This window comes from Cricetulus griseus, chromosome 2, assembly GCF_003668045.3.
Source record: "Cricetulus griseus strain 17A/GY chromosome 2, alternate assembly CriGri-PICRH-1.0, whole genome shotgun sequence".
NCBI classification, from domain to species: domain Eukaryota; kingdom Metazoa; phylum Chordata; class Mammalia; order Rodentia; family Cricetidae; genus Cricetulus; species Cricetulus griseus.
In genome coordinates this window covers 361,716,746-361,788,593 of record NC_048595.1, presented here as the reverse complement: position 1 = coordinate 361,788,593, position 71,848 = coordinate 361,716,746, and the positions used below count along the sequence as shown (strand labels likewise).

At 44.4% G+C, this 71,848-nt stretch overlaps 2 protein-coding genes and 1 pseudogene across 3 annotated transcripts; 2 read left to right on the top strand and 1 right to left on the bottom strand.

Moving 5' to 3' along the window:
* Window positions 1–18,702: 18,702 nt before the first annotated feature.
* On the top strand, window positions 18,703–19,896 carry LOC100759032 (annotated as a pseudogene).
* A 10,329-nt stretch (window positions 19,897–30,225) lies between these two features.
* Atpsckmt (ATP synthase c subunit lysine N-methyltransferase) lies at window positions 30,226–60,772 on the bottom strand. Of its 2 annotated transcripts, XM_035440628.1 has the most exons (6): window positions 60,331–60,772; window positions 54,894–55,171; window positions 52,350–52,487; window positions 49,305–49,355; window positions 41,015–41,206; window positions 30,226–30,379 (listed from the first exon to the last, which is right to left on the bottom strand). In XM_035440628.1, exons 1-5 carry the CDS (start codon window positions 60,380–60,382, stop codon window positions 41,036–41,038), a joined length of 690 nt encoding a protein of 229 aa, XP_035296519.1. In that variant the 5' UTR covers window positions 60,383–60,772; the 3' UTR covers window positions 30,226–30,379; window positions 41,015–41,035. The 2 variants fall into 2 exon arrangements, with proteins under 2 accessions (XP_035296519.1, XP_027255881.1); XM_027400080.2 differs by lacking the exon at window positions 30,226–30,379 and having other exon boundaries at window positions 40,541–41,206.
* On the top strand, window positions 60,768–71,391 carry Cct5 (chaperonin containing TCP1 subunit 5). Its single transcript, XM_027400076.2, has 11 exons — window positions 60,768–60,872; window positions 64,091–64,151; window positions 64,600–64,764; window positions 66,108–66,306; window positions 67,279–67,471; window positions 67,551–67,700; window positions 68,145–68,264; window positions 68,794–68,979; window positions 69,071–69,208; window positions 69,399–69,579; window positions 71,133–71,391. The coding sequence occupies exons 1-11, from the start codon at window positions 60,768–60,770 to the stop codon at window positions 71,258–71,260; spliced, it is 1,626 nt and encodes a 541-aa protein (XP_027255877.1). The 3' UTR covers window positions 71,261–71,391.
* Window positions 71,392–71,848: the final 457 nt, after the last annotated feature.

Sequence of the window (71,848 nt, the reverse complement as noted above, 5' to 3'; positions counted from 1 at the left end):
GAGGTCAGCTGACCACTACCATATAAGAAAATGACAGCCATTGTTACTGCCCCATGTACCATATTCTACAAAGTGGAATCTCAGTAGGCCTGGCCATAGACAGCCATAGTACATTCCTTTGAGGGGATGAAGATGGACAACTCTAGTGACCTACCATGACTAGTCACACCCAGTGACATGAATTGATACCGAGGGGACAAGGTGTAGAATTGCATGCACAAAAAAGTAATGACCCCAAAATCAATTTGTTCTTGATGTTATTATACTGTATACCCGTGGGAACAAGTAAATTATGTAGACTTACTGTCGAGTTTCTTGTACCCTGGCCTGTGAGAGTATGTGAGCCTCATCTGTGAGGTTGTAGTTATCTGTTATTACATACAAGATGGTTTCTTCCAGTTTTCTAGTAAGATTTCTCTTCATAGAATTCACTTTCAAAAGGGCATTATTGGGACCTTCCATCAAATAAAATTTTGTGGTGACATGTCTTGGGAGCCACACTATTTTTCAGGACCCATGAGATCAAGTTTCTTGTATCCCAATGATATCTGCCATATGAGAGGGGCAATGGCCAAGATGACATCAATTGCAATGCCTAATATGAAAACACTGTCATATCACGCCTGTCCTCTCTCTACTGGCCACTCCACAGTGGATCAAATAGTAAATCCAACAAACTCGTGTCCACTTGACAATATATAGTTCGGTTTTATTTAGAAATAAGGTCTTTGTATATGTAAATAATTAGGGCTCTGTAGTAGCTGACTTTAATAGTCAACAGCCTAAAATCACCTGGGAAAAGTCTCAATAAGGGGTTGTCACTGGGTTGGCCAATGGACGTTGACTATAGGGACTGTCCTAAGTCAACTGATATGGAAAGACCTAGCCCAGCGTGGGCAGCAACATTCCTTAGGCAAGGATGAACTGCATGAGAGGGGAGACATTATAAGCAAGCCAGTGAAGGTGTCTGCATTTGTTTCTTTCTGTTCTTGACTGAGAATGTGATGGCCAGCTGTTTGAAGCCCCTGTCTTGACTTCCCCACAATGATGGAAAGTAACCTGAAATTGTTAGCTGAAATAAACTCCTAAGTTACTCTGCATTGGGGTATTGTATCATAGCAACAGAAATGAAACTGGAACAGACTCTGAGTATGAAATCATCCTGGATTTAGCATGATCTACCCAAGAAGTGACACATATATATCTGATCCTCACAAGAAGGGGGAGCAGCATAGTCTCCATTCACCTCCATCTACATCTTCTTTTGGGGGATACTGTTGGCCCAAGATATACTTGGTGGGTAAAGGACTTGCTACAAGTGTGAGGGAGAACTTTGGTTAAAATCCCGAGACCCATGCAATGTCAGGTGTCTGTCATGTCTGTCACCCCAGTGCTGTACAGCTTGTACAGAGGTTGGCAGACAGGGTGGCATGTAAGGACCAACACAGATTTCCCAACATGTACACGAATACACACCACATCAACACATACTCAAAATACGACAGACTTGAGGTATGCATGTGATGGTACTAGGACCATCTGGAAAGTCCCTCTAGATTCTGGGGTAGCTTTGGAAGACAGCACAAGGCCAACTCACCGTATAGCAACCCTGCTGCTACCTTGATTTTGGTGGAGGGTTCGACATCCAGAACCCTGAGAAATGAATACCTGAAGCTTACAGACTACTCAATCCATCATAGGACACCCCCCTGTAAACAAAATTTCTATGAGCCTCTGGGGCCCCTTGAGTCCCAGGAAGGAAGTCTCTGTTCTTCAATGCAGAGGTCTGTGTCTTCCTCCCATTGCCTCCCTCAGGGAAAGTACATAACTGGAAATCACTAAAGAATAAGGACCAAAGTAAAGACATGGCCACACTAAAACACCAAGCGAAGGCACACAGCAAGACAGTTCACTGTATGGCTGGCATTCCTCTTCCTGTCACAGGTAATTCACCTGAACATCATTTCCCTTTCACTCCCGTAAGCATATAAAGGAGGCTTTAGTTTCATAATGTTAGGTGTTATAAAATTGTGGTAGACATTATTCTTGGGTGGAATCTTCTCCACAGACGTAAATCTCAGGGGGAATAAAAGCAAGATGATGGAGTCTATGGTCCCGGTTTAACGTATGACTTTTATGTCTTTGTTAGCATTTTTATCTAGATTCCTGAAAATAGATGGGGAAACATCTAATGCCATATAAAAAATATATCTATATAAAACTGTAAAATAAAAGCTCAAAGCAAAGTCATAAGTGGAAATAATTAGGTACAAAAACACCTCTCAAGTTGAATAAAATAGTTAAAAAGTTTTAGCTAAATATCAATCTTGGATACAATTACAGCCCAATAGTTAGCAGATCACTCACAATGGATGTTTTAGTGTCCTACTTTTCAAATTACAGTGTGGCACTCTCAGCCATAAAGGGCAGTTTGAAGAAGGGAAAAGTCATAAAATGGGAGCTGTAGCACATCCAGCAAGAGCGGGGAGGGAGAGGGAGGATGTGGAGCATGAGATGGCACTGGCGTTGCTGCAGCCATGGCACAGCCTCTGAAGAGAGAGTCGCAAGAGGGAGAGCCGAGCCAGTTAAATTTAGAAAAACAAGAAATATGGTGGAGACTCTGAAGTAAACACCAAGGAGAAAAAAATGTTTGCTAAAATTAAAATTAGCCTCAGTAGAACATGAGTGAGGTTCCCAGGTACACACGCACAGCCTTGACATTGGTGGCAAAGCTCGGAACCCATGAGAGGGCATGGACAAGGACCAGAGTTTGAGCCTAGTACCACACCCCAAAAAGAAAAAAGAAAGAAAGAAAGAAAGAAAGAAAGAAAGAAAGAAAGAAAGAAAGAAAGGCAGGCAGGCAGGCAGGCAGGCAGGAAGGAAGGAAGGAAGGAAGGAAGGAAGGAAGGAAGGAAGGAAAAAAGAAAAGAAAAGAAAAATCAATCTTTGGTAAGCAAGAATTACCAATATGGGGGAAAGTTCATTAAACTGATTATTTTAATTTTTTAAGCTTCTTACGCAGAAAATAGTCCCCTCACTACAGGACAAAAGCACAAAACAAAACAGAATACAAAGCTGGGCTCAGATACACCGGAGACACCACCTCTGAATTCTGAGGTTCTAAATAAACCTCCACCTATTCTGGGGGAGATATGGTCATTCTTCCAAGGCTGCTTGCTATACAGACAGCCTGAAATGACATCCCTAAACCAAGGACACCTGCCCGGTCCCTTCTGTAAGATGGTCATGAATAGAAATGGTCAGGACACAGGCACAATTTCTCTTCAACATCCATAGATGTCATTAAGACAATGGATCGGTAGCATTCAAGTGATGGACAGTGGCCTAGAATTGTATGTCCTGGGCATCAGCACAAGGTTCTGCTCTGCAGTTATAGTTGCTGCAGCAGCATCAGTGACGGATGCATAGACTCCCCCAGGACATGGTGATGGCAGCTGCTTCAGAGACACACAACAGCAGCAGTAGCAGCAGGCACAGGAACAACTACTGCTCAGAGAACACGAATGCCACCTTGGGCCACCAGATCACCTAAATGTTGGTGCTATCAATGTTTGTGGTCCACATTCCAAGACCTGGTATAAGAATGATTTAAGTCCTGGGCTGGAGAAATGGCTCAGTAGTTAAGAACACTAGGTGGTCTTCCAGAGGTCCTGAGTTCAATTCCCAGCAACCACATGGTGGCTCACAACCATCTATAATGAGATCTGGTGCCCTCTTCTGGCCTGCAAGCATACATGTAGACAGAGCACTATATACATAATAAATAAATAAATAAATCTTCAAAAACATACAGAATTATTTAAGTCAGCCGGGCAGTGATGGTTCATGCCTTTAATCCTAGCACTTGGGAGGCAGAGGCAGGTGGATCTCTGTGAGTTTGAGGACAGTCTACAGATCGAGTTCCAGGACAGCCCAGACTACACAAAGAAACCCTATCTTGAAAAAAAAATTCAAAAAAAGAATGATACGTCTTTGAACTATATGATGCTGTCTTGAAAACAGAACCTTAAACAAAAAGAGCCAAACCCCCCCTGTCAGCTTGCCACAACCTAGAATCTCAACTGAGGAAATAATCTGCATAAGGCTGGCTTGTGTATGTCTACGGTGGGGGTGGGGGAGTGTCTTGATTGTTAATGGAGGTGGGGAGATCCAACCTGAACTGGGTGGCATCATGACTTGGGCTGGGCCCTGCAGCCTAGCAAGCTCAGGTTAGCAATGATGCATTTATTCTCTCTCTGCTCTTGACTGTGGATGTGATGTGACCAGATGAGCCAAATAAACCCTTCCTCCCTTATGTTGCTTTTTGTCAAGGTGCTTTATTAAAACCACAGAAATGAAACCAGAACATCACCTCCAGAGCGAAAGGTGAGATTCTGTTACATTTTTATACCCCGAATAGCATCTCTTCATACCAGGGAGGTCCTCCCAGGGATGCATCATGCTACACAAAGGAAACCTGCTGACTGTCAAACGAATGAGGAGGAACTGGAGGAAGTTGGTTACTGTTATAATGAATGATACAATCAATGGTATAAACAGTCATGAATGGTATAATCAATGCATCCAAGAATGTGCTGAAAATGACAGCCCAGCCATGCTCGCTTTGCTTGGACTCATTGAAGACTCCTGGGTGTCACAGGAACCTGACGGCCTGTGCCAAGGATGTGCATTTATGACCTTCACACCAAGAGCCATGCTATAGACAGCTATCAAGGCAAAGCACTATGCCACAGAGGGTTGCTTATCCCCATAGTAGTAAATTGTGGTGGTTCACAGAGGGGGTAAGAACAGATGAGAACAGCCGAGCAGCTCCAGCAGCAGATGAGACAAATCAGCGTGGCATGGTGCCGAAGCACTGCAGTTCTGAGTATCCTTGGACTCCATCATTTATCACCCCAGCATACCGCCTCCCCTAGGAACCTCGTAACCCTGAGTAGCCTCCAGTCACTGAGAGGGTAAAAAGCAATGCAGTTGCAGAACTTGGCTACACAGCCTTCTGCAGCTGACTCAGCTCGGAATGGTCCCAGTGCTCTCATGGCATCCAGCAGTCCCTTCCACGCACAAACCAGCTCAGTCTTCACTGAGCTCCGGCAGCTCAGAGTCTTACACCTGGCTTCGACGCTATCTGTTTGGAAGGGATGGGCTGCTTTAATGGCTGCCCGGACAATGATGGCCTTTCCAGCAATGCCAAGGGCACCATGGCAGGAGGCCTTTGCCTGGGCATCCTGCGGATCCCAGAAACATGCCTCCACAGCACTCTCCACTCTGCAGCTTGTTGACACTGCAGAGTGCTGATGATGCTAGAAGCCAGAAGAAGGGTCCTGAGGGAGCCGACCTGCTCATCTATCACCTGTCCCAGGGACTCTGAAGCTCAAGACCCGCTGCAGATGTTTGCACCCTCTGGGGATATCCGGCCTGCCAAAGTTTTTGTAGACAATCAGACAATGCAAGCACTCGAGTGTTTGGTTTTGTAAGTTACAGCAATTCTGTTTTAGCTCAAGCTGCCAAGCAGCGACGATGAAGGAAGGGCTTTCCGCATGAAAAGGCTTAACCTGAAGCTCGGATGTTGCAAGGGCAACAGCAAAGCGAGCCCTACTGAGCGTGCGCCCCTGCGAGACTCTCCATTTCCCCCCTTTAAAGCAGACAGACCACTCCTACCGCAGGATAAAAACCCAGCATGATGAATTTTCTGGCGACTGTCAATTTTTAAAATGTAAATACATAAATCCCACAATAATTTCACACTTTAAAACATGCGATGAGCATCAAATTGTAAGCTGTTAACTCAAGATGAGCCTTTATTCCTGCTCTAATCAGGCTGTTGCGAGCAGGAATCCCCGCAGGTGGGAGGAGATGCCTAGGCCGCTTTTCTCACTAGTCTGTGTTATTTCTCTTCCTCACTAAAACAAGGCTTCCAATCCCTCTCGGTCCACCGGAAGGGAAAGGAAGCCTTACTGAAGGGCCGGGCGGGCTGGAGACGGACAGCACCAGTGCTCTTGGTTCACCCACATCTGTCCCCATGTGACAGATTCCTGTGGGTCACTAGGTAAATGAGAAAGGCTATCCCAGTCACTCACTCCTTGCTTTGTCTCCAGGGTTGAAGTAAGGTGTTCATCTTCTCTCTTCTTAGGGACAATTTTCCCTCAACTTGACCTCTTAGCCAGTATCTAAAACATCCCACACAGCTCTCTTGGGTGTACAGTCCACATCTGGTTCACAAACAGCACTTGAAATATCCTTTTATCCCCCAAAACTCAGAGTGGACAATCTGTGATTTGCAATGTTTGGAATTAAAGACGTTTTTAGTTTTATGACGGTACAAAATTTATATGCATGTACCAAAAACAGATGATGAACTGAGTCCAGTGGGGCTGCCTGGTAATCCAACCGAGAAGCTGAAGCTGGAAGATTTCACGTTCAAGTCCTGCTTGGGCTACAGAGTAGGTTTAAGCCTGAGCCATTTAGTGAGACCCTGTTTCAAAGTAAAAAGCACAAAAAGGACTCCATTCAGTTCTTGCCCGCATGACGCCCCAGGTGCAATCCTCAGTGCTGCACAAAAATAAGCAAAGATAAAGTAAAAGAAAGAAGTAGTGAAGACAAGGCATTGTAGTGCACAGCTGCAATCCCCACACTTGGGAGTCTGAAGCAGGAGGATTAGGCGTTCCAGGCCTGCCTGCGCTGCTGACTCTGAGAAGGTGAGAGAGAGTGCAAAAACAGTAAAAACTTTGCTTCAGATTTTTTGGATCCTTTCCTGAGCTGGCAAAATCTAGTGTGACGGTCTCTTGTGGTGGGCTCATTAGCTCCCAACCTAGAGCAGCCACTGCATACAACAAAACTAAATCCTCACATTTCATTGTGTAGTGTCAGTAGCAGCAAGACTTTTCTCTGAAGTGAAGACGTCAAGGATTGCAGCATGACTCATATTTCAAAAGGTTTAACTTACCTGCTAGAAAAAAAAAAAAAATGATAGGAAAGAGAGTCGAACAAAGCCAAGTGTGGTGGCACACGCCTTTTAATCCCAGCACTCAGAGGCAAAGGCAGGTGGAACTCTGGGAGGTACAGGCCAGCCTGGTCTACATAGTAAGTTCCAGGACAGCCAGGACTAAGAGTATTGAGCATTCTTTTTTGTTTGTTTTTTTTTTTTTTTTTAATTAGCACAAGCTTCTTTTACATGTCAATCTCAGTTCCCTGCCCTCCCCCGACTCAGTATTCTTTTAAGTACTTATTAACCAGTTGTGTTCCTTCATTTGGGAGTTGACTGTTCATTCCTGTAGACCATTTTTAATCCAATATTTTGTTTTCTTACTATTTAGTTTTTTATGCTCTTGGCATATTCTAGACCCTAATCCTCTGTCAGGTGTATAACTGAACAAGATTTTTCTCCCATTCTGCAAGCTGCATTTTCACATGGTTCATAGTTTCCTTTTCAGCACCTAAGCTTTTTAAATCCACGATGTCGGACTTGCTGACTGTTGGACTTATATATGAGGAGGGGAACAAGAGAGAGGACTAGGAATCCAAAAACAGCTAAACCTAATTAAATGTACAAAACTGTCAAACAATAAAAATTTAAATCACAACGGAATACCATTTTGTATTCAACAGACTGACAAAAATAAACATTTGGCTGTCAGTACAGACAGACTCATCTCATCTGCTGCTCATGGAGAGCAGTTTCCAAATAAGAACTAAAGAAACTACAGGTTATACTCCATGGTCTGGCAGCAGCACCTCTAAGACACACCTAGAAAACACTTGCCTGTGTGGAGCAGAATTACAAACAAGGGTGTTCTTGGCAGCTTTGTCAGAAACAGAGAAAGGGGAGAGCAACATAAATTTTTCACACACAGAAGACTAGATTTCCTTAAATTCAGTTTGCCTATAATAAAATACTACAGGATAGATAAAAGAAATGAACCTGCCATTTAAGTGTCAACATATAAATCTCAAATGTGGCGCTGAATTAGGAAAGCAAGTTGGAGGTGATGCTGTATGATGTCACTCGTTTGAATTTTTAAATGTGATGAGAATTTCAGCGGTGCCATGTATTATTTACAGGCCTTTCAACAGACTATGAAAGTATTAACACGTGTGGGAAGGAAACAGCCTCTCTAGCAAAGAAGACAGAGTACAGAATGGAGTTTGGACTGGGGCAGAGCTAGAGAGCCTGCCTGCAACTGTAATGCTGTAGGTCCTTCGTACCCAAGTAAAGGACTGAAAGGGACGGGAAGGAAATATGGGAAGCAGTGTATAAGTCCACTCAGTGAGGTGTTTAAGTCATTGCATCCCTGGGAGGATGGTGGCTGCCAGGAGTTGTGGGCAGATGGGTGGGCATTATCTTTTAATGACACAGAGTTTCAGCTTCATAGGAAGAAACTGGTCCTGGAGATGAGGGTTGGTGATGGCTTACAATACAACGTAATTGATGACATCTATTGTACACTTAAAAATAGTGGGAATGGTACATTTTGTTTTCCTAAAGAGATATGAACAAATGTCTGCCCACACCAGATAGGCACTGTTTCATCCAAGTCTCACTGGGTGAACAAATTACTTGATTGGGGTTACTGGCAGGAGCGTGGGTAAAGGGCTGTTTATAGGGTGGTTCTCAGTCTTCTCCATCACTAAGAAGCCCACCTGGCACCCACGCAAATGATGATGATCTAAGAAAGCTGACCCCAGAGCTTCCCTGCCACGAATTTGTAGGCAACTGCACAGAAGAGTCCTCCCTGAAGCAGCAGGTCACTGGTTAAGTAACCGTTAGTGGCTCTGTGAGTCCTGTCACCTTCTGGGATTCCTGTGTCACTTGTGCCTTTCTCCTCTTTCAAGAAGGGATATTCCACTCATGGGGGATGTCCTTCTGTGTATGTGTTTCTCTTATTGGTTGATGAATAAAACATTGATTGGTCAATAGAGGCAGTAGATAGGCAAGTCTAGGAAATGAGGAGAATGCTGGGGCCAGAGGACAAAGAGGCAGCTGCAAAGAGACGCCATGTAGAGACCAAGAGGATAGGACATGCCAGGCATTCTCTGGTAAGATAAGGCCATGTAGAAATACATAGATTAGTAGTTATGGGTTAGTAATTAAGAGAGAGCTCCCCAATAAGAAGCCCTAGCCATCTGCCAACAGTTTCATAATTAATGTCTCTGTGTGTTTATTTGGGACTGAAGTCACTATGGGACCAGGCTGGAAAGAAACTCCAGCAATATTTCATTTCTGAGGAAATGGCTGCACAACAAATCACAGTTTGGGTGGAGAAATAGCTCACTGGTTAAGAACACTGGCTACTCCTACAGAGGTCCCCGGGTCCAGTTCCCAGCACCCACATGAAGGTTCACAACTATTTTCAACTCAGTTTCAGGTGATCCTATGCCTTCTTCTGACCTCTGAAGGCACCAGGCACACACACAAGGTGTGCATACATTCACTGAGGCAAAAGGTCACCCACATAAAATAAAGATTCATTTTAAAAACTTATTAGAAAATAATATGACATTGTATTGCAGGAGCATATAAAAGAAAGGACAGAGTGAGATGTCATACAGAGATGTGGGGAGAAAGTGACAAGAACGGACCATCTGAGGACCCCTCCCCTGTTAAAGGACAGGCATTCGATATGACAAGACACCAAGCACCCCAAGGGCACAGGCTTACAGACTGTGGGAAAATAAGCAAGCACTAATTTGGGACAAATGTTCTGCCATGTGCTTGGTTCTCCCATTCTCTCAGTAATGGCTCTGTTGTTTTAATTGTGATCTGTGGGTCGTTATGATGTGGGAACACAAAAAGGTTAGAGAAGATTTGCAGAAAGATGGGGCCTGACAGCCTACGAAGAACTTATCTAAACTGCCTCCTTGGACCAGGGCTTTAGACATTTCATCACCTGAGCTGAGGATGAAGGGACACAGCCAGAGGTCTGTGGAGTAACATTCTGAGTCTCCACGAACCTCTCTCCACATTGCTTCAGGCAGGACGTCATTTTCAAGAACCCGGTGCGAAATGAAATGCATGGTCCCTTGTTCAAAAACTAAGAATTATAGGCAACAACAGCCAAGCATTAAATCAAGCACAGGGTGTGTTCCCTGAGGCAGGTGGCATGCCTGCATAGTCAGCCTGATTTCCAGGTGACGAGATGGAAGCATGACGTAGTGAAGAGTGAGTGTTGGTGTGGCAGAAAAATCTCAGAGACTCACTTTTATTTAATGAGTGTTTGTGTGTATGTGTGTGTGTTAATGTGATCTTGTATGTGTTGGGGCAGGGGATATGCACTTGTACATATGTATGAATGTGTGAGTGGTCTATGCATTAGTATGCGTATGTAGTCTATACATTTGTATGTGCACGTTTATAGGATGTACATTTGTATGCACACGCATGCATGTATGTATGCGTGGTATATACACTTATACAAGTGTTGTCTATGCATTTATATGTACATGTGTGCTTCAGGGATTCACCTGACTTTTGGTGCCAGCTAGTTTTGACATCTTAGTACAGGTTAATCATCTGACAGGAGGGAACTCCAATTGAGAAAATGCTTCCATAAAATTGGGCTGCAGGCAAGCTTATAAGGCATTTTCTTAATTAGTGATTGATGTAGGAGGCCCCAGCCCATTGTGGGAGGCACTCCTGGGCTGGTGGCCTGACTTCTATAGGAAAGCAAGCTTAGCAAGCCAGGAGGAGCAAGCCAGTAAGCAACACCCTTCCATGGCCTCTGCATCAACTCCTGCCTCCAGGTTCCTGCCATGTTTGAGTTCCTGTACTGACTTCTGTGTACTGACTTCCACTACAATATGGAAGTGGGAGCCAAATAAACCCTTTCCTCCCCAAGTTGCTCTTGATCATGGTGTTTGATCATAGCGATCGTAACCCTAACTAAGACACTTTTCTTTTTGTTTTTAATTTTATGTATAAGTATTCTTTATGTATACCTGCATGCCAGAAGAGGGCACCAGAACCCACTATAGATGGTTGTGAGCCACCATGTGGTTGCTGGGAATTGAACTCAGGACCTCTGGAAGACCACCTAGTGTTCTTAACTACTGAGCTTAGCAAACATGGGCACGTTCTTTTCTTAAAAGAGGAAGCCTTTCAAAGCACAGCAGAAAGCTCACCACTCTACCCATTCCCTCCACAGGACTGATTGTTACTAACACCTTGTCACCACCACCTCCTTCTAAAGTCTGTTCATCCCAACAGAGGAGGAGGGAGCTTCAATCCCCAGCAACCTCATCCCAGCATGGTTCTGGGTTGAGTCCTCTACCGAGAGGCCCTATTTGAAATGAGAGACAGAAGAAAGGATGATGGGGGGTGTCCTTCTGTAAAAATCTTTCTCTTACCAGTTGATGAACAAAACACTGGTTGGTCAATAGCCAGGCAGGAAGCTTAGGTGGGGCCACCAGATCAGGAGAAGGCTGGAGAGAGGAAGGCAGAGGGAGGCCTCGAGGAGACACCATGCTGCTGAAGGACTAACATGCCCGATAAAGGTAAGTCACAGCCATGTGGCAATACATAGATTAATAAAAATGGGTTAATAATTAAGACAGATCTAGCCAATAAGAAGCCCGAGCCATCAGCCAACAGTTTATAAATTAATATGAGTCTCTGTGTGTTTCTTTGGGGCAAAGGGGTTGTGGGACCAGGTGGGGCAGAAACCTCCATCTTCAAAAGCAGCTTGCTTTGCCCTCTAGAAGCAACTGGAATCAAGCACCAGCAGATGTGAGTTGGGCGCTCCTAGCTGGTGAACCACCTGCCTTGCACTACACCATGAGATACATGGAGCAGGCTGCCCGGGGACTTCTGAGAACTACAGCAGTTCCATGAGTCAAACAAACCACCCACTCCCATGTTCTGGCTGAGATCCCAGTGTTACAGCCTCTGCCTTCAGTCCCTCAGATGCTCCCACAGTCGTGTAAGCCTTTACTGAAACAGTTAACATTTGAACCATGTAGAGAAGCTTCTGTTTCCTGACCAAGCTTAGTCTGATCATATCGTGAAAGCATGTCTTAGAAGGAAAATTAGGAAAACAGTAAACACAAGTAGGGTGAAGTACTGAATGATAAAAGTACTGAGGCTTTTAGGCTCTTGAATATGTATCATGTGAATATATTTAAAAAAAAAAACTGTACTTACATAGCCAGGCATTGGTGGCGCTCGCCTTTAATCCCAGCACTCGGGAGGCAGAGGCAGGCGGATCTCTGTGAATTTGAGACCAGTCTACAAGAGCTAGTTCCAGGACAGGCTCTAAAGCCACAGAGAAACCCTGTCTTGAAAAAAAAATGTACTTACACAATAGAATATCACTCAGCCATAAGAATAAAATCCTTTGAAATCAGAAGTCATTATGTCAAGTGAAATGACCCAGGTGTGAAAAGACAAGTATTCTATGGTTTCACTTATATGTGAAAAGTATCTGTCATGGAAGTTGAGGGTAGAATGGTGGGTACCAGAGGCTGGGGAGATGGGGAGAAAGAGCAGTGGGGAGGGGAGGACTGTGGGTACCAAGTTCTTGTTGTCTAAGGGAAATATATCCTGGTCTTGTACAGTAGCATGGCGACAGATAACAATAAATAATGTATTTCAAAAAAGCTAGAAGCAATGATTTTGCATGATTTTTTTTAACCAAGAATCACTCTTTACAGAGCATGTTGGCTTGTCTTTAACAATACATGCTGTGTACAAGTACTAAAATGTAACATGCTAGCCCGTAACTCTGTATAATTCTGTTTCAAAATAAATATAAAAGAAACCACTAGTAAGCTAGTGGAATTATACATCCCTGTGAAATACCAGTGAGGACATCACCAAGAGAAAAGATGTCTGCTCTCTTTTCTCCTGTTTTTATGTCCCTGTGAAATTTAAGACAAGCTAGAAGTAGGAAGACATTATAGCAAAATTATTTGGGGATAATGTCTGTTGGCCCCTTTGTAGATTCACTTCCCACACGCATTAATGCTTAAAGCTGATGCCTCAAAGGATAAGGCAGGAACTGCACCAAGCTCCAGGCGCTTCTTTGTCTTCTAATACAGGATTACTTAAGCTTCAGATCCATATGTTTTATGTTACAGAGCTAAAGTGCCTACTGACTTGGTTGATAAATTCTCAAGATTGATTTGGCTGCTCTTACATCCTCCCGCTAATTGAAAAAGAATTAACTAAAGGCAGAGTCTTGGCTTCCTGTTGCCGTAACAAAATGCCTATGACTGGCACTTTACACGAAGAGGTTTACTCTCGCAGGCCCTTCTTTTCCTTGAGATTCTGTTCTGGTGCTCATCTGTTTTATTCTTCCATTCCTCTCAATAGGCCTTCCAAAGGGGCAAGACAGCTCTATCAACAACTTGTAGCTTGGGCAATTACAGTCTCTGCCACTAGAGAGAAAGAGGTGTTCAATTCTCCAGGCCTTAAGTCCAAACTCCTGGGAAAGCACCTACATGTGACCTGAAATCCCCAGTCGGCCAATCAGTTGTAGGGAGGGAAGACAGGGCATGTTGTACAAAATGGCCCCTCAAGTAGATGTGGCAGAAGACATCTGGAAGCTTCCAGAAGAAAGGGCAATGCTTTGATTAGAAGTTCAATTTTACCCTCCCCCTCATATGCAGTCTTTCCCAGGAGTCCTCTCGAGCTTGTTTCCTCCCCTAACCCTCATTTCTTTCCTTGAGAGTCTGTGTTCTGGACCACAAGGGATACCACATGTTCTAGTCTATAGCATGTTTCAAGCTAGTCTTAAGGCCCTATTCTAACAACATCACAGAATGTGTGCTAAATTCCTTATAAACTTCATTATTCATAAAAATATACAGTACTTAGTGGGGTCGTCATGCTCTCATTTGACAACTGTTGAGAGTCATATATAATCTGACCCTGTTTCTGGCTTGTGGTTCACGTTTAACCTCGACACAGTCCAGAGAATTTTGGGAGCTCAGAGTCAATTCCTCTAGTGTCGCTGCAGCCCAAAGTGAGTGGAACTAATGCTATGGGAATGAGGCCCAGGCTTGGCTTGGACTGATGATTACACACAGCCCTTGACTGGCTATATGGAATCTGGTGAGCAAAGAACTATGAGTGGTTTTAAGAGAATCAATCCATCATCATACTAACAGCCTAACTTAAAACATGTTCTCCAACCAGGATTCAATAGCATTGCCTGAATGCAAAAGCATAGCACAGTGACTGATGGGCATCCCCCAGGTTAGTTCTGTTTATCTAATTAATGAAGGACAAACAGTAATATATTGAATTACTTGATCATATACAGTCATTTTCTATGAGAATCTGGGAAATTTCCTCTACCTTCTTTATTGATTTGATCAGCCAAGACAGATTTGTTTGTGCCACTGTCATAAACCATCCCCACAACTAGAGTGGCTTTAAATATTGTATCTCACCTATACCCATGACTATTGTGGGTTGGCTGGAAACACAAGCTAATAGACACTCTGCCATCTGGATGTCACAGATTGCAGTTATGAAGAGAATGAAAATCAGCAAATGGTGCTTCAGAAGATAAGACTGTACACCTGCTAACGGTAGATACCTGTAATCCCAGCACCTGGGAGACAGAGATAGAAGATCAGGAGGAGTTCGTGACTAGCCTGGTCTGCATTAGACCCATCTCCAAACAAAATGAAACAAAAGATTCTATGCAGAAGAAGCATCCATCAACTCTGCTCATATTGCTTTGGCCAAGTGAGCCATGTGGCCATTCCAGGAAGGCATGGAAAAGAACCCTACCATGATAGAATACTGACACAAAGCCCTAAGGATAACTGCAACCTAGCATCTGGTCACCCAACTGTATAAGCTTTTTTCACTTATTCTCTCCCCAAGAGGACTTCAAAATCCCCACCTAGCCATAGGTTCTGGGTGATGCTCTTCATATCTCCATTAGGAGTTCATTGTTTGCTACAGCCTCTGTAACAAAATACCACAGACGGGGTGGCTTAAAAAGCAGAAATGTGTCTCACAATTCCGGAGGCTATAAGTCCAGGATCAAAGCCTCTTGGGTTTAATTTCTTGTGTGGCCTGTCTCCTTAGCTTGTACATAGCCATCTCCTCATTGTGTTCTGTTGTTGGGTAATCTTATTGTACACGGTAAAAATGTGCCTCTGTCTAAGGTGCCTTCTGATTGGTTTAATAAAGAGATGAATATCCAATAGCTAGGCAGGAGACAATAGGCAGGACTTCCAGGGAGAGAGAGGACTCTGGGAGGAAGAGAGACTGAGATGCCAGCAAGATGCAGAACAAGTCAGACATACAAAATGAAAAAAAAGGTAAAAGCCCTGTGACAGGACATAGATTAATAGAGACAGGTTAGTTTAAGTTACAAGATCTAGTTGGGGGAAAGCCTAAGATAAAGGTCAACTTTTCATAACTAACAGTAGGTCTCCATGTCATTATTTGCAGGCTGGTGGTCCTGATGAAAAAGTACTACTACAAATGACACCCAATGTGGAGCTTGAACCCACGACCCTGGGATTAAGAGTCCCATGTTCTACCAACTGACTAGACTTTGTTTCATTATTTTTTAAACTATTCTTATGACTCTCTATACTCATTTTTTTTCTTTAGCACCAAATCACATTTCTAAACATATTGCATATGTTTATAGGGATTTTCCAGTCTGGACATGACTTTTTGCATGCCTGCAGCCACACACTTGCAGCATTCTCTGTCCATAGGAGACAAACTTTAAACTGCTAGGTGGCAGCTAGGCTACCTGCTGCATGGCTTCCTTAACACATGGTGTTAGCAGCTGGCTCGGCCCCCTTCAGAGCTACAGGCACAGGTGGTAGCTGCATCTAATCATCCCAGCAGAGACTAACCATCCCAACTCCTCCTAATCATCCCAGTTCCTTCTAACCATGGCAACCCCTCCTAATCATCCAGATCCTCCTAACCATCCTAGCTCCTCCTAGCCATCCCAGCTCCAGGAAGTTGTTGAGCACACTTTCCAGAGTTCCCGAGTGTGGTAGCCAACTGTTCTCAGTGCTTGCAGAGAGGCCCAATATTGTGAAATATTATTTTAAGGTGTGTAACATTTGTTTGTGCTATGGGATATTTGTTTAATGATGCAAAGATGTGTTGCATTCTTTCATGTTGCATTTGTTTAACTCTGTGAAACTGTGTTACTTTGCCTGTCTAAAATACCTAATTCATCCAATAAAGAGCTGAATGGTCAATAGCAAGGCTGGAGAAAGGATAGGTGGGGCTGGCAGACAGAGAGAATAAATAGGACAAGAAATCTGGGAAGAGAAGATCAAGGAATGAAAAAAGGAGAGGAAGATGCTGGGGTCCAGCCACCCATCCACACAGCTGGACATGGAATAAGAAGGAAAGGAAAGATCTACAGAAATAGAGAAAGGTAAACACCCAGAAGCAAAAGATAGACTGGATATTTACATTAAGAAAAGCTGGCTAGGGAGGAGGGGAGGGAGAGGGAACTGGGGTTGACATGTAAAACAATCTTGTTTCTAATTTAAATTTAAAAGTGGAGAAAAGAAAACCTGGCTAGAAATAAGTCAAGCTAAGGCTGGGCATTCATAAGAAAGAATAAGGCCTCCATGTGATTTATTTGGGAACTGGGTGGCAGCCCAACCCCCCCACCCAAAGAACCAAAAAAAAAGAGGTTTTTAAAAAAGCTGACTACAGGTGGCGACTATGATGGCACTGGCTGGTGTGACTTCTCCTTCTGTGGGGTAGTGCCCCACGTTGGGTGCCAAATGTAGTCAAACTTTTCTTTGGGTCACCAGCTCACAAATAAAAACATAGAGACTTGTTAATTATGAAAGCTTGACCTTTAGCTTAGGCTTTTCCCAACAAGCTCTTATAACTTAAATTAACCAGTCTCTATTAATCTACATTCTGCAACATGGCTCAGTTACTGTATGTCCAACTTCTTCAGAGTCTTGCTGGCATCTCCTGCATGCCTAGATTCTAACCCTCTGAGTTCCTCTCTATCCCTAGAAGTCCCACTTATTCTCTCCTGCCTAGATTTTGGCCATTTAGCTCCTTATAAAACCAATCAGAATGCTTCTTAGGCAGAGACACATCTTCACAGTGTACAAAAAAGATTATCCCACAGCAGTGTTCTCACATAACATGTAGCCTTTCCTCTGTTGCTTTTATCTTCTCATAAAACCACCCATCTTATTGGAGTAAGACCTAGCCTTGTGACCTTATATAACCCTAACTACTCTTTTGAAGCCACTGTTTGTAAATCTAATCCCACTGGGGGCTAATGCTTCAATATAAATTCTGAAGGATGCATTGTAGTCCATAGCAAGAGGTGATAGGATAACTGACCTGGGCCTGGATGATCACCTACTGTTCTAGAGACCATGAACTAAAAAGACAAGTTATCTACAGTCTATACACCCCATTCACAAAAGTGAACTAGGAAACATATGCCCCCAGGAAGCATTTCTATCTAAGAAGAGGGGAGGGGTGGACAGCAACACTGGCTGTAAGCATCTCTGAAAGTCCCTGGACAAACAGCGTGAGGTCCTCCTAGAGAAGGTCATTGGTCCTTATTGTGCTCGGTGAAGGAAGCCTCATTTCCTATACTCGGCTGTCTCTGGCTTGTTTTCCCCTTATGCTTCATGGACTGTAAATTAGGAATCTGAGAACACCCTTAGCTTGAAGGCTGCCCAACTTTCTCATTTCACTTCCTGCTCCAAGTTGTTTCTGGTCCTTAGGTCATTTTAAGTCCCATATTTTTTTCATTCTGTCTGGCGGTTCCTTTGTAGGACGCCTCTTGCAATGACTTCATCTGCTTTGTATCTGCCTGGTGACAGTTCGTGTGCTAACAACCACACCTACAAATTTTCTTCAAAGACTTCCTTGGCCTTTACTCTGGTACACTTTAGTCCCTTCATGGGCTTTGATAATGATGTGATGGCAAATGAAATATAATCAGGTGAGTGGTTTTTGAAGGTAGATGTGCAGGTCGTGCCCTGTACTGCAAGGCTCGGCTTTAATATATTTTTATTGCCAGGAGGCTCTCCCAATTTTATCCCCTACTGTTTGGCACCTGAAATCAGTCAGCCTTTCTGACACCATGTAGCTTCACACTTTCCATTAATTCCTGCTTGGAACCCAGCTAATTCTTTTGTGACCTTGTTTCTTACAAAAACCTTGTCAAAGTCAACCAATAGAAACCAAAACACATTACTATCATTGCATTTCCCGCCTCTTTCCCTATAGCTATCAATTCATATGCAATCTGCCTTCCGAGTCACTGGGGGCAGCAGTTTAACCAAAGCCGCTAGGTCACCTGTCATCCCCCCAGACTTTGCAATGCTCCCTCCACAGCCTGCAACTTGTCCTTCAAATCGATTACAAATTATGCTTCTCTAGTTAGGATGCTGCCCTGCTCCTGCTAGCAATTTATGAACTGGTCAGAATAAAAGGTAAATTCTGGAGAAAATAATGATTTCTTTCTCAAGTGATATCCTCATTATGAATCAGCTGGAGGCAGGGAGGGGCAGATGGCTTGAAGTTGTCTTCACTTAGGGGTACAATCTGACAAAGCCCCCACAATCGGAACTGTTAAGGCCTGAAAATGTGACTGTAATTGGTACATTAGCTCTTTCAGGCTTCTGATGACACTTTATTGGCCAACTCAAGTCATATGACCATGTCTAATTTGTGAACAGAAAGTCCAACCTTGCCCATCTTGCAAAATGGCGGGTGAAAAAGCCAAGAAGCCTGACACAAAAGAGAAAAAAAAAGAAAAAAAACAAAAAACAAAAAAAACAGCAGCCAAGAAGGCTGGTGGTGATGCCTGCAGCTGGTGCCCCTGCCACTGGCGCAGCCAAAAAGGGTGGCCCTAAGCTTTAAAAGCTCAAGAAGGGGAAGCCCCATTGCAGCCGGAACCCTGGCCTGGTTAGAGGAATTGGCAGGTACTCCCGATCTGCTATGTAGTCCAGAAAGGCCCTGTACAAAAGAAAATACTCAGCTGGGGAAAAAAAAAAAAAAACAAGGTTGAAAAGAAGAAATAGGAGAAGGTCTTTGCTACTGTCACTAAACCAGTTGGGGGTGACAAGAACGGTGGTACCCGGGTGGTTAAGCTTCCAAAAATGCCCTGGTGTTACCCTACTGAAGATGTTCCTCAGAAGCTGCTGAGCCATGGCCAAAAGCCCTTCAGTCAGCACGTGAGAAGGCTTTGTGGCAGCATCACTCCGGGGACTGTCCTGATCATCCTCACCGGGCACCACAGGGGCAAGAGGGTGGTTTTCCTGAAGCAGCTGGGCAGTGGCTTGCTACTTGTGACAGGACCTCTTGCCATTAACAGAGTTCCTCTGCGAAGAACACACCAGAAGTTTGTCATCGACACCTCTACAAAAGTTGATATCAGCAAGGTTAAAATCCCCAAACACCTAACTGATGCTTACTTCAAGAAGAAGCAAAAAAGAAAAAGAAAATAGCCAGGCGTTGGTGGCATACGTCTTTAATCCCAGCACTCGGGAGGCAGAGGCAGGCAGGATAGGCTCCAAAGCTACACAGAGAAACCCTGTATCAAAAAACCAAAAAGAAGAAGAAGAGGAGGAGGAGGAGGAGGAGGGGGAGGAGGAGGGGGAGGAGGAGGAGGAGGAGGAAGAGGAGGAGGAGGAGGAGGAGGAGGTGGAGGTGGAGGAGGAAACTGTGCAAGCCCAGGAGGGCAAGATCTTCTACACAGAGTCGGAGAAATATGGGATTACAGAGCAACACAAGCCCGATCAGAAAACCATGGACTCGCAGCTTTTGCTAAAAATCAAAGCTGTTCCTCAGCTCCTGGCTACCTGAGGTCTCAGTTCTCTCTGACAAACAGGATATATCCTCACAAACTGGTTTTTTAAATTGCTATCAACCTAATTAAACAGCTTCATATGTTAAAAAAAAAAAAAAGGCAAATCCAACCTTACCTTGTCCCTAGAAATTACAGAATCAGAATAGTAATCAACAGCCCATGTGTCTAGCATTCTTTTTGGTGGTTTGTGTTAGACCAGCGTGCTTTGGGATAAGCTCCAAACAAACTTTCCACAAGCCCAGATTTTAAAAGGCGCATTTATCTTCGTCCATGCTTCTACATGTGTGAGAATACCTCAGGCCACTTCCCAGCATGATCTCAGCATGCAAGTCCCACTGGATTTTAAGAAATGCTATGTGTAAAAACAAATGTGTGTTGTAACAATGTTAACAAAGATGGCTTTGAAGCAGAATAGTTCTCTACACTCTGTAGTGAAGCATCTCATGGGGTTATCCATGTAGTGTGAAACACGCTGTGTGGGTAAAATGGCTTTCATCTTTAAAACTACACTTTGGTTTTATCATCATCTCCAAGTGAATTCATTCTGGATTGTGTTAACTTTTATTGCTCAAGAAATAATTCTCAACTTGATTATTTTGGAAGATATAGACTATAGAGTGAGTCTAAAGAGTTATCAGTATTTGAAGAGGTCTGCTCTGTGTTTGTGTTTGTGTTTCTCTGATGAAGGAAGGCAGTTTTCAGTTGGTACTAAGATGTCTGATGTCACCATGGCTATCTTCACTCCCCATTTGACTCACATCAATCAGCAATGTACAGCTGGTCTTTTTCTCTTCTGCTCAATGCTAAGGGTTTTCAGGAAATCGTTTCTCCCAAATGTCTGCTCTGTAGTCTGCATGGAGGTGATTTTACTCATTCAACAACAGAACATAACACCTATATTCCTTAACACCCAGGGTGGGGCCCAAACTCAACCAATGGAGCCTATCTTGGTCAGTGTTATATTGCCATATACTGTTACTAGAGCCCTCATTGGGATAAATACTGTCTCCTGGTTTTCCCTATGGAGACCAGGAAGCCCTGTACGCACCTGTACCTGACATTCAGGACATAAGAAACACGAGACAGTCTCAACTCTGTTGCTAAGTGCATTATGAAAACTGAATGCTTGTTATATTGTCAAGAACAACCTTCCCCTCTATGCTCTTGCCCTATTTACTCTTGCCTTACTCAAAAACATTGGGCACACACTCAAGAAGGATCATGCTCCGTGGTTATGTCTTCTCTGGGAGTTGCAAACAAGACTCAGCCAGACTGCCGAGCACATGCATATGGGTATTCCTGTGTGAGACACAGGCTGCACTGTTCAGTGAACAGAATGAACCACAGCTGCTAGTTCACTTCTGGCTCGAATCACAGTTTGTGACTTCTGCCATCTCCAAGGGCTGGTTAAAGCTCTGATTCATGCATGAACCACTCAGGCCATATGGGGTAGGCAACTCTGCTAGATCTGGGGCTTTTTATTCAAATTTTATCAAGTCCAAGGAAAGAGATTTCTGCCACCAACCCATAGCCACATTCTAATGATTAGTTAGCAACTCTGTTTAAAGTCACGTACTTGTTTAATCTTCCAAAATACAACCTGACTTATTCATAGTGGAAGTTAGAGCTGTTAAAAATTACCCTTCCAGTCACAGGCCTTAGAATAGAACCTAATATTTTATTTTTCTAAATGATCATGCCGTCAGAGTACCTTCCAAACATTTATGCTTATACCATAGACCTGGGCTACTCACAACTTTTTTCACAGAAACTTCTTCTTGCAGTGGGCAGCAGTCAATAGGGAGAGAGGTGCATGACTGGTCAAAGGGCTCAGTGCTCTAGGTTAACCCTCAGACACACCAAAGGTGGGGTAACATCTCAGAAGAGGAAGCAGAAAGAATGTAGAGCAGGAAGATGGGAGGAGTGCTGTCTCCTGGACATAACACAACTGGAGAGTTCCCCTGCCCAAGACCCACTCAAGCCAGCCAAAGAGCCTAGCATGGGTGGGGTAGATAATCTCCAGGCCTCACCCCTTCCTGAAGAGATACAGGCAACTGATAGTTGTTGGGGAAGGAAGAATGGCTTCTTTTATTTAGAGAATGTAGCCACTGGTTGGCTTCTTGTGTCCCAGTAGATGGCCTCACACCCATGCATGTTTGGACAGCACAAACTGGACTTAGTGGGTTATAAAAAATTAACATTAAAAAACAGTTGAGAATTAGTGCTGGACAGATGGCTCAGCTGCTCTTCCAGAGTCCTGAGCAATTCCCAGCAACCACATGGCAGCTCACAACCATCTATAATGGGGTCTGATGCCCTCTTCTGGCACACAGACAAACATGCAGATACATCACTCATACATTAAAATGCATAAATAATTTTTTTTAAGTTGGGAAAAGGGATGTTGAAGGGAATATGGGAGGAGTTGTAGTGGGGAAATGGAAGTGGGCATGATTATACTCCTTTGCATGCATGGATGAAATTCTCAAGAATAAAGAAAACAATTTTTTTTAAGTAATTCTCCCTGACTGGTGAGATGGTTCAGTGGGTAGAAACACTGGCCAACAAATGAATGACCTCAGTTCAATTCTTGGGACCCACATGGTAGCAGGAGAAAAACAGCTCCCACAAGTTCTCTGGCATCCACATGCACACTGTGGTACTCGGAAGCACTTGTGTGCATCCAAGCACACACACACACACACACACACACACACACACACACACACACACACACAATCAAATGTAATAAATTTTTAATTAAAGAAATTATCCTCCCAGCCAAAGTACCCTCTCTGTCTCCTTAAACAAAGGCCCAGACAGTTCCCGGCCTTGCCTCATTTGCCTCAGGGAACAAGCCTTGGAGCCTGTTCTCTTAAACCTTCCCACTGCAGAGCCCCCAATAGCGGCTGCTGGCAGTGTTCACAGGAAAGTGGGAAGCTCTACCAAGATGTCTGCAGCTCCTTTCCATTCTTGTTCTCTTTCATTTGTAATACATTTTGTGCATACTCTGCAGATAATTAGGATTATTCTAATAAGAAGGGGAATACTGATTGGTATTTATATCACTGGGGGCACTTGCCACCCAGATCAGAAACGATGTGCCCATTGTTTAACCAAGAATTTAATATGAGAAGATGACAGTCAAATATTGATTGCCTTTATAATGCAGATAGTAATGAAAACATAAGACCTGGGTAGCCAAAGAATTCAGACTTATGAAACCCCCAAAACCGAGGAAGGGGCCTCCAAGAACTGGTACAAAGGTCTCTGCTGGTGTTACTGGGAGGTCAGTAGCCAACATAGTTCTAGACAATTGGAGAAACTGCAATGTGAAAGTAAGCATTGTTTCCAAAAGATGACTCCAGGAAACAGTGGAGTCAATGGAATCCAGGGTCAGCAAGAGGAAATGAGAAGGTGGGTCTTCCTTCCCACACCAGGCTTGCAGCCTCTACCCAGCACACACCTTGAGGCTTGCAGCCCCTACCCAGCACACACCTTGAGGCTTGCAGCCCCTATCCAGCACACATCTTGGCAGGGTCAATGGGGAAGCAGCTGGCAAAGCATCGACGTGTTTGTGGTCTCAGACTGGGCTACATTAGCCTGACTAGCTGCTACACATCCTCTCTGCCCCAAGGCTGTTCCAGTTGATGCTCTAGGCAAAGGGGCCATGACTTTCATTCTCTGGCTTTATATGCCTCCACCAATCAATTTGGAGGCTTGACCATGCACTGGCATTGGCTGTAACCAGCCAGGCAGACATGAAGCAAACACTGGGACCACAGGTTTTCTTGATCCAACACAACAAGTTTCCATGACCTACGACCACTTTTTTCAGTTGTCTGGTCATTTAACATGAAAAAATTGGATCAAATTTTCTTAAAAACTCATTCCAATCTGTAATTCTTGAAGATCGATATGGAAAAATCCACCTCTTGTCAGCACTGTTTTTGTGGGAGAGGGGACCCCAATGTCATAACATGCTGGGATCCAGAAGAAACAAAAAGATGAGTCACGAAAGGACAAAAGAACTGACAAAGGAGAGAAGGGGGAAAGGAACAAAAGGCTAGAATAGAGCCACGGTGGTGCACACCTCTAATCCCAGCACTCTGGAGGCAGAGGCAGACAGAGCTATGTGAATTTGAGGCCAGGTTAGTCTACATAAAAAGTTCTAGATTGCCAGGGCTGCATAGTAAGACCCTGTCTCACAAAGAAAAGTAAAAAGAGGAGAAGGAGGAGGAAGAAGTAAATCAAGACAAGGAGAAGGAGGAAGAAGAGAAATAGAAGAAAGAAGAGAAATAGAAGAAATACAAAGATGCCCACCCAAGAGGAGCTATGGTACGGGTGTTTAAGGGGAGGAAGCCCACAGCAGGAGCCAGCCTGGCATCTCTGCAACTCTGATCAAGCGTGACGGCTCCTTAATGGCTTCTGGTGGCTGTGACTTGGAAGCTCTGTATGTTCTGTACCTCCTGCACAGGCTGTAGACAGAATGGGCACTGGCCACTTCAAAGAAAGCCAGCTGTCTGTAGCAAGGAGTTAGGGGCCTGGTGCTGAACACCTACACTTCTCTTCCCCTCAGGGCTGTAAAAATGGAAGATGAGAGGCCTGTTCGTATTGCCATCTGCCACAAAGCATTTCTTGACATCCGACTCCCTTCATATAGATGAAATACTTTGTGCTTCTTGGCAGTATGGTGTTATTTCAATGCGCAAGTATAACTCACTCCCACGCTGTGGGATGAATTGCTTCTGACTGAATCACAGAAAAGGCTGGCGACAGTGCTGTGGCTGGACTTTGTATGTGGAGGATGGACATCAAACACTGTCCCCATAACTCTCCATTGGGTATGGTTACAAATCACCTGATAATTAAATATCCTCTTCAAGACACCGTGCTGGATTAATGAAGGCCAAGCCCATGGTAACATTGTTAGTCTGAAAGGGAAGGTGGTTTTCCCTCTGTTTCATTTCCAAAAGTACTTTATTGCTATAAGATATTTGGTTATACTCTTTATTAGGCTGATAAGTTTTGAATTGCTTTTCACTTTATTATCACATTAGTTCCTTCTTAATGGTTTTACTGGAACGCAGGAGTCTCCCGGGGTTTTATAACCTCTCTTCTCTCGGTACTTACAGTCGTGGAATTAATTGTATAGAATCACCAGCCTTCGCTGAATGTGTCACCCGGCCAAAAGAAGGAAATTCAATGAGAAGAACTGGACCTTGAAGAGTGATTAACGATTCATCCTGCTGCAGATTTCTCCCTTGAAGACTTTCATTTGCTTTGCAGTGGCAGAATGTCCCTTCTCTCTTCATTCAGACTAAGTACTTCAGAGTTCTCTGAAGTAGGGAGCAGTGCGATTAACTGTTCAGGCATCAGCTAAATTGTTTTTAACATAGGAAAGGGCTTCTTTTACCTACCTAAAAATAATCTTTTTATCACTGGATTTGTTTAATAATATGCATGGAAAGAAATTTCCATGTTATCAGTAACGAAAGGTTCTCTGCTTCTTATTTTCTGCTAGTTTTCCTTGCTCCATGGTGATAATAATTATCCCAAGAATAAATACCTACTAATTAGAGTACTGAGGTCAAGTCACAACTAATTAATATTAATTAATATTGAAAGAATAAATGTCAGCTGTAACAAGCTCTAAAAGAACAGAAAACTTACACAATTTCTTGGATATTGTCAAACAATAAGACTATCAAGTAGAAATAGTCGAATTTTCCAAAAAGAACAAATAATTAAATACCAGATTACAAGAATAAGAGTTGAACAAATTAGAACCATATCTACAAAATAAACCATCATCGAGCAAATCAACATTTTTAATGCTTACAACTTTTATTTTTATCAGCATATAACTGGATAGACAGATAGATGATTGATAGATAGTTAGATAGATGGATGAATAGATAGATGGATGATAAAAAGATACTTCAGTAAACATCTCTACAGCAGCAACAAATAAGAATATTACCTTATGTCAAAATACCCCTCCTAAATCTAACCCATAATAGATGCAATAACTGTCTACTAAATGAGTGAGTTTGTTCAATTAATGGCTTTAATCAGATCAAAAGAACTGAGCCCATCAAACATAATTCCTTGGTCTGACAAAGCTAAACGTTTTGCAAGCAGTCAATCATTAACAAAGTTCATCTTTCAGGATCCCAGTTGCTTCTTTACATATGTAAGTAAGCAAAGTATTAAAGTGAGAAGCAAATTAAAACATGATTATTAGCATGATGCATACTTACACATTGTTGAAAGCACATGTGAATGGCTTCACTAGTGAATTTTACAAAATGTAAAAAGGGTAATTAACTTGAATACCTTAAAAATTCTACAAAATCAACATGAGAAACATCAAAAGGTCAGTGGGGTATCTTACGCCTATAATCCCAATGCTTAGAAGGCTGAATGCAGCAGAACTATTGGAAAGTCAAGGCCAGCCTGACTACACACTGAGTTCCGGGGATGTGTGGGTTGTAGAGTGAAACCCTGGTTCATTAAACAAAACAAAAGAATATCAAGGAAGAGGGTGCCTTTCCAAGCACATCTGAGTCTGGCCTTACCCTATTATCAAAAAAACGTCATCATGAGAAAAGAAAACTCCGTAGCAACATCTTTATGACTGCAGTCACAAAGCCTCAACTAAGTACTAGGATTCGGATGCAGGACCATGTAAAAATGACTCACCATAACTGAGTGGGACCTATCCTAGGAGCACAGGACTGATTCAATACATGAAAATCTACCAAAGTACACATAGTGACAGATACATACACACACACACACACCATTTGATAGCATCTGACACTATTTCATGAAAACAATGTCCAACCAATGAGGACAAGAGGAGAGCTTCCTTACATGAATAAAAATTGTACAAAGCCCACAGATAAGACTGCATTTACTGCTGGAAATGGGAAGCTTTCCCCTGCAACTAAAGAAATCCTGAGAGGTCCAAAAATGAACTACCATATCTGATACGTGCAAGATTTGTCTGCTGAAACCATAAAACACCGAAGAAAACAATTTCAGCTAACCTAAAACTTGTGGCAATCCTCCAGCCTCTGCCCTCCCAAAGGTAGCATGTACCAGCACACCCAGCCTGGCTTTTGGTTTCCACACAGGTAGGATTATAGTAACTCAATTAAGAAAGAAGCCAGCAGCAAAGATAGACTTTAATCCACACCTCACTTTATAAACAAAAATTAAACCAAAGTGGACCACAGACCTAAATGCAAAACTACAGGTATAAAACTTCTCAAATACACCAGAAATAGCCCTATGCCCTTGACAAAGATTTAACAGACATACCAAAGCACAATTCAATTATTTTAAAAACTTAATTATATTGAACTTTATCAAAATTTAAAATCCTTGCTCTGCAAAAGACATTGTTAATCAATAAAAAGGAACACCACAAACTGAGAGAAATATTGGAAAAACACAAGCCTGATAAAGGATTTCTACTCTACGAGGGCTGGAGAGATGGCTCAGAGGTTAAGAGCACTGGCTGCTCTTCCAGAGGTCGAGGTCCTGAGTTCAATTCCCAGCAACTAAATGGTGACTCACAACCAACTGTAATGAGATCTGCTGCCCTCTTCTGGCCTGCAGGCATATATGCAGACAGAGCACTGTATACATAATAAATAAATAAATAAATCTTTAAAAAAATAAAAAAGCTGTCTGTGTCCATGATGTCACTCATCCAACATCCTGGATGACACAAAAACCAGGCACAGAAAATGGACCAGTGGTGGCCAGGCAGGAGTTGGGGAGAGGAGCCATCTTCGAAAGGGCACAAGGGAATCTTGTAACTAACAGATCTAATCTGTGTCTTAATTGTGGTTTTAACCACATGGCTCTGAATTGTCAAAACTCCGAAGTACTGTGGACTAAAAGGTATGGGTTTTTCCATGCAAGTTATAGCTTAAATATTAAAGTGTACGGTGTTTCTAATTTATCACGATTGCCTTTGATGATGAAGTCACGTTTCTGGAGTGTTTATGTTTGTTGCCTGGAAGACAATTCCAGTTCCTTAGGACAGACTGTTTTCCTGAACAACGCACTGATGACTGATGGAAGGAGTCCAGCTTGCTTTGAATCCTGCTGCAGGAAAAAGAATGTTCCAAAATTGCAAATTGCTGTCCTTCGTTTCCCTTCACATACAAGCCGAGCATAAGACCCTCTTTTTGTTCGTGTTCTGGCAATAGTTCATTTGCTTTGGGGAGAGGCTTTTTCATAACTCATCTGAGTTATTTCATGCTTGCTGGAAGTTTGCAGGATCCGGACAGCAGTCATATGGATGATCTGAAATTTTTGTTTATTGATATCAGTCTAAATATAGTCTTCTGTGTTTGATAGCAAAGAGGTTCCTTCTACTTGGAATAAAAGAAAGATCTGATTTCCAGAAATTTTCCCTGTACAAGGTCAAATTTCATATATTGAGTGGCGCCAAATTTAAAAAAAAAAAACTGAAGAAATCATCACCAAACAATTGAAAATACAAAACCCCCTCATGTGAGTCTCTTGACCAAGCCGAATGAACTATAAATCTACTGCACACTTATCTCATCAGAGATGTGCTGAGCACCCAAGAGGCTCCTCTTCTTTACTTCCAAGCACTAATGGGTGGAAATGTTTGCCTTTCATTTACCGAGAACAACAGAGATGCTTCATCAGCAGGTAGACCACAACACAACACACCCTGAAAACGAGATGCCACCTAGCACACTGTGAGCAAAACACAGAGGTTTTGTTGGGGTCTGCATTTTGCAATCTAAAGTTGCATTTTGAAAAATTAAATTGTGGAAGAAGAAAGCCTCCACTGAGGACAGAAACGGCGCAGGGTACAAACCAGGGCACAGAGGATCCGGGACTAAGACGTACACAGCAAAGCAACACCAAGCACCAAGCTGAATGTCAGAGACAGGAAGTTAACGGTGGCTTAACTCTCCACCAGATGCAAAATTGTTAAGCACAAAAGGGTTAGTTACATGCAATAAAGGAAGGAACATGGCAAACTTCTCCTGGAATCTACTACCTCAAAGTACATGTTTTAATTAACATGGCAAAGGGAAAATGGCTAGTAGAAAAAAATTCTCCCGGTTAATCATTTGTTAAGGGGGAATTTTTATTAAAAATTGCAATTTCAGGCCAGCAGAATTACTTGAAGTCAAAGGGGATTGCAGCCGAACCTGCCAGCCTGAGTCTGACCTCAGATCCACACGATGCAAGGAGAGAACCGACTCCCGTAAGTCCTCTGACCTCCATATCCTGTCATGTACATTAGACACACAATGAATAAGTTAATGTAATTTAAAAATTATAAACTCCTAATTTGGATCCATTAACCCAGGAAGAAGTTAAAAACAAAAACATTTTTAAAACCTAACAAGGAACAAAGTGTTTTCCAACTAAGGATTTTTAACTGACAGAGGGACAGCGCTGCCATTACCTGCTACGAAGGAACCAAGCCCCAAGCATGTACCCATATGCAGTATTATCAGCCAAGCTTCCAAGTGCACAAGGGTATTATCCAGAGATCTGAGCGATCCTGTAAAGGAAGCAGATTAACTCTTACTGAGGATGCTGGAGAAAACTGTGTGAAACAAGAGATGGCAGAGGTGTGGTACTGTGAGAGTAAAGAATGGGTAAAATCAGTTCTGAAACCCCAGACCAAAGGGAGTCTGGTGTTGACTTTGGTGGCAGTGTGACTTGGAGCAGATCTGCAGACTGCAACAGGAAGCTGGGGTATATGATAATGTATGTGTTACTGGGAGCCAATCACCATTAGCATGACTACTTTATGTTTTATATGGCAGAGACAAAACCACTAGGGTCTGGGATAAAAAGGAAATAGTGGATCTGGGGATGTAACTCTCTCTGTGGTAGTGCCTTCACCTAACATGCACGAACTCCTGGGCTTCAGCCCCAGCACAAAAGAAAAAAGCAATCTAGTAAGAGCATGGAGTGCAGTAAGATTGGGGGTCAGCCAAACAAGGGGGAGCTCATGGACCCCAGATTGATAGCTGGGAAACCAGCATAGGACCGAGTGAGACCCCCTGATAGTGGGTGTCAATTAGGAGGCCTGGGCAACCTATGGGGCCTCTGGTAGCTGATTAGTATTAATCCCTAGTGTACAAATGGATTTTGGGAGCCCTCTCCACATAGAGGGCTACTCTCTCAGCCTAGACACACGGGGAGGGCCTAGGCCCTGCTCCAAATAATGACAGACTTTGAAGATTCCCCTATGGAAGGCCTCACACTCCTTGGGGAGCAGAAAGGGGATGGGAGGTGGGGGGAAGGAAGGAAGGGGAGGGTACTGGGATTAACATGTAAAACAAGATTCTCATTTAAATTCTTTTTAAAATGTATTTAAAAAAAAAAAAAAAAGATTGGGGTTCAGGTACCCCTGACAGCCTCCTCCCAGGTTTTAGTCCAGGGACATCTGCAGACTGACTAAGAGGTGCAGGCAGATGTGGTGCTCCAAGTTGACCGTGTGGGGCTCGAATCCTGGTGATACAGTCACCTGCATGGCCTTCAGAGTTGGACCCCTGCAAAGAGCATCCAGAGTAGATCATTCACTAGAAGAGCAATCTCCCACAGTGCTGTCCACAGAGTCAAGCAGACATGGTGCAGTGGAAGGCCCCAGAATCTGATGACAACTCTGTCTTGTTCAGTCTGAGACTGTTTCCTCCCACACATGGACCAGAGCATCTGCACAGGTTAATAAAGTTCCAGTGGCATGATGTAGGCAGGGGGCGACCAAATGATTGAGTGATTAAATTAGGCTCCCCAAAAATGCCTTTAAAATCCACAGTAGTGGGCAGATCTAACATGGTAAAAAAAAAAAAAAAATTAAGAGAATAGATATTAAAGGTCCTTGACTTGCTTCAGAAACATAAAATATACTTGGGTCAGAAAATAGCTCCACTTATGTGGTTTATATAGAAAAACAAATAGCATGTGGAAAATGTAGTTTATTGGAAGCATGACTGGAAGCCCAAGTGAGTGGACAGCGCAGTCTTATTTGAAGACAAGTTGAAGATAATGGGAGGGTCTATTCTTTGTACTTGGGGCCACACCTGGGGACTAGGGCCACCTTCAGAAGCCACTTAAACAGACGGCATATAACCAAAGGTCAAGGATAGCCACCTAAAGAACTGGGGATGGGAGAAAAATTCACTAGGGATAGGAAGGTGTCCTGTAAATGCCTGACCTCGGTCTCATGAAGAAAGCATTCAGTATGTTCTGGGTTGCTCTGAAGATGAAATCAGGGCAGTGGGAGAGGGGAAGTGACAGAGTGACAGGTAGAAGAAGTTAAGCCTACATTAAAAAGGGATGCCTTAAAAATTGGTAGGAGTCAGGTGTGGTGGCACACTCCTTTAATCCTAGCACTCAGGAGACAGAGGCAGGCAAATCTCCGTGAGTTCAAAACCAGGCTGTTCTACACAGGGGGCTTCAGTCCAACTCGAGTCTCACAGTGAGACTTGGTCTCAAAAAGAAGAGACTCAGAATGTACTGCCCAGTCCTGCACACTTTCACAGCCTCTGAAGTTACAGAAGATGCGTTTCAGACAGATGCCGACTGTTGTTTACAGTCATCTTGGCTTTTATCTTGCTGTCAGAACTTGGTACTGGTCATAGCCAGTTCTAAAAGCACTGAAGGTTCAGAGAAGGCAAGCAAAGTGATGGAGGGAGAAAAAGTACAGTATCCAGGAGAGTGGATATGAGCACTAGGGAGCTAGATAGAATGTGGATCAGAGAAGGAAGGCAGGAAGGTGTCACCCTGGAGGAGGTAGATGGCCCTACCAACACTCGCTCCTACTGAGAGTCTCTGGCTGCTGCCTAACTCTGACTTGCTGTTTCTTTAAGCCGCTGATTAAATCTCAAAAACTGTGTTTCTTCCTATCATAATTTTTATTTATTTATTAAGAAAAAGCAAGTCAAAGGGGAAGAAAGAATTCTAACATGTAAAAATATATAAGGGGACATGGTATATGGCTCAGCAGGTAAAGGCACTTAACCGCACAGGGCTATTGACTGGGTTTGATTCCTAAAACCCAGAAGAACTGACTCCACAAAGGTGTATTCTGACCTTCACATGCATGCTTTGGCATGTGTTAGTATGCATGCATGTGCACAGACATGTGAGCATGCACACACACACACACACACACACACACACACACACACACACACACACATAAAATTATTTTATTTTGGTTTTCTCAAGACAGGGTTTCTCTGTGCAGCCCTGGTTGGCCTGGAACTTTCTCTGTAGACCAGCCTGGCCTCGAACTCAGAGATCTGCCTGACTCTGCTTTCCAAGAACTGGCATTAAAGGCATGCACCACCACCACCCAGCAAATTAATGGTGAGTGGACACTATTTACCCTTTTTTCTTTATAGACACTCAGAGTTCCATCTTCATGAAAGCCTGCATGCTGATGGATTTGCCTTGCTGAACTCCAGCTGTCTAATTCCCAGAGTACTATTGACCAAGCCAGCGGTCAGTCAGTTAGATTGCAACCCCTTGCCGTCACTATTTGCAAATGAAGTTCTTGATTGGTCTAAGTAATAAAAACCCGGAGTCAAATACAGAGGAAGATGATGAGAGAGAAATAACAAGCTACAGCCACACCTTACCTTCTTAGATGAGAGCAAGTCCCTGTCTCTCCCTGCTTATATCCTGTTTCCGTCCAGCTATATCACTTCCTGTCTGTCTGTACAGACCTCCAGAACTCTATGGTTAGCTAGAGGCAAGCTCCATTCTCTGAGCTTCAGACAGGCTTTATTTGTACAAGCAAGATATCACCACAACTATTTTCCCTGGATTTATATGGGCTTTTTAAAGTTGCATTTTGTCTTAATTAGGGCTTCCATTGCTCTGAAGACACCATGGCCAAGGCAACTCTTATAGCAAAAACATTTAAATGGGGTTGCAGCTTACAGTTTCAGAGATTCAGTCCATTATCATCATGGCAGGGAGCAGGGAGGTGCTGAAGCTAGGAGTCCTGCATCTTGTAGGCAACACGAAGTCAACTGAGACACTGAGCAGTATCCTGAGCATAGGAAACCTCAAAGCCCATTCCCACAGTGACACACTTCCACACAAGGCCACATCCACTCCAAAAAAGCCCTACCTCCTAATAGTGCCACTCCCTATGAGATTATGGGGGGGGGGCAATTATATTCAGACTACCACACATATCTTCTATAAATCAAAGCTAATCTTCCATTTGAGTGTGTAAACTTAAATTTTCACCCTTTAATAAAAAGTCAATTTGCTAAGTAGCTTTATATCGCTATAATAGCTGATTCGTTTTGGATCATGGTTTTGCAGACTTCTAGTCTGTGGGAGCTTAGACCCATCATTCTCAGCCTGCAGTGAAGTATATAACATCAAATAGGGAAAAGGAGGCACACATGGCAGAAGAGTCCACTCACCCAGGGTGGCCAGGAAGCCAAAGAGAAAAAGAAAGAGGCTGACTCTCCCAAATTCCATCCCAGGAAATGTCACCATTGACCTAACTTCCTTCAGCTAGGCCACACCTCCCAGATGTTACACCAGTGCCCAGCAGGCAAATACTCCAACTACATTTGTAGCATATGGGGCTCATAATAAAATTATCTGGACTCCAATAGCCTTAGGTAGACTCACTCCTCCAGTTCTGTAACTCGCAGTAAATGTTACCTCTCTTTGACCAACTCTACTCCACAGCCCATGATCCTGGCATCTCCAATGTCCTGCAGTCTCCAATGTAACTTAGGCTTCACCTTCACCATGTTTTGTAATGGCCTATCAGATAACTGTACCTTGTGACACATTACCTGGCCCCAGCAGTTGTCAGGAACCTTAGTGCAAGTCTCCATGACTCCCTCAATCTTGCCTCTGTCAAGCCTGGCAGAAAAAGAGCAGTTTCCTGTGGCTAAGGCTCCCAAGTCCTGCTGTCAGCTTGAGATGTATCCTGGCCCCCTGATCTGCATCTGCCTCTGTGTGCCTCCAAGGGCTAACCCTAGGAAGCACCACTCTGAGCAACTGATTTTTAGCAGGAATCCTCTGTGGTGCTGTTCTCCGTTCAGGTTCTCTCCATTCAGATGAATTTACATTTCCACAAGTTAAAGCCTTTGGTGGATATTCTTGACATCAGGGCATTTCTCCTATTGGCCCAGTACAAGGCGAATGGTCTCTCCTTAATGGTTCTTACATTCGTTGTTTTTCTATTGCTGTAAGAAAACCCTGTGATCAAGGTATAGAAGAAAGGGTTACAGGGGCTTATGGTTCCAGAAGGATAAGAGTCCCTCATCGTGGAGAAGGGGCAGGCGGGGAAGCTGGAGCAGGATTCTGAGGGTTCACATCTTGAATGGCAAGCAGGAAGCAGAGGACAGACTTGGAACTGCTGAGTCTGAATTCTGAAAGCCTGCACCCCACTGATGTACTTCCCTCATCTAAGCCACGCCTTGTAAACCTCTCTAGGGGGCCACCAACTAGTGATCAAATGTCCAATAGTATGGGGACATTCTCATTCAAACCAACACAGTGCTAATGTCTTCAACAACAGCTGTTATATTTCCTATTTACCTTGTCCACAACTGTAAACTCAGTCAAGCTCCTTCCCTCGCTACACACTTCCCATCTTTCTTTTCCAGTTGTTACTCCCTCTCTCACTGTAAACCTGGATAAGGGAGTGAGCGACAGCTCACATTCAGGATGGGTCCCCCACCCCCCACCCCACCCCACCCCCACCCCCGCCCAGTTAGAACTCTCTGGAAACATCCTCACAGATACATCCAGAAGGGTTTCTCTAGATGATTCTGAAGGGGCCAGCTTCCCTTTCGGCAGCCATAATGGTCGAACATGTGCTTCTATGACCTTGTTCTAGACACTAGAAAGTCAGATGCCTGTCTTGTCACAAGGAACCAATCAGAAGTTAGCTGGTGGCGCTATGCTTTATGAACCTGGGTGTGCTTTACAGACAAGCGCACAGCAATGACGTGGAGAGCATAGCAACCACCCTGGGAGGGCCTATGGGCCATAACAACCAGTTGACCAATCAACACAGGGCAAGCCCTCCAAGCCTGGAGGCACACCAATCATGAGCCTGTGCGTACCCCTAGACACTCCCCTTACGCTGCCCTATAAGATCTTTCAGGAGCCCCTAGGAGCCGTCTCTGCTAGCCATCTGCCATGGTGGGTGGATCAAAGACCCGAGCTAACATGGGGTTAGCTCGTTAAATTACAATAAAGCCTCGTGCAGTTTGCAGCAAGCTCTCGAATCTGCCTGGTGATTGGGGTAACTGCGAACGTGACCTGGGACCCCGGATACTTGAGTTTCCGGGGGTCTAACAATTCTAAGTCTTGTCAAGCTGACAATGAGGCTTAGCCACCATACTCCCAAATGCACGTGCTGACCTCTTAACACCCCGTGTCTCAGAGTGTGACAGACACTGTTTGGAGATAGGGTATTTAAAGAGGTAAGGGCTGAAGAGATAGCTCAATGGGTGTTTGCTGGGCAAGCATGAGGACGGGAGTTTGGACCCCTAGCATTCAGGTAAAGACTAGACATGACAGTGAACACTAAAACTATGGAGGGTAGGGAGAACAGAGATAGGAGGACACTGGGGGCTTGATGCCAAAATTTAGCCAAATCTGTAACTTAGGCTCAATGAGAAACCTTGTCTCAATAAAGTAAAGAGCCACAGAAGTAGATACTCAACATCAACCTGTGACCGTCCACAGAAGCATGCACATACCAGCACATAGGCATGCCTGCTCCAACACACACACACACACACACACACACACACACACAAGTAAGTTTAAATGGGGTTATCAGAGTGAGCCCTAAACCTATCTGCCTGGCTTCCTTACAAGGAAAGCAGACCAGGGCATGCAGCGAGACACCAGGGACAGCGGCACAGAGAAAATCTATGTGAAGACACAGCAGGAAGGCCACCGTCCTCAAGCCTAGGAGAGACTCCAGCCTCCAGAGATGAGGTCCACACTTCCGTTGTTTAACCCCCAGTCTCTCCACACTGCCAGGGCAGCTGCAGCTAAAAGAGACACATGCATGCAACGTTGACATTCTAATCCAGGTGATGTGCTTGCACCGCAGTGTCTTGGGGGAAAACTGTAAAGCAGTTGTTCTCAGAAGATACTGCTTTGCTAAGCCTCTTTAAAGTGGGTAGGAGAAATCTGTCAGAGCTGCAGCTTTCTCCTTCAGCATATTCCTCCAATCAAGGACCACCCTTGGCCTACCAAAGAGAAGCCTGTTCAAAGGGTCTCAGAAACCAAGCTTTGGAGCTACTCAGACGCTGCTAATATCTGAGCTCATGCCATCAAAGGTATTGGCTCCTAGCAGCAGTGCCTTCCCCTGCCCTGGCCAAGAAGTTCGAATAAGGGAAACACATGTGTGTCTTTACTGGCAGCCAGGATTAGGAGATTTAAGCACTGCATGTGCCTTGCTAAATAAGTCACTGCCTACATGCCTTAATTTATCCAACAGAGAAATGCCATGTCTACACTGCAGAGCTCCCATAATTTTATTCCTTCTCCCTTTTTCTGAAACAAGGTTTCCTGTAATCTAGCTTGCCCTTGAACTTACTATGTAGCTGAGTATGGCCTTGAACTCCTGACCCCTGCTTCCATCTCCCAAGTGTGGAATTACAGCTGTGTACCACCACACCCATGAAATTCTCCTATGTGTCCAAGGCCTATGGTAGACAAGTTCACACACCACATCCCAGTTTCTCAGCTATGGACTTTTCAGCACTAACATGTTCAGGAAGAGAAGACTCACCATGGGCCAGCTTTATCTTTCTGTGCTGCCATGGATATTGCAGTGTGGTGAGCAGGGACTACAGAGGAACCTGACATGTCTCTGTTACAAATTAACTTTTTTCAGTCTTGCCAAAATGAAACTTATGTTAAAGAGATCCTTTGACAAAATGCAAATGCCTTTGAAGATGGCAATGAGTAAGGGAATGTTTAAGTCAAACACCAGTGGCTATGTGAACAAAAGGCCTTGTGATAAAATGATCTGTAATGTACCAGGGACCAACCAGTCATGGGGGGAGCACAGAGGAAAGATCACAAGCTGGAAGCTTCACCTGTCTTGTGCTTTTGCCAACTGATACTTACACTTCTAGGGACTTAGTCCAATATGTTCTGCCACACTGTCATTCTGTTCACACACACACACACACACACACACACACACACACACACACACACACACACAGAAAGACAAGAGATGAATTTGCAGCAAACCCTGTAAAACCCCACCACCTGAATGCACCCACCAAACTGCAGAGATGTGTGCAGTTCGGAGACTGCTCTGGAGCTTGCGTTCTCATGAAGACTTGGACTTGATGCTTCTTTTCTGTAGTAATGTGACAGAGAAGAAAACTAACTCAATGTCTCCCTTCCACCCTTAGATTAAACCCTGAGATCAATGAGCCATTGTTTGATCAATCCTTCCTGGATAATGTTCACACCATAATATTAAATTAGAAAAATAAGACATCTAATTTCCCCACCTATAAAAGTTATATGGTCCTTTTGCTCATGTTCAATTTGCATCAGTTCATTGAGTCACAAGTGTCCCGCTTCCAAGAGAATCATGTGTCGTTATTACAGAGCACCTCAATCTAAAGGAAGGCACTCGGCCTAAGAGGACTCTCAAACCACCAATGATTTCCAAGCTGAGAGACATTACTGTTATTTAGATGCAGCTACCTTTTCGGTTATACAAATATCCACCTTCCTGTTCAAGTATATGGTCCACAGTGTTTTTAGGGATAATAAGTTCCCTGTGTTTAATACCTGTTTTGGCAAGTGGTATTTTCATTGGTTCTAAAAATGACCTACTTTATAAGTGGAATCCTTCAAGAAACAGTTCACTCCATCTGAGCAAAATAAGGGCAGACTGGGCTCTGTTCCCAACAGTCTCTGGTCCTCTGGGCTGGCTCCTCCCACTTGGGACCATGACACACAAGCTCGAAGTCTGTTAACTTGCGGATCCAATGAACACTGTGGTTCCTCTGGTCTTAGCCTCTAGTCCTTAACTCTGATGTCTGGACCCCATCTTCATGTTCCCTAGTTTAACAAAGTCCAACTAGTTCCTCACTTCTCAACCCCAGCACAGTCCACCCTGCATGTCCAGACTCAACTGAGATACTCAACCCTGTTCCAACTGATTGTGGGAGGACTGGAAGACTGTTTGGGCCCCATATGGTTGCTCTCTTGACAAGATTGAGAGTGGACAGTGTCCTTTACAGGATGAAGAACCATTAGTGACCAATGCAGACAAGAAGCTTCAGGAACTGTGTCCATGGGCCAGCAAAAGGCTCAGTGAGCAAAGACCCTTGCCACCACACCTGATGACCTGAGTTTGACCCCTAGGACGACCTACATGGTAAGAGAGAACTGATCCACACACGTCCTCTGATCTGCACATGCGTGTAGTGGTGCCCCCCACCCACACACGTACAAAGGTATTTTTTAAATGAGCTATGTACATTCCAGCTAACTCCAGGTCCGAAATTTTAGAGCCCAACTTTCCTAAGGCCTCACACTTCATAGCTGTTTTGGTATAATTTAACTTCATTCATCACCACTTGTTCTGCAAACCTATAGGGAAAAAAAAACAGGCTATGAGCAACTTACATCTGTGGGGTAGGAAATCCTGCCAGAGTCAGACCCCACATTATTATCCTGGCCTCAAAAGTCTGTTCAAATGATTCAGGAGGGCCTGGGAAGAGTGAAGAACACCCACCCACCACCACCACCACCACCACCACCCCTCTGCCACATCAATTCAGATCATCCTATGACTCCGGTATGCTGCAAACATTGCTTCTGCAATATCCCCACCAAGTGGCTGTCCAGCTTCTGCTTCCTGTCCACAGGAAGGAACTTCATGATCCAAGGCAAGCCTAGCTTTGGGTGACTTCATGGATGTATTTCTACTGGGCATGGACTTCTTCCCAAGGATCCTCAAGGCTCTCCAATGCCAATCAGCACAACCTCACACCAGGACAGATGAGCACAGTGAGGAGCTCATGCTGATGAGCAAGGAGCCCTTGGATCAAAACATGTATGATCGAAGAGTGACGGTGGGCTTCTTTCAACATGCTCGTCAAGAGCTCCCCGAAGGCTGCCATTCTGTCTTCTTTAGCTTTGAATTTTATCAAGTTGGCACTGGTCTCTGATTCCAATCTGCTCAGACATGAACCTATTTTTTACATTCAAATAGCTGTCGTGAGCAAGCTTTATCAGTGTCCTTAACCTAGTAACTGACAAAAATTCAGAGGAGCCCTATCTTCCACTAGAAAAGTCCTCATTGCACTGTTTAACAAAGCACCATCTCAAGGACTAACCTCACAGAAGTCGGCCAAAACACTTCTAAGACACTCTGAGGTGGCTAATGCTTACCATGTTAAAAGGGGAAATGGTAATTTACACATGACTGTAGTTTGATACCTTTACAAACCCATCAGGAACATATATAGAAAACTATGGAATACACCCAAGGTACAAAAGACCCCCACATCTACTGGCAAGGAGCAGAGGTGGCCCCTCTCAGTATGTGTCCAGAATATTACAACAGTAGCAAGAGCAGGAGGTGAGAGCAAGAGATGGACAGCCAGGTCTGTGCTCCCACCAAAACCACCCACCCACACAATGGAACTCACTCTTCATGGGAAAACCAGAGACCTGGAAAGTGAAAGATGGTAGCAGGCAACAAATGATGTAATGCCTACGCCTTCCGTGGGCTCCCCATAAACACACAAAGCTTCCATTTCTTCAGAGAACCTCACACACACTTAAGTTTACTATCTGTTTCTGTCTTCTACACAGGAAATCCCGGAGGCCACGAGCCAGGTGTGTCTTCTCATCATGAATCAGCACAGCTTCTCCAGACATCATGCATGTGATGAATGAGTGACAGAACACGTGTCTCCAGTTGGTCCTCACTTACAAGAGAAGTATCAAATGCTATTTTTACATTTATCTAGATATTCAGCCATCTTTTAAAATAAATTTCCATCAGGACAGTTTGGGATCAGGTCCCAGTGTAGGAGCAGGACTCATCCTTTTCTCTGATACGAACAGATGAGTAGCTCCATGCATTCACATTTCATTCAGCATTCACATTTCAGATCTATGAAGCCTGTCTACTCACAATCAAAGGTTTTCTCTAACTTGTCTTCTACATCATTCAGTCAAGTCTTTTCTTGTGAGAAATGTTAAATAAATGGCTGTTCTCATAAAATAAGTGACTAGCAGAAATAATCTGTAACTTCCCTGCATAAGCTTTCCTTTTCCCTTTTACAGACCAAAGACTGCAGTGAATTTTAAAAATTGCCCCCCCCCAGACCCATGTTTAATGTGTTACTGTCCTGGCAGCAGACACCAAGGCTCAGAGACACTAAGTCACTGCCCAAGGCCTCCTGCTAAGAACCAGAACTCAACTCAGATCCCAGAGCTCAAGCACTCATGTTACACCCTTACTAACTTCTCCCTGGGCCTCATCAAAACTAAGATGTTAGTCATGGTAACACCAAATGTACAACACTGCTAATTAAAGCCAAGCGCAATTTGTCACGATTTCCCCAATTCTAAACCATGTGCTTGTTACATAGACTGTTTACACACAGTTGAACATGCACATATACATATTCAATCAATAAAGTACAGAAATTACCAGCATTAGGGCAATATATTCTTTATACACATTATAAAATATAAATGCCACTGTCTGAATCTTTTAGAAAATTAATTGAGCTACAAACTACAGAATGGAGATAAATGTCACTTGTGAACAGAACTGTAGGAAACTGCAGACATTGGCATGAGTGCCCCCTTCCTCTTCATCTGCGGCATTAAACCACACTGCTTCCAGGTGACAACCTTCTGGCCCACAAACATGACTCAGTTATTTATATCTTCAAGCATCTAAGTGTAGGAAGGTAGAGGAGAAAGGACCAGAAGCTCAGGTTATCCCAAGCTACACAGAAAACTCAAGGCCAAACCAGGCTGCGTGAAACTGGCTTTACACCTAAATGTTTTTCTGAGATCCTGTCCCTTTTCTCCAAAGGGTAAGGACAGCAATGGTGATTTCTCATTCCATGTCAAGGAAAGTTTGCTCTGTGACCTACGTGAAGGTCTACTGGATGACCCACCTACTTGATGCTCTCTCATGGTCAGGCCTTCTTTTCCCGCCCTCTAAACCTGCTCATGTCATACGCCCATACGGTGTCAATCCCCTCTCCAGTAATGTGGTCTGGGGTCCAGTGTGGAAAAGGGAACCGGCAGGCGATAACTCTAGCATCATCCTCAAGTTCCTGCTCAAGTTTCTTCTCCAGCTGTGGCATCTGTGGAGAACAACAGCCTTTAGGTTCCCAGAACAGTAACAAAGGAGAGGACTTCAAAATGCCTTTCCACACTTTAAAATCCTTGAAAATACTTTCAAACACAACACTTCAGGCACAAATACTTATCAAGCAACCTATTAACACAAGAAGACACATTAACAGCAGTACAAGGACATTTTCTAGTACCAATTATAAAATGACTGATTTTAGCAGATACATATCGTCAATTCTTGATTTTCTGACAAAAACCATGATATGGCAATAATTAAAATGCTAATTATTTTAAATTATCTACCTACTTAATCACTTCAATATAGCATTTATTTCATGTATTTAAGACATATTTTTCTATTCTTTTATTATCTCTGAATTGAGACATATCAAACAATTGACATTATTCTAGAATTACAATCGCTGGTTTTTTTCTCAATTATAACAGTATACTGTAGCATCAACATTTAGAGTAGGTGAAATATTGTCTGATTACACCATGAAAAGGTATACATTCTACCATCTAGAAATAATTTTAAGCCAGGAGGTGGTGCATGGCTTTAATCCCAGCACTCAGGATGCAGAGGCAGGAGGATCTCTGAGTTCTAGGCCAGCCTGGTCTACAGAGTGAGTTCCAGGACAGCCAGGGCTACACAGAGAAACCCTGTCTTAAAAAACCAAAAGAGGAAAAGAAGAAGTACTTTTTAACCGTGTGTATAATGTACTGGTGAGGTACGTCCCCCCTCAGCAGTGTTTAGTTCTACGAGGTGCAGCCAGGACCTGACACACTAGACACTCTTCCTCCACCACGCTGCATCTGCAGCCCCAACAGTGAATTTCTAGACAATATAGATTACATCAACCTCATATAATTTTATTTCCCTATCTACCAATAAAGTGTTCTTAATATTAATGAAAGAATTGACATTTTAATTACATCAACAACTATTCAAAATTATCTGTAGTTTGTAAAAATGTATTAGCAGCCTCATATTCTAAAAATGTTTCACTTTCTACTTTTAACTGATTTTGAGACAGTGTCAATTTGTAGACAAGCTGCAAGAAGTGAACAAAGGAGCCATTGGCAATCAGCCCTGGCAGAGTTCTAGCACTGCCTTATTGCTCATTACAGCCCTCTTCCCCCATGAACTATCTCTAAAACTTTGAGAAGAACCTACATTCAACACTGCTGTTTCTTACACACCTATGTGAGGCTCACACCAGGAAAACTTATTCTGCCCACAGTAACCCCAGAACAATTCAGTCTTTTTCTCCTAGTGGTGCCCTGTACTGCCCAGGAAGGAGCTCTGTGCTCAGCCACATGGTTTCTTTGGTCTCCTAGTTTGGGGTTGCTGTCCTTTTTTGTTTGGTTTGTTTATGGTACTAACGGATGGTCTGCCTTGTGCATGTCAACCTAAGGCTCTACCCCAGCTATACCCACTTCATCCTCTTCTGACTTGGGACAGTTCCCATCTTTCTTGTTTTTCATGACCATGCACCAAAGACCTTTACCTCAGGTTCCTCTGCTACTTGCTCCTGATGGCTCAGTGGATCTCTGGCAAAGGCCCTGCTGTAAGCATGTGAACTTACCAGAGCTCCAGAAGCCCAGAAGGCCCTCCTGCTCCTGATGGTGCCATCAGCCACTTGCTCAGGTGAATCTGTAATCTCTGTAATGTGTTGCCATCTTCCCTTTACCCTTAGTGATAATCTCTGCCCTAGACATAGCATACACTAAGCATTCTAAATGTAGTCAATTTTTACTAGGAAGGCCACAAAGTGGCAACAGGCTACTCCATCCTTCTAGATCAGCAGTTCTCAACCTGGGAGTCAAGATTCCTTTGGGGGTCGAGCAACCCCTGTCACGGGGATCCACTAAGACTACAAGAAAACACAGATATTTACACTATGATTCAAAACAGTAGCAATATTACAGTTATGAAGTGTGGAGGTCCTGGCAGTTGTCAATGCAGACAGTGATCAGCAAAGAGACAAGAAACCCAGTGTAGATTGACTTCATCAACCTGGATCAGACTTCTGGGAACCTAATACCAGGTGGTGCATTGTCAGCATATTTAAAACACAGTACACTTTGGGAAGAGGTTTCCAAGCAACAATCAGTCCAATTCCAGGTACACAACAGAGCTTAAGGTGTGTCTACAGAGAGATTCTTCTACACATAACAGGTGACCATGAGGGTGGGTTCTATAGGTAAAAGGCCTGGAATCTAATGTGGTCTCTGATCAACAGCAGAGAGGTCAGCATGCCACAGAGTACTGTGACATCTACTCTAAAGATGAGTAATGGTCTAGGGAGGAAAGAGTCTGGAATGATCATTCTGGGGATTTACGGTGAGGTCTGCCTCTATAGCAGAAGGTGGATGAGGTCTGCTTCCACAGGTGGCAAGAGGTCACCATGTCCTTAACAAAATCCACTTTCACCTTTCTGGATTGAATGCAGGTATTGGAGACACCCCTGCAAGATTAACATCCCTGGTTCTCTTGGTGCTTCTCTGTGAGCACAAGGACCTCTTTGCTTCTGCCCCCAACAAGCAAGTAGCAACAAAAATGATTTTATGGTTGGGGTCACCACACATGAGGAACTGTATTAAAGAGTCACAGCATTAGGAAGGTTGTGAACCTTTGCTCTAGATGAACAGTTAGTATTATGTTGCAAGAGGGAGCTTTCCCTTCCTGTGTCCCTCTGTCTCTTGGCCTGTAGCATGTATCTATTGCAAATATACATATCCATGTTCTAATTCCATTCAGTGGCTCATAATTCGTTGTTGACCTTGCTTATGCTAATGTTCAAACTGCCCCAATCTGGCCATGGTGCACCTCCTGCATCTGGCTGCTCTGTCCTTGGGACATACTCCCATTAAATATCTTGAGTACTTCCTTGTGTTTTGGCTCAATAAAATTTTCCAGGCTTCCCTCCACAACCCTAGATCAGCTATTCTCAAGGATTCCTAGTTGCCTGTAGTGAAAAATGATACATAGAAATGAAGATCTAAGCAGAAACTACTCCCTCTAAAAGTAACTACAGCAAGACAGAGAAACCAGCAGGGCTCTTATGAAGGTTATTCTTGCCCAGCATCTTACAAAAATGACTTGGAAAAAACCCCAAGATATGGATGGAATAAGCCAAAATTCTAATGCATTATTAGAATTGATAATGGAGAATAAATTCCATTAAGGAGAAAAGATTTCTATTCTAACAGCCAGCAAAGAACTTTAAAAAAAAAGGAAGAAGAAATTATTCCTTAAGGGAAAAATTAAATAAGCAAAAAATGAGACAACATGCGTCTTTCAAAATATCAGGTTTCTTATGGTAATTTTGTTCATAAAAAGATAATTGTAAATATTCATATTCCTATTCTTTTCTTTTTTATGTTTTTTTTATTTCAGAGTGACTGTCATATGCTAAGTCAAGATAAACCTAAAAATGAAAGAAGCTATTTCAATCATAAGAAATTAACTGACTAAATTACACATAAATATGCATCAAATCTGTCCTGATAGCACACACGAAGAGAAGTAGTGCTGTGTCATGCCTGTCTAATAGAATTCAAAATTATTCATATAATTATGGGTTTCAAAGTGACACAAACTCATATTCTAATCACAGCTTCAAAATTTGAAGCACGAGTTGAATCAGCGACAGGCATAAGACAGACCTATGGCTGACGGTACTGACCCATGACCTCCTCCCTCCTCCATTTGGCTTCAAGGGTAGGGACATCCTCACCGAGGATCTCCTGAAGCCTTAGCTGCTTATGCCTCACTTCCCAGACAAAGCTCAGGCCTTGAGCAGGTCCTCCCTGAGATCTGCCTAACTCCTGGACTTGCCCCATGGTCACGCCCAGTCAGGCATGTGCACAATCAGACCCTTCCTTACCCGAGACTGTCATATAACTCCAGACTCTTCCTTACCCAACACTGCCATGTGACTCCAGACTCTTCCTTACCCAAGACTGTCATGTGACTCCACTCTTCCTTACCCAACACTGCCATGTGACTCCAGATTCTTCCTTACCCAAGACTGTCATGTGACTCCAGACCCTTCCTCACCCAAGACGGTCATGTGACTGCACTCTTCCTTAACCAAGACTGCCAGTGTGACTTCAGGAGCCCACACAGAGCAGCTACAGCTGGCTCTGCCTATACCTCTCCCAGAGCAGCTCCTGGCAAACCAAACATCCAGGATGCAGAACACAAGAAGTAGCTGGCCAGGACTCCTCTGTCTCTCACCAGTGCTAGAGATGCCCATGACCTCTGCTGAAGTTCTCTTTGCAGTGCAGCTGGAATTTGGCATCTTCTCACCAGCTAACTCACCCCAGATGGAGCCTCCGTCTGTCACCTGGACACCTCCAAAAGAGCACATAGCTGTCTCCCCATCCCTAATGTCTTGGATCTGACCTCCATGCAGTGGTGGTAGTCTTTTCCTATCCTAACCAGTCTCTATGCCCTCTTCTCACCTTCACCAGTTCCTTCCCTTGGAAGGACCAGCATCCTTCCCTGACTCACCTCAAATTTCACATCACCTCATCATCTGCACTTGCCAGACAACAGGCCCGCACACCATTCAGGTCTTCAACATGGATGACTCTTCATGAACAGTATCCTTTCAGGGATGCTGACCTAGCCCTGCTACTTCTCTGTCCTGGATAACCCCACAGAGCATGTTCTCCTCTGGCATATGACAATTTTATGTAGCTTTCTCACTTAACATATAATCTTTCCACCAGTGTAGAGGTACTGTCAGAACACATTCCAAGAATGCTGTCATACAAGAACTTGGAGTGCTTTTGTGAGAACACTCCAAGAAAACAAGACAAGGGTCTTGTGACCTTGGTTTCTTTAAAACATGGAATTGTTTTCAGACTGTTTCCATGCTCCTCCCAGGTATACTGGTCAGGAAGGAGTTTACTTCAGATTACTCATTATTGCTTGCTGTTGTTACTGAATTAAGTTTAAACTATCCTTTATGACTCTATGGAAAACATGGTTTTGACACATGTGGCTTGTCCTTGTGACCGTGTACAGCTTGTGCTCATGAGAACTTTACTCCTGTGATGCCTGTCTGAGGCTCTGAATGAAGGATGGCTATTTCGTGAGACATTAGTCTGCCTCATTCATTGGCTCTACTCTCCCAGGTCCTACCACCACCTCTAGAGTGGTGACCAGGTACCTCAGGATATTCACGTTTTTTCACTCACGTATGTAGTCAAGTGATAAGGAGACCCTGTCTCTGTTGCAGCAGACACACCTGCAGCATGAACTACACCTGCAGGGACAGAAGTACACAGGGTACAATATCCACTGAATGAGACAGAGTGGACAGTTTCATGGGACCACTGAGGACAGCTTCAGAGAGAGAAGGGTGGGCATTCACTAACTAAGCCCAGTGCAGGCTCTGGAGAGCAGGACAGTAAAGCCCATGGACTGACAAGATGAAGTGTGCAGAGAACTAATGAAAAAATGACTAAGACAAGGTCACAAGTGGGCAAGGGCCACTCCAATCCAGTCTGAGTCCCATGGCAATGTTTGGACCTTTTCCCTAAATTAGCAAGAAGTCACAGAGGGTTTATGGTTAAGTGTTTTGGTTCTTAGGGAAGGTGTTTATTTGAGACAAGGTCTCATGTAATCCATGCTGATCTCAAACAGGCTATGTAGCCAAGGATGGCCTTGAACTCCTGATACTGTGCCTCTACCTCCCAAGTGCTAAGACTACAGGCAAGCACCAGCACATCTGGTTTATGCAGTGCTGGGGATTGAACCCAGGACTTCATGCACAACAGACAAACACTCTTACCACTGAGCTATATCTCCAGCCTCACAGAGGATTAAAAAAAAAAAAAAAAAGATTCAATTAACCTGTTCCACATTTTGGAAAGAGCCTCTTGATGCATAAATTCATGCTAAATATGAGTATTTGCAACCTTCGTAGAGTGTTCATCAGGCCCAAATGGAACCCTCATCGTACTTTGATATGTACTTACATTTAAGTGTTAGCTCTAATTTCCACCTACAACTGCACTGTGCCATCAGGAATAATCCGGTTGGTATCAAAAGCAGGGCTGAGGAGTTAAATGTTTGCTGTCCTCCTCCACACTTGCCTAAGGCTCCTCCTAGCTCTACAAGTGCCGGTCAGTGCATCAGCTACCCTGAAACACTTGCCATGACACTCTTGTATTGGAGGACCATCAGCCCTTGTGAGGGGTACTGGGAGAATGGGATGCAATAGCATCCTTACACAGACAGGTAAAGAGCTGTCCCAGACCACCCAGCTATGAGAGGGAAAAGCTAGTCTCCATCTTCCCAGCCAGCATTCTCTCCTGCCCCTCTGACACTCCAGCTCAGCAGATGCCAAATGAGCTCCTGGCCAACCCACTGTGTGCAGAACACGGGCTGGATCTTTTTTAAGGAATGCCAATGCTCTGTGGATTCCCACAGCTCCTCTTTCTCCCCAGAAACAGTGAAATGCTGAGATTCCTTCGTTAAGATTTGTCTGTGTACAGGAGCGTTAGCAATAATTACAAATGTGTTTTTCAAAATAGCAAGACTCACACTGCCCCTGAGGAAACAGCCCCCAACTGTGTAACCAACCCTGCGGCACAGCAGAGCAGCCTCTGCTCAGCATTACAAAGGCCACTGCTGCCCCCAGCTGGGACTCAGCAGCAGGGCATCATCAGAACCTACATCTCAGCTTAACTTCCTCACTCCAGATAGCACAGAATCCCCAGGAAATCTATTTTTCTACTGTCTATATTGAAGTTACTTGTCTCCAATATGCTCATTCTTACATCTTAGAAGGAAAAGCCCAAACATCTTAAGTAGTTAACCACCATCAAAATTCAATATCTAGTCTATGATCACAAATTACTTTTACTTGTGGGGTGGGAGATTTGAGACAGAGGGGCCTTACTCTGAAACGCAAGCTTGCCTCAAACTTACAGTAACCTTCTTCCCTTGGTCTCCTGAGTGCTGTGATTGCAGGGGTGAACCCAGGCCTGACCCAAGCAAGTTTTAAATGATCAAGGACCAAGACCTCACACCTGCCTTCACTTTTAGAACAAAAGCAGAGTTACACACAGTATACAGTCACTTTTTGTAACACCATCATTGCTCGTTTGTACAAAGCAAGAATGTTCCAATGTGGGGATCGATTTCTCAAGCAGTTAGACACTGTGTATGAAAGTCCCAAGCACAGCTGGGCATGGTGGCACATGCCCATAACCTCTACACTTGGAAGTTGGAGGCTGCAAGTTGAAAGCCAGCCTGAGTTATGTAGCAATTTCCAGGCCACCAGGGCTACACAGTGACACTCTAGCTCAAAGAGCAACAACAAAAATCTAAGGCATAAACAAGAACACAAACAACAAAACTGAAATTCCCTTTTTTATTTTAGATTAGTTACATAGTGCCATTTCTTCAGCAAACATCCAATTCTACCGAGATTGTTATGACTACAATTACAGACTTTGAGAAGTAAAAAGGGACTGATTTCTCTGGTCCCTAAACCAGCAATGGCAGTGAAGCATTCACTCTACCCTGACCATCTCTGCAAAGGCTAGAGAAGCCCATTTTCAGTAAAATAGTATGGCACTTTCACTTTGAAAGTACAAAATCAAAGTTCAATACTCAGCTCTTTGGCAAATCTGTGAATTGGAGGAAATTGAAACCAGTCAATGCTCATCCACCCTTAAAATTATCTTCTGGCAAAACTGAAGAATGATCAATTCAAAGGGAACATCCCATTAACTTCCCCAAACGACTGCAGTGGGTGTGAGTGAGCAGCTATGAAAACCACCAACTGCACTCAACTCTGGGACCTCATTAAAGCAGTTTTCAAACAGGGATTGTTAAGGCTTCCATAAGTCATTGAGATTTTTTTTCTTCTGAAGCTAAAATTTTAAAATGTGGCTGAATCTTTAATGATTAAATGTTTAAGTCCTTAGTGTTTTATTAAACCAATGGACTGAAACCCAGTGTTTCTGCAAAGTCACTGGGAAGCCATCACTTCATGTGTGAGAGGTGTCATGCTGCAGGCAGCTGATAGGACCAATGAGGGACATTTTGTATCCCAGAGGATGGGGATTCATACTCACCATCTGGGGCACACCAAAAATGACAACATTGGAGTACTGTGTGAAGGTGACCTAAACAAGATGGAAAACAAATGGTGGATTAATTCTAAGAAGTCAAGAATCACAGTAAACCTGTCCTCACTGGAGCCCACATGGCCAGGCAGCAGGTCTTCACCACTCCCTGAAAGAAGAGCCTCCTTAAGAGGCACAGCAGAAAGAATACCCCGCCCATACTTTGATGCACATCAGTCAAGTACATCAGCTTTCCAGAGGCATCCTGGGCCTCATCTCCCCATCTTCACAATGACTCCATCAAGGCATAACTGTGCCCTGCTGCCAGTCAAATCACCTACAGCCACCTGTTTCACACTGCGGCCTCTTCAGACTTCTAATCTTCCTCTTCCCTAAAACAGTGCATTAAAAGTTCAATAAAATGGCTTTTGCAGTAGTTGAAAAATGGAGTAAAAGTGCTTTGCCAGTCAAAATTCTTATTGCCCAATAAAAGTCTTATTTACTCTGTGGAGACCATTTAGTTATATACAGCCTGAAAAAAAAAAATGCAAGCAAAATCTAAGTGTGTCTTTATAAGCTGCTGAGGACAGTGTTACAGTGGGAAATTCTTATTTAAGAAAAAGCACTTTGAAAAGTTTCCTAACACAAAACACAGGCACTTTTTTTTTTTTTACAACAATAGCACAGGCATTAAGATCAACAATTAATAAATGGGACTCCATGAAACTAAGAAGCTTCTGTAAGGCAAAGACAATGTTATAATTTAAGAAAAGCAGCTCGAGAGAGAAAGACGCCATGCCACAGGGTTCAAACAGAGGGTTTTTCATTAGGGGAAAGGATCATAAAAAGGGGAAAGGGAAAGGGGAGACTGGCCTCCAGGGACAGGAGCAGCAAGAAAGAGGAAAAGGGGGCAGAGAGAGAAAGGGAGAGGAAGAAAGAGAGAAGGATGGGAGGTGGGCAGGGCCTTTTTAAAAGGGAACACAGTGAATATGCACAGGCTGTAGCTGGGAGAGTGTCCTGTCGGAACCCCAAGGACAGGCCAATACAGATGCCTGAATACTAACAGTCATCAACAGGACAAAAAGGCAGCCCACAGAATGAGATCTTCACCAACTCTACATCTGACAGAGAGCTAATATCCAAAATATACAAAGCCTCAAGAAACTAGACATCAACAAACTAAATAGTAATTTTTTTAAATGGGGTACAGATCTAAATAGAGAATTCTCAAAAGAGGAAACTCAAATGGCCAAGAAACAAAGAAATGTTCAACATCCTTAGCCATCAGGGAAATGTAAATCAAATCAAATTTGAGATTCCATCTCACACCTATCAGAATGGCTAAGATCAAAAACATAATTGACAGTTCATGCTGGCCAGGATGTGGAGAAAGGAGAACACTTCTCCACTGCTGGTGGGAGTGCAAACTTGTTCAGCCACTTTGGAAACCAATATGGCAGTTTCTCAGAAAATTGGAAATCAATCTACCTCAAGACCCAGCTATACCACTCCTAGGCATATACCCAAAGGAAAGCTCAATCATACCACAAGGACACTTTTTCAACTATGTTTGTATCAGCTTTATTCATAATGCCCAGAAACTGGAAACAACCTAGATGTCTCTCAACCATAAAATGAATAAAGAAAATGTGGTACATTCACACACTGGAGTATTTACTCAGCTGTTAAAAACAATGACATCATGAAATTTGCAGGCAAATGGAGGAACTAAAAACAAACAAACAAACAAAAAAAATTCTGAGTGAGGTAACTGAGACTCAGAAAGACAAACATAGTATGTACTCACTCATAAGTAGGTAGCAGCTGTAAAGTAAAGGAAAATCATGCTACAATCCACAGATCCATTTCAGGGATGATGTAGATACCTTGTACAAGGGATATCATGAGAGTAACTCTAACAAAAGACTCCTAGTAACAGGGACACAGATCCTGAACCAGCCATCTTCTGTAACCAGGCAAAGTCTCAAGTGGAGACCAATAGCTTGCCCTGCCTGCAGAGTGTTCTGGGGCCAGTACCTACCAGAATCCTCAACAAAGAAACTAGAGAGACTTCATCCAACAACTGATGGGAGCAGATGCAGAGTCCCACAGCCAAACAGTATACGGAGCTTGGGAAGTCCTGCGGAGGAGTGGGGGGAAGGACAGGAGGAACTACAGGTGACAAAGACACCATGAGAACACAGCCCACAGAGTCAATTGACCAGGACTCATGGGAGCTAGCTGACATTAGTGAGCCTACAGGCATCTGACCAGGTCCTATGTCTATATGTTACGGCTGAGTAGCCTGGTGTTCTTGTGGGATTCCCAACAGCGGAAGCACAGACAGTCACTGACTTTTTTGTCTACTTAGGGGACTCTATTCTTCCTACTGGGTTGTCTCATCCAGTCTTGAATTGATAGTATGTGTCTGGTCTTTTAGCAGCATATTGTGCCATGTTTGGTGACTGTCCCAGAAAAGGCTTGCTCTTTTCTGAGGGGAGATGAAGGGAGGGAGGATCTGGGAGAGAAAGAGAAGGTGGAGCGAAAGGCCAAGGGGAGGGGAAGGAGGGGTAACTGCAGTCAGGATATAATATATGAGAGAAGAATAAACATAAATAAAAAAAAATAAAAATAAAGAGTACAAATATATTTAGAAAATCCTTATTTTATGATTAGAAGGAGCCACCCTAGCATGGTTCCTAGCCTCTTCCTTCTATTATCCATCTTTGTCTCTCTCTGAACATATAAGCATACACAGAGAAAAGCCAAATATTTATCAAGAATAACCTATGATTTCCAAGTGAAATGAAGTATCTCATTATTTCACAAAAAAAAGAAAATGCTTTAGTCAATAAATTCTTAGCATTCATATGACTTTTACCCAAACTTGAAGCCTCTGCACTAAAGCACAGCCTACTATGAATCTACCAGGTCACAAAGTGTTTACACTTTGTTATGCCAGAATGCTAACTTGGACTTTACCTTTCTTGTCAGTCACACTAACTATGACTAAAGAAAGTTCGCTTGTCTAGCATCATCCTCCACGTTACATACCTTCCACAGATCTGAGACATAAAACTTGGCAGAGCCATGCACACCTTCCTTCCAGGCACGGTATCTGGAATACCAAACCAGCCAGGGGTTCAGTTCATAGCCCACAGCTGGGAACCCTTCCTTTGCAGCTGCGATCACCTAGACGGAGCAAAGGGTTAGCAAAAGAAAAAAAATCATCTTGCATGAGAGTTCCCTTTTTAGGGTTTATAACCCTAAAAGAGTCCATTTAAAGGTACTTCTGGAGAGCTATTGGGAAAGAGGAAGGGATGAGGGAAAGGGGAAATATGGTAGTTTTAATGGGAATGGCCCCCATAAGCACATATAATTGAATACTTGGTCCCCAGTTGGTGAAGCTGTTTGGGAAGGATTAGTAAGAGTGGACTTGCCGGTGGTGGTCGTGCACACCAGTAATCGGGAGGCAGATCTCGGAGTTCAAAGCCACCCTGATCTACACAGAGGGTTCCAAGACAGCCAAGGCTACACAGAGAAAGCCTGTCTCAAAACAAACAAACAAACAAACAAAAAAAAAGAGTGGATTTATTCAAGGAGCCATGTCGCTGGGAGCAGAATTGAGGTTTCAAAAGCCCATGCCATTCCCAGCTAGCTCTCTGTCAGTCTTTTGCAGATGAGATGTGAGCTCTCAGCTATTGTTACAGACCCCTGCCTGCTGCCAAGATGGTGATGGAACCTAGCCCTCTGGAAGTCCCCAGACACTCTATGAGTTGTCTTGGTCATGGTGTCTCACCACAGCAATAGAAAAGTAACTAAAACAGGAGCTAAGAGGTGGTAAATGGAGTGAGCAGGATCAAAGTGTATTATCTATATGGACAAAATTTCACAATGGAACCCATTATTTCATATAATTAACATCAGGTGAATCTGTGAGTTTGAGGCTAGCCTGGGCTACAGAGTTAGTTCCAGGGCAGTCAGAGCTGTTATAGAGAGAAACTCTGTCTTGAAAAAGTTATATCTAAATTCTATAGTTCATGGACAAGACATAACTAACCCAAAGTTTTCTGCGTTTTGAGTTCAGGCTTGTGTTGGACAAATGCATCCTTGATTCTGGCTCAGCTAACCCGAGGTGGCAAAAAAAAAAAAAAAAAAAAAAAAAAAAAAAAAAACAATGGCTGAAAATCTACACATTTCTCCATCAGTAGCTGGCGGGGGGGGGGGGGGGAGTGGAATATAAGTGAATAGTGAATAATGTGCAATAAAAATAACCCGTCCAAGACCACAGCCCTCAGAAACTCACAACAGTTGTGGTCACCTGCACAAGATAAAGTCTTCTAGCTTGGAACGGGGAGAGAGGCTCACAAGCCCCGTCCCCAGCCAGATGGAAGCATTCAGTGGTGGGCAGTGATGACAAGTGAACAATGGAATTACTTAATATCCCAGAATTGAAAATGGTTAAGATGGTACATTATGTTTCATGATGCTTTTATCACAGTATGAGAAATGTTTAGAGCGGCTGAGTCACTTTTCAGTGTCTCTTTCATGACTTCAGGTCTCAGACACAAAGTCAGTGTCCACAGGACTAGCAAATATGATGCAGAACACATGCTGCCAGAATACAAGCCTTTCCCAGTGCTGTCCCTACTCCTGCTGGTCATCAGGATGTGGCCCGAGGATGCAGCCCAAGGATGTGGCCACCGTCCTCACTGAGGAGCGAGCACTGCCAGTCAGTGACCTTGTCTTTCCTCAGAGATTCGGGCTGGGATCACAACATGTTAAAGTCACTAAAATTCTGATTATTTTTTTAAAGACAAGGCCTCATGTAGCTGGCCTTGAAGTCATGATCCTCCTGCCTCCACCTCCCAAGCACTGGGATTTCAGCTACATGTCACTATCTATTCCTACCCTGAATTCCTATCTTTAGTCAAGCAGGGCTTCAAAAATGGTATTTCTTGGGGGCTGGAGAGATGGCTCAGAGGTTAAGAGCACAGTCTGCTCTTCCAGAGGTCCTGAGTTCAATCCCCAGCAACCACATGGTGGCTCACAACCATCTGTTATGAGATCTGGTGCCCTCTTCTGGTGTGCAGATAGACATGGAAGCAGAATGTTGTATGCATAATAAATAAATAAAATCTTTTTTAAAAATGGTATTTCTTATTTTAACTTTTTATCAGCTCCAAAGAATCATTACTTACTCATGTATCAATACAGAGAAATATAAAGCAAACATCTAAACTGCAAAAAAGTAAAGGTAATTCAACTCCACGAGTCCACCTTTCTTGTAATCATGCCACATTCACTGGACCAAAAATTTCTAATAGACTATTTGGTAATTAGCAATTAACTGCTCCTTTCTATCCGACATGTTTACAGAGCGCTTTTCCTCCATGAGAGAAAAAAAAAAAATCAACCAGAGAAAAATGAACGCTAAACATATGCTGGTGGTCCAACAGTTTAGCCAAACACAAAATGAAACACACACTTTTCAAACTGTCACATTTGGCAAATCTTTGCAGAAGCTTCATAAGAAACATAAAGCAGAAATTTTAACAATTCTGGTTCCAAGCTTTAAAATGCTTTGACATAACTCACAATGCGTCCATCGCCACTGCCAATGTCCACCAGGGAGCCTCTTCTGTGTCGCAACATCTTCACGACATTTTCAATCTGCTTGGAAGTTGCAGGCACAAATGGCAAACACACTTTCCGGAGGGCTGGTGTGATAAATGGCGTAGCCACAGCATACAATGTCACCAGTGTCCCACCAATGATCCCAGTAAACAAGAACCCCCAACTGTTCTTCTTCAAACTGTCGGACTCCAAACTGGCAGGCAGAACATGGCCCGGCTGCCTTTCTTCCTCAGGTATTTCTAGGTATGACCATTGTTGAAAGAAAGCAGAGACACATAGAGCACACATTAGAAAACCAAGGCCACATCTTCTCGACAACTCTGACACTTTTTTTTATTTATTCATGTTTATCTATGTACATGTGTGTGCGTACATGGGCATGTGAGTGAGTGTGCATACACACACACACACACACACACACACACACACACACACACACACGTGTGCAGATGCCCACAGAGGCCAGCAAAAATGTCACATTCCCTGATGTTGTAACTTAAGAAAAGCAGCACTTGAGAGAAAGACACCATATGACAGGGTTCAAGTGGGGGGTGGGGGGTTATTAGGGAAAGTAATCATAAAAAGGGAAAGGGAAGGGGGGAGACTGGCCTCCGGGGACAGGAACAGCAGCAGGAGAGAGGAGAGAGGGGCAGAAGGCAGAGAGAGAGAGAGAGAGAGAGAGAGAGAGAGAGACAGACAGACAGACAGACAGACAGACAGACAGACAGGTAAGATGAGGAAGGTAGAGAGGGGGAACAGACAGAGGGAGAAACAGAGAGAGAGAAGGCTGGGAGGTGGGCAGGGCCCTTTTAAAAGGGAACATACTGAATATGCACAGGTGGTGCTCTTAATGGCTGCAGCTGGGGGTGTACCCTGTCAGAACCCCAAGGGCAGGCCAGTACAGATGCCTGAATAGTAAAACCTGAAGCTGCAGTTACAGGTGGTTGTAGCTGCCTGCTATGGGTGATGGGAAACAAATCTGTGTCCTCTGCAAAACTGAAGGAAAGCCAGGTTGATTAATGACAAGAGAAGCATAAAGAGCCGGACAAGGGGCCAGCTCTGTCAGTGTTGACAACATGACCTCACAGCCCTCCTGAAGAACCTCCACCTCCATCAACTGTGGGCTCCAGAGCGGCTGGGAGAGTGACTGAGTAAATATAGGTAGGGCACTCATAAGGCTCGGGCACACAGGAAACAGGGGCACCCAGTGTAACTATTTACACATTACTGGAACAATGTGGAACCCCACTGCAAACTGTGGGTAAGACTGAAAACACAGGAACCCACAGGAAGCAGGAAGTGGTCAGAGGAGGGACAGCCAATGCTTGCCATTCATATACGGCTGGTCACAGCTACCAGGTCATTCAAAAGGCCTGCAGTGTTTATCCCAAGCTGCTCTAAGAAGTGGCCACAGCCTTACTAGCTTACAACACATTTCTCACCATTCGCGGAGGTCAGAAGTCTGCAGTGGGGCGGCAAGGCTGCACTCCTCCTAAGGCCTTTTGACTGAACGAGTTCCTTCTAACTTCCCAGCCTTCAAAAGCTACCTACATTGATTCTAGCCCCGCAGCACTCCAACTCCTGCCTCCATCCTGGTATCTCCTTTCTCCCATTCCCGTCCTTCTTTTTGACAACAGTGTGCACACCTAGTTTGTCCAAGATAATCTCTGATCCAACATCTTCCATCACATTTGCACAAGCTACATCAGTCAGAATTCAGATATGTGGGGGGAGGGGGCATTCTACCCACTACACCCGTTAAGTGGTGACAACCTATTCTGAACACAGGACAGAATAGGAGCTGAGACACAGCAACAGGTAACAATCCAGGACATCTCTCAACACCCAGTTTCCTCGGCTCAGCATAGCTTTAGCTCAGCATAGCATGTCCTTTGCTTCTGACACCCACTAAAGTGAGTTTTAAAGCTTTTTTTGTTGCAGAGAGACAATGTGAGGAGAGGAAGTTAAGTCTGCTGAGGATGCTGTGCCGGGGGGGAGGGGGAGGATGGAGGGAGGTGGGTCCTGCTAATGCTGTGATGGAGGGAGGGGAGTCTGTGGCTGCTGCTGCCATCAAGGTGTATAAAGTTTCCTTTAGGTGTTTGATAACAGAAGCTGTCAGTGATTTCATATAATTTTGACCCTGTGTGGAAGAATATGCTGTAGTCACTGCACACTTGCTTATTTGGGAGAAGTCAAGGCTCATTTTCACCCTGCCGTCATGCAGTGTCCTCCTAGGAGCACCCCAGTGGAACACAGCACAGGCTGTAAACACATTTAAGAGTCAGTCCTGGGGTCTCAGAACCTAAGCCAATTGTCTAATATCTGATGAGCTGCTACTGCAGTATGGCTTGCTAGCCAGATTTTTCTTTATGTGTATAACTCAAAACTTAAGAAAAAGGGTTTAATGATACTACTATCTGATTATCACGTTTAAATTAACATGTATAAGGTATAACTGAAAGACTGTGCAACAACTGTTAAAAGCTATCCATGAAGACTACAGATAGGAGGAATAGAGGCTCCGTTGTTTTTTCTTTTTGAGACAGTCTTGCTATGAAGGCCATGCTGGCCTTGAACATATACTGATCCTCTTGCCTCAGCCTCCTAAATTGTAGGATTACAGGCATCCACCACACTCTCAGCTTAGAAACACCGTGTTTTAGCCTTTCCTAGGAGAGAATTGATATAATTTGTTCACTGGATGTGTACAATTCAATTGTTTTTAGTGTATGCAACCCTCATCAGTTTTAGAATATTTTCATTGCCCACGAAGCCCTGAATTCTTTAGCTGTCACCACCCTCTGCTATCCCCCCTAAGTAACCATTACTTTTGGTCCCTATATACTCTACTTTGGACTTATATCAAACAGCTTGCAAAGGCCAGGGAGATGGCTCAGTGAGTGCAGTGCTTGTCGTTCAAACATGATGACCTAAGCTCAGATTTCCAGCACCCATGCAAAAGACAAGCACAACCACAGAACTGGAAGGGGGAGACAGGTGGATCCCAGGGATTGGCTTTCCAGCCAGCCTAGCTCCAGGGTCAGTGAGCAAGCCTGTCTCAAAAAAATGGAGTGCAATAGAAATACCTTATGTCAAGCTTTGACCTCCATGGGTACACATATGGAACTTAGGCACACACACATACATACATATAGTATGTGGTATCCTAACCAACTTGTGGCATTTAAAATGATCAGTCTCTAGTCATCCATGCTATTCCTTATCACTACTTGATTCCCTTTCACAAATGAACATAATTCCATCATTTAGACAACACTGTTTATCAGTTTGGGCAATAGTTAAACACATACCAGACTGCCCAAATTCTACCTCACCTGTACCCTTCCATAAAACCAGCAATGCATACAATAACGAGGTCCTGGTCTCCAGGGTCTCCCACCTGGCCTGTGTAAGTAGTGGGGACCAACTGAGGTAGACAAAGGATGCAAGAAATGTTACACTGAATATAGGGAGAAATTTAAGTAGAAAATATGAACTGAGGGAAAAAACAGCAAGCCTTGGAACCATGGCAGGACAGAGTAGGAGCCTTTGAATACAAGTGGTCACCCACTCTCTCCTTCACCACATGTGATGGAGATCCAGCACAGGTTATCAGACTTGGCAGCAAGTGCCTTTACTTGCTGAGCCACCCTTGAAGTCTTTCGTGAAACCAGCCTTCATGCCCATTCTAGATGAATGGCTAGAGTTTGGTATGTACACACAATGGAGTTTTATTCAGTTGCAAAGTAACAATGACTCAGAAAGGCAAATATGTTTTCTCTCAGATGTTAAAATCTCAATTGATTAACCAGGTGGTGGTAGCACATAATCCCAGCACTTGGGAGGCAGAAGCAGGCAGATCTCTGTGAGTTAGAGGCCAACCTGATCGACAAAGCTAGACTCAGGATAGCAGAGAAACCCTGTCTCAAAAAAAAAAAAATCTTGATTGTGTGTGTCTGAGGGAAAAGGAAGAGGTCTAAAGGGAGGAGGGGGAAGGAAATAAGAGGGAAACAAGAGAGACAAAATACTGCATGTTTTCTCCTATGTGGAACCTAGATTTAATGGTACATAATACATGTATATATGAGATAGCTACTTCGGGGAGGAGATAGTGAGGGGTGCTTAAAGCAAGGTGCAATGACATAATTACATATATGAAAATGTTATGAAGCCTTTTGTATTTAAAAAAACCCTTTCTTGTTATACTGATCTAATGTCATCTGTGTCCTTTTGCTATATATCCCCTATTGATACTACAAGTCATCCCAGACGGCGTTCTGACAGGAAATAAGGTGCAGAAGACACCATTAAATTTATTTTCTTTTCTCAAATCAACAGAAAAATGGGCTGCAGAATCCACCATTTGAATTTTTATAAACACCAGTTCATGAAAACTGAAGGGAACTAAGACTACTGTAAAACCCCAAAGTCACCAGCCGTATCACTGAGTCTAGGAGACAGAGGACTTGGCATTAGGCAAGATTAACAAATCAGCAACTGTGTGACAGCAGGCAGGTTTTCAGGTCTGTGCTGTTGCACGCATTCTAATTTTGAGTAAGTACCTAATAAAACTCGATAATACAGCAGAGACAGACAGTACAGGTAGAAAGGGTGGAAATCTGTAACCAATCCAAGCTTATACAATGGATGGCGATTTCGGGCCTATGCACAGCTCAATTAGCGTTCTAACAGCAACACGCCGGGGATTAAGAGACAGAACCCAAGGCCGGGAGTGCTGCATCGTCTCCACCTAGCAGTCTACCCGCGGGCAAGTCGCAGGACCCGTATAACGTGGGGAGCTAAGAACACACATACTGCTGGGGCTGAGAGACGGCTCAGCAGGTTAAGAGCACACTGGCTGCTCTTCCAGAGGTTCTGAGTTCAGTTCCCAGCAACCACATGGTGGCTCACGACTATCCGTAATGAGATCTGGTGCCCTCTTCTGGCCTGCTGGAATATATGCTGCAGACAGAGCACCGCATGCATGATTAAATACAAAAAATACTGCGTGCTGACGAGCAGGCACTGTGCTTCCTCAACGGCCCTGTCAAGTAGGCAGCACTTATTACTGCTATGTTTGCAGACAAGGCAAAACTGCAGGCCCAGTGACTTCAAAGAAAAAGCTAGTCCACGACAGCGCCGGAAGTCCAGCAGCCTGGAGTCTCGGGGTCGGGATGAGTGAGCAACCGTCAGGGGCGTGCAGGACGGCGCAGGCGCAGACCGCGCCCCATCCGCGCGCGGCCGCGACCACGCCCGCTGCCGGTCGCGCACCCGCGCCCCACCCACGGGCGCCCGCGACCACGCCCGCTGCCGGCCGCTCACCCGTGCCCCACCCACGCACGACCACAGCCAGCCAGCGGAGGAACCCGCCGCCGCCGCCTTGCCGACCGAACCTCACCTCCTCTCTCCATCGCGAAACTTCCGGGGATACCGGAAGTGGAACGTACCATCTTCCAGAAGCCGGGGTGGGAATAAAAGGGAAAAACGTCTTAGGGAAATTAACTCCCTGCTGCGACTCCGTATTCAGAAACTCTCGGAAATCAAAACCTCGAGTAAGTGGCTGGATCGAGGCCAGTGTTAGCATTTGGGTTCTAAAAGTCAACTTCCGAGTTTTGGAATCTCCCCCCCAACTTCCTGGGTGATAGAACTTTCCAAGAGCGGCGGAGCGTACTCGGCGGCGTTAAAAGAGTCACAGTTGGAAAGAAAGAAATCTCGGGCGGCCCGTGCTGCGCACGCGCGTGAGACTTTGCGTTCTCTCGCGAGAGGAAGGCGCCTTCTCTAGTCCCGAGCGGTCCGTGCCGGTTGTCGGAAAGCGTCTCTTGCAGCTCGCCCAGCATGGCGTCCGTGGGGACCCTCGCCTTCGATGAGTATGGGCGCCCCTTTCTCATCATCAAGGATCAAGACCGCAAGTCCCGTCTCATGGGACTCGAGGCCCTCAAGGTAACGGCCTGGCACGCGAGGCCGCGGGATGAAGGGAGGCGGCCCGAGCGCTCTTGTGCGCCTGCGCCGGCGTGGGAGCGGCTCGGCCACGTGCAGGCCCGCAAGGTCGAGTGGGCTCCGCGTGCACCCCGCCCTTTGTGCGGGCGCGAGAGAAGTGGTGAAGGCCTCAGCCCGGAGGTGGTGGGGACACAGCCTGCCGCCCTGGTGGGGCTCACCCACCCGCTCACCCGGGGAGCGGGCCACCGGCCCCCCAATCGGGAGGGAGGGATGACAAATGACAGCGGAGGGAGCTCTTTGGACTTCGATGGAAGGAGCTGTGCACACACGCATGCACGCACACACACACACATACACACACGTTTGCAAGGGCCAGAGCATTGCGTTCACAGGGACATTGCATCCTCTTGGGCCAGGAAACAACGTGGTTTTTGGAATACAGGGAGACAGTTTGAGGGCGCACGCACTCCTGGTTGCAGATTAGGATGCTTCCCCAAGTTTGGAGCTCTTTGGACCCCATCACAGGGAAACAAAGAAGTTATCCCAAGGGAAGGCAGAACCGAGGGAAAATCCTGTAGAAGGAAAGGGATTTAAAAAAATTTTTTTAAAAGGCTAGAACCCCAGATAAGAATGTCAGCCTGGCAGTGAAGGCGCACACCTTTAGTCCCAGCACTCGAGAGGCAGAGGCAGGAGGATCTCTGTGAGCTACACAGGGAAACCCTGTCTTTGGGGCGGGGGGGGGCGGTCGTTGACAGGTGTTGCCACGGAAAACGCAGAGGAAGGAAGGAGTTGCATCTTGGGTTTTGTGTGTGCCTGTCATGCCTCCAGGTCTGAGGTGCTCTTGTTCACCTGTGTTAGGGTCTTATTTAAACTTAAAGATAACACACCCACTTACTGACCTCTCTGGACCTAGTTTCCAAACGTGGACTTCCTGTCATGCCAACGGTTTGACAGGTGTGTTGGAGTGACTGAAGAAGTGGACAGGGCAACTGTAGAAGCTTGGTTTTGTTTCCTTTCTAGGGGAACTTTTTTTCAGGTCATATGCATTGCTTATTCAGTTCCATTCCCCCACCCCCAAACACACAAACACACACACACACACACACACACACACACACCCTACCTACCTACCTCAGGGTACTTGCAAATTAACATTCCAACAGGCAGAGATTTTACCAGTGTGATTAATGTTAACAGTTGTGCTGTGTCTGCCATTTGTGCTAACTACATGGGCTATTGCATGTGGTCCTCACTCAAGATAGGTCTTCTAGAATTAGGCACTTACGGCAGGGTCATAGAGAAGTTGACAAAGATTTCATAGCCACTAAGGTAGAGAAGGGCCATGACTTCAATCTGCCTCCAGTCACATCGAGGGTAGTGGTCTAGAGCATTGAGCTCACCCTTGCCATTCAGGGCCGGGTTATTTGTAGAAGAGACCTGTTCTGTGTACAGCGTTGAGCTGTTGGCCTCTGCTCAATACATACCTGTTTAGGCAACCAAAAATAAGCTCAGGTGTCCGGTATCCTTGGGCACAGAGACATTTCCTTGTGGTGCTTTTCAAAGAATTGCTAGTGTGCAAAGAAAAAAATGAACTTGGTGTTGTGTAGTCAGCCACTACAGGTGACGAGAGACATTAATGAACATGCGTACTTGCACAGTTCTGAAAATCCAAGATTTCTGTGGTAAGTTTACATCCCTCTGCACCTTGGGGCTGAGAAGATAAGTTAGAGCGACAGGGAGAGTCTGGAGTGCTTTGCTTTTGAGCTCCAGTATTAAGGCACCACGAGTCCTTTTAAACCTTTGGAATTGTTAAGGGACTCTAGAAAATGAGTTAATTAGCAACTAGGAAGTGGATGGGACGTGGTTTTAGAACTCTGTAGGGTGATTTTTGATCTGAGTTTAGTGGTGACAAGAATAAGAGAACAGGACATTGAAGGAAATGAGAGCCAGGTGTGTCTGGGAACAGGGGAGGGTTCTTTCAGGCTTGTACCGTTAATACTTTGATAACAGTAATGTAAATTCTGATCTGAGGAGATTGTTGACATTAACTCCTGAGTTAGAAGAATTTCAATGAAAACTAATGGACCAGACCAGATGTTGCAGTGAAGTTGTGGTTGCATTCCTGGAGTGTAGGGGTCAAAAGCTCGGGCCTGCAGGGATGATAGTATGGGTGTTGTTAAAATTGCATGATCTGGGTCTGACCCTTGGAATGTGTTTAGGGACATGTAGTTGGCCCTTGATCTCCTAGAACTTCTGACAAACTTAGGGGGCCAAGAAGACAAAAGTACCATATGCTTCCCATGGGTGATGGTCACATAAACACTGCTCCTGTGAGGTTAGATATGACCCAGGGTATAGATGTATATAAAACAGGCATACAGATCAAACCTTTACTAAGACTAAATCATAAAGAACATTACTTTTAAGCAAGTTTGTTGTACCTGTAACTCCACTATGTAGTAAAGATAAAAGCAGCTTTTCGAGATAATGAGATGTCTGTGTGTCGGTTTGGGTTATTATTTTAGATTTATTTTGTGTGTATGTATGAGTACCTTCATGTATGTATGTGTACACTAGTGCCTGTGGAGGCCAGAAGAGGGCATCGGATCACTGGAGTACAGGCCATTGGGAGCTGCCACGTGGGTCTTCTGCAAGAGCAAGTGACCCTGACCACTGAGCCATCTCTGTCACTCTCCCAATGAGCTGCACTTCCAATCCTTGCTCTAGTGTCTCTCACAGCTAAGTGTGGTCTCTCTTTGTTAACGAGGGTTTGGGGGGAAGATGAATTCTAGAGCAGTTCAGAACATCAGTCTCCGTGTTCTGAGCCCCATGGAGTCACTGGTACTTAATTCCTAGCCACCATTCAGAGCTTTCCTTCTGAAAATAGTGCTTGCTAAGAATGTTAGCAAAGGGGGCACTGCCTTGTGGGATTGATGTGGTATTTATCTATGTGGGCTTTGGTGAAAACAGAAGGTGTTGTGTTTGTGTTCTCAGGGCAGTAATGGAGACAGCCTGCCTGCCTCCTTCCTGTGCTGAGCATACCAAACACAGAGCTTATAGTTGGGAGTATTACTGCTCAAGTCAGACCTCTCTGTCGGTGTAGAAATTTCTAATTTAGAGATTACAGCCCAAGTCTATTTTTTCCTCATAAACATCAGCTGTATGCCTTTAGTTGTTAAAATGATTTGTAACTGGGTTTTTGCTTTTTCTGTTTCATTTAGTCTCACATCATGGCTGCAAAAGCTGTAGCAAACACAATGAGAACATCACTGGGACCAAATGGTGAGAGAACCGTTGATATTTTTAATAAAGGATTAAGCTCATAGTGCAGTCAGTAACACCTTCAGAAATGCAGTGGAGCAGTCCTCCAGCTCAATTCAGCCAAGATGCTCTGTCTGGGCTCCTTATAGTTACAGTGTGCTCACAGCTTTAGATAGGCCTTTCTTCACTTCATTAACGTGTTCCAGAGCACACTGTGTCTTGAATTAGTTTAATGGTATTCTGTATGTGGTGGTTGGTCCACATGTCTTTGGTTTGAAACACTTAGACTGTTTCCATTGTGGAGTTTGGGTTGTCTGGTGGAAGGATATCTGTGGCGGATGTTTTATGAATGTTGGGTTATTTGTTTCTAATGAATTTCAGGTAAGAATTGCTTGAGATTTGAGATGCTATCTCTAACCCCTGGTTACACATTCTTTCACCCAACAACTTCTGAACTTTTGTCCTTTAGGGCTAGATAAGATGATGGTAGATAAGGATGGCGATGTCACTGTAACGAATGATGGTGCCACCATTCTAAGCATGATGGATGTGGATCATCAGATTGCCAAGCTAATGGTTGAACTTTCCAAATCCCAGGATGATGAAATTGGAGATGGAACCACAGGAGTGGTTGGTAAGAAAAAAAACAGCCTTTCTAACATAAGGTGTTTTAAAAGCATCACAAGAGCTAATGTTTCTACATCAAGTCATGTGTACATTGGGACAGACTGAAGTTGGGGAGCACACTATGGCACAAGTGGCCAGACTTTGAAGAGTGGTGTTGGGAAGAACACAAAGGAGGCCGTCAGGGAGCATTGGCAGTGAGACAGGACAGCTTATAGTGTGTGCTTTTGATCCATTTGTTCTTTTAAGCTGCAGAAGTCAGTGAGATAAATATGGAGGCTATATTGTGTCAGTGTTGATGGTCCTTGAGCTGACAGCCACACAATAGTTACATAGAGAATGCCCTGGTTCTCCTGCGAAAATACAGACTTGCCTTGAGTCCTGCAGCTACTTCTCAGGGTTAACTGGAAAATGTACGCATCTGAAGAGAAAACATGGACTATCGTGTTTGTTTTTACTGTTAGCATTTTTTCCTGAGATTAAAATTTTCAGATTGATCCAGGGTTTGAGGGCTGGCAAGGTGACTCAGCTAGCCCATGAGGGCGCTTGTCAGCAAAGCCTAGCCCTGAGTTTGCCCCTGGGGTTCCATGTCATGAAGGGAGAGAGCTGACTCCAGCTGATCACCCCTCCCTACTCAGCCATGCATGCTTGTGCATACATACAAAGCTAAATCTAATTTTCGATTGCTTTACAGATCAAGGGCGATAGAAACACATTAATGTGTGTAGCGTTGCCTTGAAAGTCATTTACCCAACACTCGGAATTGCCATAACATCCCAAGCACTATTGTAGGTGTGCTTGGGGTGCAGCAGGTTTTAAATTAGCAGAACCAGATTCATTCCTGTCACCAAGAGGGGAAGGAGACAGGTTGGTGCTTGGGGAGTAGGTACTCAGTGGCCTTCCATAAGCTAGGGTGCCCTCACTGAGCAGAAGTCCCTGACCACAATTTGCTGCCTTCCATTCAAAATGTTGTCCTTGCGTTGTGGCCTGCATCTTTCTGTTTGTATATTTATTGTGGGGAGGGGTGTGTGAAGAACAGAAGACAACTTTTGGGAGTCAGTTCTACTGTGTGAATTCTAGTGCTATTGATATTGGCAATACCTACTTTAAACTACAGACCCATCTCACTGCCCACCCCTTTGCCTAAGTTTTTATTATTAATCTTTAAGGAGCAGCCTATTAGACCTTGACTATGATCTAAGCTAAGAGAGATGGCCTCCTCCCTTCCATTCATAGCCCTGGCTTCTAAGATTACATCCAGCCCAATTCTAGAACTTGGTTAGTTTCGAGGTAGCATGTAAGGCTGTACTAAAAATTGTAATGTAAACTGGTTGTCTACTGTCTTGCTTGCAGTCCTGGCTGGTGCCTTGTTGGAAGAAGCTGAGCAGTTGCTGGACAGAGGCATCCACCCAATCAGAATTGCCGACGGCTATGAACAGGCTGCCCGAATTGCCATAGAGCACCTGGACAAGATCAGTGACAGTGTGCTTGTTGACATAAACGACCCTGAACCCCTGATTCAGACTGCAAAGACCACGCTGGGCTCCAAAGTGTACGTGTCCTATCAGTAGATCAGTGTGATTTGCGAGCCTACCCTTTGGAGGACTGTTCACGTGTTGTATGATTTGCTGAAATTTCTGTTGGTTTTGCTTGTTTTCCTGTGTTTCTGTTGGAGGCTGGATTTGCCGGTTAAGTTAGTAAATCTTCCTGACTGTAAAGTTCTAATATTTTTTCCTATCACCTCTCAGTAGGAAGTCATTCTGGGGAAGCATCTGTGTTTTAGTCAGTAAACAAATGTACAGCTCAACAGTTTTAGCGTAATTGGGAGGATGGTCTTAAAATTGGCCTTCCTGTCTTAAAATTTCTGTCAGTGTTTCCTAACATCTGCTCTTCCCTCAACCCAAAGTGGTCTCAGCCCAGGGGTGCTCCTGTCTACAGTGGCAGAAACTCGGTCTGCTGCTGTATTACGGCATGAAAACTAAGTGAAAGCATAACTACACATGAACCCTTTAATTGCACATAGTAGACGTTTGTTGTGGCATTTCATACATGTTTTCTTGTACTTTGCTCTTGTTTGACCTCCTGCTTGATACATGTGCGTGTGCGTGTGCGTGTGTGTGTGTGTGTGTAAGAGCCAGGTGCTAGAGAAAATGGGGTGATTGTCTTTATTTCCTTTTTGCCCTCTCATTCCCCCTTTTATTGAGCATTTTCGCCAGCCTTATATCCCTCTGTTAAAATCACTTAACAGTGTGAGCAGTATTTAAATGTGCAGCTGTTGTGTGTGCCTGGTGCTTTTAGCAGATGGAGTGGTTTCAGTATGAAGACATGTGCAATAAGTAACTCTGGGCTGTGAGGCACCTAAGGACTGCTCGTTCATGTCTGAGAAGGCACAGGAATGCTGAGTGTCTGCAGTAAAGGGCCAGATGTCCAGAACAGCACTAGTTTTCCTAGAAGTGTTGAGTTGCATGATGTGATGGTTTGGTTACTGCAGTCATATAAGGAATGTGAAAACTGTTTTCATCAGGGTTAACAGCTGTCATCGACAAATGGCTGAGATCGCCGTGAATGCCGTCCTCACCGTGGCAGATATGGAGCGGAGAGATGTTGACTTTGAGCTCATCAAAGTGGAAGGCAAAGTGGGTGGGAGGCTAGAGGACACCAAGCTGATAAAAGGTGTGATCGTCGATAAGGACTTCAGCCACCCACAGATGCCAAAAGTAAGTCAGTGCTCTCACACTTCTACACTACTTTTAACACAGCCCCAGCACTTCAGGTGTTTGTTTCCTTCCCCCATAGGAAGTGGAAAATGCTAAGATTGCGATTCTCACGTGTCCATTTGAGCCACCTAAACCGAAGACGAAGCACAAGCTGGATGTGACGTCTGTGGAGGACTACAAAGCCCTGCAGAAATATGAAAAGGAGAAGTTTGAAGAGATGATTCAACAGGTGAGTCCTTTGGTACTCCCTGAACCAACTCCACGGGCACTAACAGAATTGCCATCTGCAGACTTTGTCGCCTGGCTACAAATAACGTACAGTGTCTCCAGTGTTCAGTGTCAGGCACAAAAATGAGTACAGTAAGAAGAACCACTTGTCCTAGACTGCCTTGCAAGTTTGGTGTCTTAGCTGTGCCTTTCCTTTCCAGCTCTCCTGGGCTTGAATGGAGCAAATGAGAGCTAGGAATCAAAGCCTAGTTTGGAAAGCAAACTGGTTTCCTTTGGCTACACGTGTTAGTGTTGGGAGGAGCAGATAAGACACACACTTGTATATTTCCTTCTTTCAGTGCACTGACCTCACACACTGCTGTAGGTCTCCCTTTTTTTCAGATCATGTAACAAGGAACAAATACCAACTTGCTATTAATAAGAATTGTGGCATTTCTTTTCCCAGATTAAAGAAACTGGTGCTAACCTGGCTATTTGCCAGTGGGGCTTTGATGATGAAGCCAATCATCTACTTCTTCAGAATGCCCTCCCTGCAGTTCGCTGGGTAGGAGGCCCTGAGATTGAGGTAGGAGGCCAGCATGCAGAACCCTTGCTGGGTGTGGGGTGAGCCTGCAATGCATACTTGTATTCGGTGCCACTTCAACAGTACTTGCCTGAAACAACCACCACACCACACCAAAAGGCAACAGCTTAGAGGAAGAGTAACTGGTAGAACATTGGTCTTTGTTTGAATGACAAGGTTTTTTTTTTTTCTGGTGTTGCATAGTCAACTCTCTGGGCTTCTCTATTGGCTTTTGGGGGCAGGAACATCTAGTACTGTGGCAGCAGAGTAGGAACAGCTCTCCCAAATCCTGATCTGGACTTGCCCTTTTCCTTCTGCTCCAGCTGTGCTTTGGGGACATGTGAGCTGTGTTCGCAGACAGGGCACCCAGACTATAAGATGGGTTGGGAATTGACTGCAGCAGAGCTGGGTAGTACCACTCCTCGGCCTGTTAGTCTAATGAGTGAACAACATGGTCCTGGGTTAAGTGTCGTTCACTGTGGTCCAGTTTTGGAAGTTCACCAGCATTGACCACATCTGTCTGTCCTCTCAGCTGATCGCCATTGCAACAGGAGGACGGATCGTCCCGAGGTTCTCAGAGCTTACCTCTGAGAAGCTGGGCTTTGCTGGTGTGGTGCGAGAGATCTCATTTGGCACTACAAAAGACAAAATGCTGGTCATTGAGCAATGTAAGAACTCTAGAGCTGTGACCATTTTCATCCGAGGAGGAAACAAGATGGTAAGGATCCGTCCTTGAGCTGGGAGGTGGCTCCATGGGTCCAGGGTCTGCTCTGCCCACATGAGGTGCCAAGACATGACCTTCTCCCCAGATCATTGAAGAAGCAAAGCGATCCCTCCACGATGCCTTGTGTGTCATCCGAAACCTCATCCGAGACAATCGAGTTGTGTATGGAGGAGGGGCTGCTGAAATCTCCTGCGCCCTGGCAGTCAGCCAAGAGGCAGATAAGGTAACGGGCAGAATCACAATGAAAACTGCTGTCTGGTTTCAGGAATGTTATATCCCATCACCTTCATCCTATAAAGTAATCGTAGTTTATTAAGCTTGTCCTGAGTAAGTGTGCCAGTGTATGCTTAGGAACTGCTGTTGGGTCGTGTTGGCTCTTGCCAAGTGCACTCACTGCCCCTGTGCCCTTCCAGTGCCCAACTTTGGAGCAGTATGCCATGAGAGCTTTTGCGGATGCCCTGGAGGTCATCCCCATGGCCCTTTCAGAAAACAGTGGCATGAATCCCATCCAGACCATGACTGAAGTCCGAGCCAAGCAAGTGAAGGAGTCCAACCCTGCCCTTGGGATTGACTGTTTGCACAAGGGCACAAATGGTGAGTTGCTTGTTGGTGTTCTGTGAGTGAACCAGGTTTCCACTGACTTGGAAGATGGTATGCTCTTGCTACACATAAACTCCTCCCTGGTGAGTTCTTGAATGCTCTTGGATAGCTAAGTTCTTGATTTTAGTTGTTTGAGTTGATTGCTATAGTCTTAGTGACAAGCGCCTTTTACTACAGTACAACACTGTCTTCCTTCACCCAGGTGTCTGTCACACTGTCCAGAGTAGTTCCACCCTGCTGCCTGGCTGTCCTGTGGCTTTGGGTGTTTGGTAGACTTGTTACTCTGTAGCAGCTTGGCAGTTCAGCTGTTGGAAAAAGTGGCAGACATTTAGCTCTTTGAAACTCTGCTGTATTTATTTACTAAACAACCATGCCTGCATCCCTGCAGTGAATTCAACCACAGAACAAGTATTGTGACAATAACAACTCCAGCATCCAGCAGGAGGTGTACATCAGCATCCAAAACAAAATAGTAGTGATTCGTGTTCGTGTTCTCACATGAAATGTCTGCTGACTCAGCATTACAGACATGATTTCCCTGTGCTTTAAGATGTCACGTCACTGATGAACAAAATTGCTGCTACCATGTTCCAACATAAGCATATCCTCAGTACTAAGGAAATCCATCTGGAAATGACCTAGGGAAAACTGTAGCCCGTTGACTGCCACAGCTTTAAAATTCTTAGCTTGAGGTTTCGTTTATCCGTTAAGATTATTTAGCCATCAGTGGTGATGCACGGCCTTTAATCCCAGCGCTTGAGTTTGAGGCCAACCAGGGCTACACGGGGAACTCCTGTCTTGAAAAAGTTATGTGCATGAGTGCCTTGCCTGCGTTCATTTATTACATGTATTTGTGGTACTCGTGGGGACCAGAAGAGGGCACTGAATCCCCTGGCCCTGGAGTCAATTGGATGGTTGTAAACTGCCATGTGGTTTCTGGGAACACTGGTCCTCTATAAGAGTACTTGAGGCTCTTAATCACTGAGCCATCTCCAGCCCTCTTTACATACATGTTTTTATTCACTTCATTGTTTGACACTCCAATATTGCTGTAGATAGGTGGATATAGGTGTAGATATGATGTATTCTCAGTACTCTTGCCCTCCCGATCCTGTTTCCTCCCTGTGACTCCCCTTCCCACATTCCTGCCTCTTGTTCTGTTTGAGTTTAACCAGGGCTAGCTCTGTGACTATAGGTTTGTAACTGTCGTGGAGCCTGGTGGGCTCACCTGTGGGTACAATTGAAGACAAAGATCACTCAGAGTCCACCAGGGGCAAGTAGTTCAGCAGGGAGATGTAGGGCCCCATGAGCCTCTCTATCTATGACTGACAAATGGCACCGTCTTAGACCATTTTTGGTTTTGGAATGGAATTTTGGTGTTGCCCAGGCTGGCTGTGAACCTCAGCCTCCCCAGTAACTAGGAACACAGACATGCATACTACAGCCTGCTACTTTTCCTAAGCTTTGTTGTCTGCATACATTGGAGCTGCTTGTTGATAGTGAATTTGTATGCTCTGGGGACCACTGTTTGCTGTTTGTTTTTTCAGATATGCAGCTTCAGCACGTCATAGAAACCTTGATTGGCAAAAAGCAGCAGATCTCTCTTGCCACACAAATGGTGAGAATGATTCTGAAGATTGATGACATCCGTAAGCCTGGAGAATCTGAAGAATAAATTGTACCATCCACCACTGTGACTAAACAATAAAGGGTGTGTCGTGCTGCATCTACAGTAACCACTGGTCCGATCAGGGCCTGTAGATGCTGGAATAAAAGCAGCTGTTTGGAAACTGTTGCCCTTGTTCAGAGCTCAGTGCAGGATGCAGTCTCACAGCTTCTCTGTTCTTTAGATGTCTATAAGCATCCTTCATCTGCTGTGTTAGCCGTGTAAGGAAGCAAAAATACACTCCAGATAGATACTGTTTGACCAGCTTAGCTGTCCTGTTGTCGGGGCTTAGTTTCACAGTTGACAGGAACATGCGCTACCCACCAGAAAGGAGAGGCAGGGCAGTCTTGGCTGTGGGGGTCCATGAGGGCTTTCCTAGGTTGCACCAACACTGCAGGACTGGTGAAGCCGGTGCTGGAGACTGGCTGGCTGAACAGTGGCCAAAGTTAGCTCAGGTGCCAGTCAGACTGGCATAGGCACCACTGTCCCTCTAGCAGATGCTTAGAGGGCAGCTGAGGCACAGACCCCTTTTGGCTGGTATGGCATAATGTGTAAGCCTGGGAGGTCAAGGCCAGCCTGTTTTCAGTGGATCCCATT

Coding starts and splice junctions, on each gene's coding strand:
- Atpsckmt (XM_035440628.1), bottom strand. CDS start 60,382: ATGGTACGTTCCACTTCCGGTATCCCCGGAAGTTTCGCGATGGAGAGA. Junction 49,356..52,349: donor ATGTCTCAGATCTGTGGAAG/GTATGTAACGTG, acceptor CATCTTGTTTAG/GTCACCTTCACACAGTACTC. Junction 41,207..49,304: donor TTTTTGGTGTGCCCCAGATG/GTGAGTATGAAT, acceptor TGTTCTCCACAG/ATGCCACAGCTGGAGAAGAA.
- Cct5 (XM_027400076.2), top strand. CDS start 60,768: ATGGCGTCCGTGGGGACCCTCGCCTTCGATGAGTATGGGCGCCCCTTT. Junction 67,472..67,550: donor GCCACCCACAGATGCCAAAA/GTAAGTCAGTGC, acceptor CTTCCCCCATAG/GAAGTGGAAAATGCTAAGAT. Junction 69,209..69,398: donor TCAGCCAAGAGGCAGATAAG/GTAACGGGCAGA, acceptor GTGCCCTTCCAG/TGCCCAACTTTGGAGCAGTA.